Source organism: Amblyomma mixtum, chromosome 8 (assembly GCF_055824585.1).
Source record: "Amblyomma mixtum isolate Tamu chromosome 8, ASM5582458v1, whole genome shotgun sequence".
NCBI classification, from domain to species: domain Eukaryota; kingdom Metazoa; phylum Arthropoda; class Arachnida; order Ixodida; family Ixodidae; genus Amblyomma; species Amblyomma mixtum.
Window position 1 is genome coordinate 48,729,704 of NC_143019.1, and position 60,948 is coordinate 48,790,651.

The 60,948-nt window shown below is 47.7% G+C and overlaps 2 protein-coding genes across 2 annotated transcripts in view; both read right to left on the minus strand.

Moving 5' to 3' along the window:
- Positions 1 to 1,088, minus strand: part of LOC149332336 (lactosylceramide 4-alpha-galactosyltransferase-like) — a 12,322-nt gene extending 11,234 nt beyond the window's left edge. Inside the window, exon 1 of the mRNA XM_089557507.1 lies at positions 1,061 to 1,088. Within this exon, the coding sequence (XP_089413633.1) occupies positions 1,061 to 1,088 (28 nt within the window). The remainder of the gene's footprint in view (positions 1 to 1,060) is intronic.
- Positions 1,089 to 24,525: 23,437 nt separating this feature from the next.
- LOC149332337 (lactosylceramide 4-alpha-galactosyltransferase-like) lies at positions 24,526 to 49,805 on the minus strand. The gene is made up of 5 exons (XM_089555733.1): positions 49,397 to 49,805; positions 40,025 to 40,260; positions 32,482 to 32,685; positions 28,915 to 29,148; positions 24,526 to 24,759 (listed from the first exon to the last, which is right to left on the minus strand). Exons 2-5 carry the CDS (start codon positions 40,175 to 40,177, stop codon positions 24,526 to 24,528), a joined length of 825 nt encoding a protein of 274 aa, XP_089411859.1. The 5' UTR covers positions 40,178 to 40,260; positions 49,397 to 49,805.
- Positions 49,806 to 60,948: the final 11,143 nt, after the last annotated feature.

Below are 60,948 nucleotides of genomic sequence, written 5' to 3' on the forward strand. Positions count from 1 at the left end.
TTCTGTTTTGATACTTATATACCCAGTGTTTGCCTCTTGTTGCTGAAATCCTTTTTGATACTGTAACCCCCCTCACACAATGACCGTTCGGGCCTGTGAGGTTCAATAAATAAATAAATAAACCAGTCATGACTAGTTACTCAATAACCAATCATGACTACTTAGTCATGACTAGTTAGTCATAGGTCATGACTAATTGGTGACTGGGTAAGTCACGAGTGACTTGGATTGGCTAGTCATGGCTAGCCAATCCAAGTCACTTCATAGCCGCCTCGTCCTACGGACGTGCAGCCAAAGTTGCGTGGAAAGGCTTTCGCATAGAGGACTTTAGATCGCCAAAGTGCCCCCTGAATTTTTTCTAGCCCGTCTTTCACAGGCCCTGCCTACCTCTTACTCATCCCCTTGCAAGACCTCCTTCCTATGCAGGACCCACCTCATCTCTCCTATCCATTTTTAAAACCCCCTACCCGTGAGCAGCCCCGTTGCGGTAACACCTTAAAGGAGTATAGACACCTAATTTCGCTGCCACGTTTTCTTCTCTACAGTGATGCATGAATCACCACGTGGTATTCGCCCACGACCGGTAAATAATTTATACTCGAGTTTGTTCTGTCATGCTGTTTTTGTTTCGGTTTCAACAGCCTAATAATGACTTTAATGCCAATGTGTACTTATAGGTCACGTGGGTCACGAAAAAAACTCCAATATGATCGCTGCTTCTACATTCGTTGTCATTTTGTCTGTTAAGGCAGGCTGACTTTAGCCTTGTAATGAATTACAGCGATGAAGCAGCAATTATATTACAGGTTTTTCATGCTTCACGTGACTTATAAGCACACGTTGGCGTCGCAGTCATTGTTCGACTGTTGAAACCGAAACAGTACGAGAAATAAATTCGATTATAAATTGTTTAGCGGTCGTAGGTGAATACCACGTGCTAATCAAGCACAAAAATGCCTTATACATCATTACAAAGAAGAAAACATGCACCCAAAAGTTAAGTGTCCATACTTCTTTAACTCATTATAGCCCGGCTTTCAAAGAAGCCATCTTATCTCACTCATTCCTTCGCCCGACCTCCTTCCCATGCCGGACTCGCCTAATCTCTCCCACGGCCGCTCATTGAGCGGCCGTGTCTCTCCTATCCATTTTTAAAACCCCTAACCATGGCCAGTCCCGTTGAGGTGACACCTTAAAAGGGTAGAGACGAAAAATGTTCTAAGTTATTTTTGCTTTCGAATGATGCCTGAGACATTAGTAAACAAAACATCAATCAGCGCGGGAAATCTGCCTACGAGCCACGCCAGTGTAGAGTGGTTTCTATCGCTCCTGCGATGCCTACCTAACATATAACAAATTATTCTTCCGTTCAGTTTCGGTTTCAGCAGTCGAGAGACGGTTGCGTCCCTCAGAAGTGAGCACCGCACGACGTGAGGCATACGAAGACTGGAATATAATAGCGCTTTGTTCACTTGCTGCCACTCTCGCTTTTGTTTTGTTTTTCTTTTAGATTTACGTGATTTTACATCTTCCTTCGCAGACTAGATGACCGCAAATCAGGCCCACGAAAAAAAAAAAATACGCGTGGACTCTTTTTCGTAGATTACTCCGCCGATGGCAGAGCGGCAAGCCGCCACCAGCTGAAAGGCACTCCACGCGTTCGGTGATTCCTCCTACTCTCGGAAATGAGTTAAAAAAAAAAAGACGCGAGCGGGGCATTTAAGCCGAATTAATAGGGAAACTGGCCGCACAGGACAATGATTCCAAGTTTCTAAGAATGCTTGCAGCGTTTAAATCGAATTCCCGGGGTAGAAAAGTGACTTCAGAATCATCTTTAGCGCATATTTAAATGTCCCCTCAAGCTGTTTTTTCATTTTTTATTTCCATTCTTTGTCTAGGTTTAGTGTCTCGAAACTGTGGGCAGGTTGTGATGACGCCGCAAGGTCACGTGACTCGTCTCGACCAATCAGCGAATTACCTCACATCGGACGGCGGATTTTGCTCCTGACGTGAATTCTAATGTTATCGCATAAAAATGGAGAAACAAGTAACTTGCCGTTAGTTGCGTGCACCAATGAAAGCGGCGCTGACTCCAAATGTTCCGTGTCTCCAAGCCAGCTGGGATCGACCACGGCGTAATGGTAAATGGGTAGCAGGATCACCACAAGTACACTAAGCCACGCCATTACTCTGAAAAACAAAAAGGTGCTAAGGTTGATTCCGAAAGTATCATCACCAAGCCACCCTTATAAAAATCGTCTATAGACAGCCTATAGACTTCTGATAGTATATTGCCTTGCTATAGACAAAAACTCATATAAAAGTGTATGGTCATAAATGTATAGATTGTCTACAGACTGTCTGTGGCATTTGTATTACCTATAGACTTTTCCACTTTTCCCTAGAATTTGTCTATAGAGAGTCTATAGACGTTATAGACGGAAGTCTATATAAAGTTTATAGAACGTCTAAAAAATGTTTTGCAAGGTCAGTAACCGATGCCCTATAGTTGGATACAGCTTTGAAAAACAGCAGTTGCTAACACTAGACCGCGGTCCGCGGCGTCCTGTATTACTGCGCTGGTCAATCGAAACTGTTAACGAAATCAGCTTGTTAATGTTTGACTATACCAAACAATTCACGTATCAGAATTCTAGAGCTCATAATTTTTTCTTCTGGTAAGCTGCTTGTTTGCGTAACAAGAAACGTTTTAGCAGCGGACTACTTTTTTGTCGTGGAGGAATTCTGTGCGCGGAGACTGAATGTGGGCGGAGCTTCACTGCAGACTTGAGTTGTATGCGACTATAGCTAAAAGAGTACCTCACGCGAAAGAGCCGTGTGCTGTTGGCCGGAAATTCCGCTGGCGTACGTAAGCCGTCCCTACACAAACGTGCACGTGACCTGTTCGCGAACCAGTCAAGTACCGTTCATCTGTTGGCGGGGCTTCGACAGTTCGGCCCCTAATTGGATGACACGAGCAGTAGTTTCCCTTAAGTGCCAACCCAATGCGAGACAAATTACGTAAACTATTTGCGCATCGATATTGCTAGAGTGTTGTGAGCACATCTTCCTCTGAGCGCCAAGCGTGCGGCGGCGGGCGCACTTTCTAGTTCTGTGGTATTACTGGTATACGATTGCTGGTACTACCACTCGTACTTTGGCACATTATGACCCTCTGACAGTACAGAAAGCATGTACTTTGACGTTGCTAGTTAGTGCATTGCGTACACATTTAGCATACCGTGTACCGTGTTCCCTTTACCGGTACCGGAGTACCGGGAGCCCGAGCACAGCCAATGAGCATGTGCAAATCTCCTTGACGTCGCCAGATGGCGCCACGTACCCGGCAGCTATGCGCGCACCTTCAGCATCGTGACCAATCAACGCGTGCTGACCGGTGGTAGGCGGGCTCCCGGTACTCCGGTAACGGTAACACGGTACACGGTATGCTAAAGGTGTCTACTGACGCGTCAGGCAACGCTAACAGGGCAAGAGGCAAATGGCAACGAGGGAGACAGCACCGAGCGCTGACCCTCATTCTACGCTCTAAACAAGAATATGACTATGAGGGAGTAAAAAGGGAGTAAAGCTGTCCTCTAGCGCCCTCCCTGTCATTTTCATAAAAGGGTGTGTGCTAGAGGAAAGCTTACTCCCTTTTTACTCCTTTCAGTTTAGAGTGCAAGCCTTCGTCTTAAGTGCGATTAGCTCTGGACGATGCAATACCAGCTTTTCTTCCTGCCAATACTAGTGCGTTTCCAGTGGCTAAATAGGGCTCGTGTTCTGATTCAAATCCTGACATAATTTGCGTGCAGCTTTACCGAATTTCATGCATTCCGCTTGTCTTCTAAGTTGCTAGTGAAAGTATACAGGGCGTTTCATTTAGGACTTTACAGAATTTTTTTTTAATCTACTTTTTGAGTTAGAAGAGCGCTCTTTTCGCCATAGCATTGTAAGTGGTGTAGCACATGAATTCAGCTAAGACGTGCTAACTAGCAGGCTGGTTGACGAATATTGAATAGTTAACTTTTTAACTATTACTTTTAGGAGGCGTGTAGCCCACTGTAATTATTATCCATATCAGTTTCTAGAATTTCGAAAACGCAGTTACCCTCTGCGCAGTGGCACATCAAATTTTGGCTACGTTGCGCCAAAATACATGCGCTTTCGAGAAGCTTGCAGATAAAGCAACCTCTCCAGTGCATTTCACTCGTCGAAATAGCCAAAATTTGTTGGGCCACAGCGCCGAGGGTAACCGCATTTTCGAAATTCTAGATAAAGATGTTGCTTACGATTGGCTACAAGCCTCTTAATAATTAACGAGACTAACAATAATAGTTAAAAGCTAACTATTCAATACTAGCTAACTAGACTGCTAGTTAGCACGTCCTAGCTGTATTCTGATGTATTATACGGCTGGTAATGCTATGCCGGAAAAAGCGCTCCCCTAATTCAAAAAGTCTATTTTTAAAAATTGTGTGCAACATCTTAGGTGAAATACCCTGTATAGCGCCGAAGAGGCACTAATACTTGCGGAGCACTAAGACCCCGACTCTCACCGTATGCCACAGCTACGCATGGCCGACGGTCCGCTGTGGTGCTGATCGAGCTGCTCAGGGGCGAACAGTTGCTCCTCGAGTTATGCGGCCGCGCGACCGCACTGGCAGTTGACGGCACTCCCTGCAAAGGAGGACGGGTAGCGAAGCATTCAAAGAGGCATGTGAAGAAAGAATGGCGACGGCTCCCTTACAGACTCATGTCTGTTGACACCTACAGCCTACAGCGGGACGCCACTGAAGATGGAAATTGCACCCCTGTCGCGCGCCTAGAGTTGTGTAATGAAGACTATGTTGAGCAGCTTCGAGTAACCGTTTTTCGCAGCAGCGGATTGCGGATTGCGCTATGCTAAATATATAGCTCTTACGTTCCGTTTAGGCTCGGTTTCGAAAGCGGTACGAAGAAAAAAAGCCTTTAAACTGGTGCATGACACATCGCGTGAACGGAGTAGGTTTCCGAGCGGCTCGCAGTGAAGGCGCTCTTCCGCGCCAGGTAGGGCGGCAGTCGCTGAAGCTCGCCTCCAGCGCGTGTTCGTAACCCAGCACGGGCTGAAAATCGAAAATTGGTTTTGAGGAAAAGAAAGGCGCAGTAACCGTCTCATTTCTCGGTGTACACTTCAACTGCGCCGTGAGGGAATGGAGGAAGATTGGACTGAAAGAAAGAGAGAAAAGAGGTGCTACAGTGGAGGGCTCCGGATAACTTCGACCATCTGGGGATCTTCATCGTGCTCGACATCGATCGCACAGCACACTGGCGCCTTTTGCATTTCTCCTCCATTAAAACGCGGCCCTAGAAGCCGGGGTCGAACCCGGGTACACCGGCTAAATAGCCGAACGCTCTAACCACTCAGCGACTGAGCGACGGCTGCGGTTCGCTCAGTGGTTGGAGCAACAAGTGAAGACAACGCCGACTCAGCTGTGGATCCGTGAGAGAAGTGCCGATTGTCTCCCTCCGAGCTGTTCCAAAATGTCCACCCAATTTTTATGGAAAAGATACTGTCGATGCCCTCAATTATCGACTTTTTTTTTTTCGTCAATGGAAAGATCTTTGCCAAAATAAATTAATATGTAGCAATAGAGCCGAGAAAAACAGTAGAACGATTTAAGATATCATTTTTCCATGTGGTTTCGAGATTTCTCATGGCAGAAGACGTCTGCCAATCCCGACATCGAGAATGCGATATAAAATTAGTGTAGTAACTCTATGCGACTTTATGTGCATAACGACTTGCTACGGGACCTGGGGCTTCAATCGCGGACCGTGTAAATTTCACCTTCAGCTGAGTTAGAGGTCAAGATATGAAAAAGAAAAAAATGGCTGTGGCTTAGCTTGTTTAAGCCCTGTAATTGCGAAAGCAATATCCGTAGCTACGCCATGGTTCAACTGGTAGTGTAGCTGGTGGTGGTGCTTGTGGTTAGACTTGTGGTGATGCATTGGTTATACAATCCAATACAATACAATACAATACAATACAATACAATACAATACAATACAATACAATACAATACAATACAATACAATACAATACAATACAATACAATACAATACAATACAATACAATACAATACAATACAATACAATACAATACAATGCAATACAATATGCTAATATGGTAGCTACAGGCCTCGCTACGCGACGGGCTGAAAGTGCAACTAGTATTGCTTTCGCAATAAAAGAAATTGAATCAATATCCATGACTGGGAGTTGAATCCGCGGCTGCGCGAGCAGATCTCCTTCAAGGGCCACTCAGCAAGAACACTCTAGGCTATCGTCGCAGCCAACACGCCTCGTGATAAACTACACCATACCTATGACCATACTCTCGCGTTGTGCATTGGAGAGTGTCGTCTTCATCAACTTCCACCTGCTCCGTCTCGCCGCACTGCCTGTTCACCGTCGTCTTCTACGGAGCAATAATCCGTGCTTTCGCTCCGATTCGAATGTGGTTAACATTCTCTGCAGTTTTTATTGCGTTCCGCCTCCATCGAAAAGCGGCCGCCGCGGTAGGGTTCGAACCTGGATACTCCGGTTCGCGGCAGATCATTGAGCCACCTCGGCCGGTGCGATGGCGTTCCGTGGACTGCCTGGCAGCTCTGCAAGACGCAGTCGCGTTCCACCCGCGTCTTCCAAATTTTCTAGCCCGTCTAAGGCCGTAGACTGTTCCATCAAGACGTGTTCTGCGCATGACGGTTAGAAGGACCGAGCCGAATGGCGCCTCCCGCTTGGCAACGATCGAAGCCGCCGTTCCCGCCAAAACTGAGTGCCCGCTGAGGCTCCGGGTCATAGCTACGCGCCCGGTCCAATTCCCGCCAAAATCGAGGGCCCGTCGCCTTTTATGCGAAGCATATTACTAGAGCTACACTACAGCCCGTCGAGCGCGGCGGTGGAGCTACCATTGACCTTTAGCGTGACCACGTGACACCACGTGACAACATGACGTCACAGCAGAGGAGAGATGGGCTTCCTGCTCGCGCGGTCGGCCGCGGCGGTGGAGGCTCCACATCAGAGGCGCTGCAGCTGACCACGTGACGCTACAGCAGCGGTATAAAACTGAGCTTGCCTCGCTCTCCGGGCACTTACGAGGCGGCAAGGTGTTGGGATGCCGCCTAGAAGCAGGGCTGATTTGAACGAGAAGCGAAAGCTTCAGCGTGCCACAGAGACTGATGAAGAGCGGGATGAACGTCAAGCAAGGAAAGCCATGTATTACCAAGCCTAGCCATCAATATGCTTCGCGTCTGACTAGGCTTAACCTTAGCTAAGCCTCAGCCATTTTTTCGCATAGAGTGGACAAATCCCGAGAAATCCAGACAAAGGGCACTGATTGGCGGAACGAAAAGTGAGCCAATATTGACGCCACGATTCGGAAGTCCTCATGCGCGGCAGAAAGGGATTGGGTTGAAAGAGGCAGACAAAATAAAAAGAAAAAAAGCAAGGCTCACACGAAGAGACGTCCTCCTGTCGCAATGCTGATCAGTGGGACAGGTCACCTCCCTCTTGTTCAAACTCACGCTTCGAGGGGTATCTTCCCTCCCTTCTTCTTCGTTGCACCCATCGTCATCATCATGAGCGTCAGCCCGACTATACGCCCATTGTAGAACAAAGGCCTCTCCCATATCTCTCCAATTAACCCTGCAAACTTCTTAATCTCATCCGCCCACCTAATTTTCTGCCGCCCCCTGCTACACTGCCTTTCCCTATGAGTCCAGTCTGTTACCCTTAAGGACCATCGGTAACCTTGCTTTCACACCACATATCCTGCCCAAACCTATTTTATTGCGAAAGCAATACTGCGCTAGGTTTTGAGCCTTCAGCGTCGTCCCGGCGGATTCACGTTTGACCTTTAGCTTGACCTCTGTTGTGGCGTTCATTGATGCGCTCTGACACAGGCAGCGTTGTAGACTGCGTTGATTTGGAGGAAAGGAAAGGCACCTTACCAACTCTGTGGTTTAGTGGACACCTCAATAGCACTTTAAGCTTATTCCCGCAGCAAGTGGCTGGGAGACAAGATATACCTAAAGAGTGGAAGAGCAAATTCCTTACGCTTCCGCTTCCCAAAAACATGCACCCGGAGCACCATCATGCTAGACGAGTGGCGAGGAGCAAGAAGATGAACGAGTGCTATTCAACAAAAGAAGGAGCCTTCTTCGTGGACGCTGCGGGTCCTGTACAAGGAATATCAACAATCTCAGTGGTGCACCAAATGCAAGTCGTGGACGGGCTTTCAGTTCGTAACGGGGATACACAGGCTATGGAGGAAGTAGCGATAGCCCTAGCCGCAACGCACTCCGAATCTAAATACATAGTTACAGATTCCCAGGCGGCTTATAGAAACTATATACGTGGCAGAATCACGCCGCTAGCCTGCAAAATTCTTAGTCAATGTAGGACTTCAGCTGAACGGAAGGAATTAATATGGGTACCAGGTCACCAGGGAGTTGAAGGAAACGAGCGCGCACACGCTTCGGCCCGAGCTTTTCTTCCCCGGCATCCTTCTACGTCCTCCCTTCCTGATTCTGGCTCCCCCTCTCCGCTAACGACATATTCAGAAATATTGCAACATTTGCGCCTTGAAAGGCAAACACTTCCGAGGCCCGCTAAGGGTCTCAGTAAATCAGAGGAATGTCACCTTCGCAGGCTACAAACTATGTCTTTCAATAACCCAGCTACGCTTCACGCCATTGAGCCCGAGTCCTTTTCGGCACAGTGCAAATTTTGTGGCCAGAAGGCTAACTTGTACCACATGGTATGGGCTTGTCAGAAAAATGACAGCATTGAGATCATAAATCAGCCAACGCGGGAGGGCTGGGAGGCGGCCCTGTCCAGCTCGGACCTCGAGGAACAACGAGCCCTCGTCGCCAGAGCACGGGCAGCGGCTTTCACCAACGGCGTCCCGGACTAGGGACCCGATCAGCCTTCCCCTCAACTAAGGCTTTAATAAACGTTTTCATCATCATCATCGGCGTTCATTGATGGGCTCTGACATAGACAGCGTTGTAGGCTGCGTTGATTTGGTGGTGGTGAAAAACTTTAATCAAAGAGAGCTTGAGGCTAAAAAAATTATGGCTGAGGCTTAGCTAAGGTTAAGCCTAGTGAGATGCGAAGCATATTGGTGGCTAGGCTTGGTAATAGTAGTAGTAGTAGTAGAAAACTTTTATTGAGATCTTTTAAGAGATTCGCGGATTCGAAGCCTCCGTCGTCTTTCGTGGCGCCGGCGACTTGAGGCTTCTCTTCAGCAAGGTTGGGCCCCTAGTCCGGGGCTCCACTGAGTCGCGCTGCATCAGTAGCGTGCCGCACTAAGGCCCTTTGGGCCGCGAGCTCGCTGCTGGTGAGCCGGCTCTCCCATTGCTCCGCACTCGGGAATTCGTGTTGGTGGAATGCTTTATTTCGTTCGCACTCCCATGTGATGTGGTATAGTGTGGGTGTGTCGCCGCACCAGGGGCAGTTTGCTCTGTATTGTGTTGGTGACATCTTGTTATAGATGTACAAGTTGGGGAAGGAGTTTGTTTGTAGCCTACGCCAGCCGACTGCTTCCTCCCTCGTGAGGGCTTTGTGTGGTGGTGGGTACTTGAATCTAGTCCCCCTGTATAGTTGTAATGTCTCTGTGTATCCCCCCTCGCATGCTAGTAGCTGAAGCTCCAGAACATCTGACATGCCTGCTCGGTATGTAAGCCCTCGAGCTAGGCTGTCTGCTCTTTCGTTCCCCGCTACGCCTGCGTGGCCTGGGCCCCAGATTATGTGTTGTATGGGTGTCTTCTCAGCAGAGGCTGCTGCCCCACTGATTATCCTGAGGGCCATGCCGCTAATTCTGCCCTTCGTATAGTTTTTACACGTGTCTTTCGAGTCTGTTAAGATGTTTAGGGATCGGCCTTTCCTATAGCCTTCTGCTACCGCCAGCGCGACGGCAATTTCCTCGGCCTCCGTTATGCCCACGACCTCCACTGAGGCGCATGTGGCCATGTCTCCTGTGCTATTAACTACCACCGTAGCGGCTAAGCGCTTCCCTGCATGTACGTACATGGAGGCGTCCGTATAGACTGTGTTCTCTGATCGGCCTAGCCTCCTTTCTATCTGCTCGGCCCTTGCTTTTCGTCTGTCCTCGTGTAGGTTAGGATCCATGTTTTTAGGCAGGGGTCCTACATTAAAGGTCTTTCTAAGGTCGTCCGGTACGTCCGCGTATCTGTCTACCAGTCCGCACGTGTTCCGACCCAACCTTCTCAGGAGCGCCCTTCCCGTAGAGGAGCCTCTGAGTCTGATGAGTTGTGCCCCCAATTGAGCCTCGGCAAGCTCATCGAAGGTATTGCTGATTCCGAGTTGGAGTAGCTTCTCGTTTGATGCGTTTCTGGGCAGGTGTAGAGCAATCTTGTATGCCTTCCTGAGAATACAGTCGGCTTGCTCTCGCTCCGCCTTTGTTGTTGTGTGGTAGGGCAAGGAGTACATAACTCTGCTAACGATTAGGCTGTTGACGAGTTTGAGGGTATCTTCTTCTTTCATCCCGTACCTTCTCTGAGAGACTCTACTGATCATTCTGCCAACCTGCTCCGCGGCTCTTCTCAGCAGGCTGATGGTATGGCTGCATTTTCGGCTGCTCTGCAGCCACATGCCTAGGATTCGTACCATGTTCTGTTCTTGGATCAGTTGCCCCTCTAGAACTACTTCCAGCGAGGCTTTGGTAGGATTTCTTCCGATCCTGATGATTTCCGACTTCTCCGTCGAACATCTCAGGCCTCTCGCCCTGACGTAGGTCTCTACGCAGGTCGCAGCTTCTTGTAGTCTGTCTTGCTTCTCCCCTAACGATCCTTGGGTGACCCACACCGTGATGTCGTCGGCATACATCGCGTGTTGGATGCCCGGGATTTCCTTGAGTCGTCTTGCTAGCCCGATCATCGCCATATTGAACAGGACGGGCGATATCACGGAGCCTTGGGGTGTTCCTTTGCAAGGCGTGGTGAAGACGTCGCTTCTCAGCTCGCCTAGTCCCACGGTCGCTGTTCTGTCGCTCAGGAAGGCCCTGATGTAGTCGTGGGTTCTTCCCCCGCAGTTGGTGTTGTTGATGCCTTCCATGATGGCGGCGTGGCTCACGTTGTCGAAGGTTCCCTTTATGTCGAGGGCCATGACAACGTTTTCGCCACTTCTCGGCATTTTCTCGAGTACTTCCTCCTTGAGTTGGAGTAGTACGTCCTGCGTAGACAGGTGGGCTCTGAACCCGTACATGCTGTCTGGGTACAGTTGGTTCTTCTCTAGGTGCGACTGGATCCTTTTTGTGATTACTTTCTCGTACATCTTGCCCAGGCACGACGTGAGGGAGATCGGCCTGAGGTTCTCGACCTGGAGTTTCTTGCCTGGCTTCGGGATCATTACCACTACCGCGTGTTTCCACTCAGCCGGCACTGTTCCTTCTTGCCAGAGCTTGTTGAAGTATGCTGTGAGCTGATCTATGGCTCCATCGCTGAGGTTTCTTATGAGCGAGTTCTTGATTCTGTCCGCCCCCGCTGCTGTGTTTTTTGTTGCCGACCTGATCGCCTCGACGACTTCCTCTCTCGTTATGGGCCGATCCATGGTTGGATTCTCTTCGCCCTGGTACTCTTCTTGGTAGCTTTCGACCTGGTCTCTGCCGTAGCATTTGACCCGGACTTCCTCGAGTAGCTGTTCGTCCGTGCCCGTGTACTGGTGCACCAGCCTCTGAATCGATTTGCCGCTTTCTGATTTGTTCTTGCTCGGATCCATGAGGGACTTGAGGATCTGCCACGTCCTGGCCGTGCTGAGGGTGCCGTTCAGCGCGTTGCTGAATTGCTGCCATCCTTGCCTAGCCAGCTGCGTTGCATACTCCTCCGCTTGTTTAGTTATTTCGGCTATTTTAATCTTTAGCTTCCTATTGAACTTCTGTCTTTTCCAATGCTTGGTGAGCCCGCGTCTCGCCTCCCATAGCTTGAGGAGCCGCTTGTCCACCTCCGGAGTTTGTTCGGTTCTATCCACCTCTTTAGTATAGAGTTCTTGGATCTGTCTGAGTTGCTGTCTCCACTCCTCCGCAGATACAATGTCGCCCTTGATCTGCTTGCAGTGTGCTCTGAAGGCGTCCCAGTCCGTTAGGCGGACCTTGCCTATTTTCCGCTTGATATTGTTTGTGGTTGTGCTGATCCTTATTATGTGGTGGTCGCTTCCAAGGTTCTCGAGCAGGTTCTACATGGCTTTCCTTGGTTGCATACTTCGTCATTTTAATACAACCACTAGAAGCCTTCGTCGTGGGGGAAGACAACGGCATGGCTACAGCGGAACGCCGACTAACCCCGAGACGCGCGTTGGGTGAGCGCCTGGATTGCCACGGAGGCCGCGGCTGCCTGCCCGGTGGAGCGAGCGTTTCACCTACACCGAGTGTGAACGCGCGTTCGTAATGCGCGGGAATGCCGCTCGAGGACATTCCGGCGTCTGTGCGATGGCATCGTCACGACGACGTCACGGTGTCACGTGGCGTGACGGCTAGGGGTCCCACGGCGACGGCGCGAGGAGGAGGCCGCCTCTCTCATCCGATGTCACGTGGTGTGACGTCACGGCATCACGTGGTGTGACGTCACGGTGTCACGTGATGTGACGTCAGGGTGTCACGTGCTGTGACGTCACGGTGTCCCGTGGTGTGACGTCTAGGGGTCCCACGCCGACGGCGTGAGTGGTAGCTCTAGTATACTTCGCATAAAAAAAACCCTGCTGCATGGTCGGTATCCTTAGACCGGGACACCGCATGACGAGGCCCCGTCTCGCGCCCGCTTCACCAGAGCGAACTTTAAGGCGCCTGCAGACAGGTACTCTACTCTGTCCTGCAATCTTAAAGCATTACGATCCTAACACGGATGGGCGATGCCCACACTGTGGGGAGACCTGTGATATCTTCCACATGGTGTGGGCATGTACTCAAAATCCCCACCTCCCCCCTTCCCCTACCCCTTCCAGAGAGGCATGGGAGACTGCCCTTCTCAACTGCTCCTCGCTTGAGTCCCAAAGGGCTCTGGTGAAACGGGCTAGAGACGGGGCATTGTCATGCGGTGTCCCGGACTAGGGACGCCGACCATGTAGCGTGGCCACTCTGTGGCTCCCAAACTCTATTTCAGAAATTAAAAGTTTTCACCACCACCACCACCCTTTGGGACTCCAGTGTGGAGCAGTTGAGGAGGGCAGTCTCCCATGCCTCTCGGGTGGGGGTGGGGGAGGGGGGAAGGTGAGGATTCTGAGTACATGCCCACACCATGTGAAAGATATCGCAGATCTCTCCACAGTGCGGGCAGCGCCCATCTGTGTTCGGATCGAAGTGTTTTGCTATGGCAGGACAGAGAAGAGTTCCTGTCTGCAGGCGCCGCAGAGTTCGCTCCTGCCCATGCTTTCGTAACGAGTAGAATCCTCTACTCAACTCCCTACTTGCATCTGCGCAAACACGATGATGACCAACTGGAGGTCATCCTGCGGAAAGTCATCAAGCGGGCTCTCGATCTCCCGGTCACCACGTCCAACCAGAGGCTTCTGGCCTTAGGCGTGGTGAACACATTTAGGGAGCTTCGAGAAGCCCACTTAGTCAACCAATACACGCGTCTTGCACAGACCGCGTCCGGTCGCCGCCTCTTGGACCGGCTACACATCAAACATGACTACCACATTGAGGAAAGGGAGAGAGTGCCAGAACCCTGGAGACGCGCCCTCCGGGTCCGACCCCTTCCCCGCAACATATCCAGAGAAGACCATAGCGGTCGTCGCCAGGCGCGCGCGGAAGCGTTGGCGCGATACTATGGTGACCAAGAACACGTGTATTACGTGGACGTTGCCGGCCCACACCACGGGGGGTGGTACACGGCCGCAGTCGAACACAACATAAACACAGTTAACGGGCTCACTTTCAAAGCCTACAACGCAACACACGCGGAGGAGATCGCCATTGCTCTGGCTCTCACGAATCCCAAGTCAAAACACATCATCACCGTCTCGCGAGGGGCCTGTCGGAACTACGAGTTGGGCGGGGCTCCCCCGCTTGCCTGGCGCATACTGGAATATAGCTGTCGATGCGAAGATCCAACTCCACGCAACCTGATTTGGGCCCCCGGTCACCAGGGACTCCAGGGAAACGAACAGGCCGATCAGGCCGCCCGCGCACTCTCTCCCCGGGTTATCTCCCTGTCCTTAGAAGGGTACTCCCAATCAGACAATATGGCCCTTACATTCAAACAAATCACCGATTACTACAAGGAGGAGCACCGGCGCTACCCGGCCCCTTGTAAGGGTCTGGATCGCGCTGACGAGCGCCTCCTCATCAAAATTCTTACTAACACTGTACTGTGCCCGGCGGTGCTTAAACATTTCAATGCATCCTTTGATGGCGCGTGCCAGTTCTGTGGGGAGGTGGCTGACACCTTCCACATGGTTTGGGCGTGTCAATCAAACCCATCTATCCCCCCCAACCCCAACCCCACCAGAGAGGACTGGGAGGCGGCCCTGCTCGGCTGTCAAGACCTAAAAAGCCAAAAGGCTTTGGTTCAACGAACGCGGGCGGCGTTGCTTGCCAATGGGGCACCGGAATAGGGACTCCACCCAGTATTGTAAGGGGAAAGGGCCAATAGGGTCCTACCCCAATCACCTTTCTGTAAAAAACTTTATTTCCCATAAATGTTTTTCACCACCACCACCGCCTTAGCCCCTTGGCAGGTGCCGGGTCGGCGGCGTTTCAATGGAGGCGACACGCGTAACTTCGCGACTTTAGCGCGTGTTAACGAGCCCCAACTGGCTCAAATTCATCCGAAGCCCTCTATTACAGCGCTCCTGTAAGCCCGTCGGTCAGGTCACGTCAGGACGCGAAACTCCGCAATTTACCTTTTTGCTGTCAGACGCCGAATGTGAAGTCTTGGCATGGGACGGCGTGGGATCACGACGGGAGCCCATGAACGAGGCGCGCGCATCGAAGCACAGCCTCCTCCCTCTTCCTACCCATAAAATTGGTTTTTTTTTTTTTTAGGAAAGGAAATGGCGCAGTATCTGTCTCACATACCTCGGTGGACATCCGAACCGCGCCGTAAGGGAAGGGAGGAACGTAGGAGTGAAAGAAGAGAGAGAGAAAGAGGTGACGTAGTGGAGGTCTCCGGAATAATTTCGACCACCTGGGGATCTTTAACGTGCACTGACATCGCACAGCACACGGGCGCCTCTTGCGTTTCGCCTCCATCGAAACGCGGCCGCCGCGGTCGGGTTCGAACCCGGGTACTCCGGCTCGGTAGACGGGCGCCTTACCACTGAGCCACCGCGGCAGGTCTCTCTACCCATCCTCGCTTACTTTGCGAAAACAACCCTCTCTCTCAGGAAAAAAAAAAAAACAGAGTCTGCGTCCTTTCACCATGCGTCAAGCGACAAACGGGATTAACTGAGAAGCGAATGAGTGTGTAATCGACGGAGCACGGTGGCTTGTGCTCTGTCGAGGTCAGGATGAGGGGAGGGGGGGGGGGGGGGGGGGGTATATTCGGCGCGGTAATTTCAGCGCAGGTCTAAGGAGTCTCCGACAGGGTGCTCGGGGAAGAGGGCGCGTCAGCTGCCCGGTTCCCTTCTCGCCCAAACTGTAACAACGGTACCCCCGCAACACTGGCTCACATCTTATGGGAGTGCGCGAAACAACCGCCCCCACACGCCCTACTGCCACCTCCCACTGAAGAGGGGTGGAATGGGCTTTTGACAACTGCAGAAAAATTGCAAGTCGCTCTCACGTCGTGGGCCCAACCAGTCGGTTTTTGAGGAAAGCAAATGACGGAGTACCTGTCTCACATATCTCGGTGTACACCCGGAACCGCGCCGTAGGGGCAGGGATAAAAGAGGTAGTGAACGAAGAAAGGAAGAAAGAGGTGCAGTAGTGGAGGTCTCCGGTATAATTTAGACCACCTGGAGATTTTTAACGTGCGTGTGAAAGCAACTAAAAGGGGGGTATCCGTTACAGCCGGCGTCGTCGCTTCGACGGACGCGGTTGTTGCGACTCGCGTCCGTCCTCCGAATTTCGATGAAGGCGAAATTCTAGAGGCCCGTGTGCTGTGCGATGTCAGTGCACGTTAAAGAGCCCCGGGTGATCGAAATTTCTGGAGCCCTTCACTACGGCGTCCCTCATAGCCTGAGTCGCTTTGGGATGTTAAAACCCAAAAAACCAATAAACCAAACTTTCAATGTTTCCTCAGCCGCCGCGGTGGCTCAAGACGCGGGTTCGATCCCGGCCGCGGCGGCTAGAATTTCTTTGGAGGAGAAATTCGAGAGGCCCGTGTACTGTGTGATGTCAGTGCACGTAAAAGAACCCCAGGAGGTCGAAATTTCCGGAGCCCTCCCCTACGGCGTCCCTCATAGCCTGAGTCGCTTTGGGACGTTAAAACCCAACAAACCAATAAACCAAACTTTCAATCTTTCCTCAGCCGCCGCGGTGGCTCAGTGGTTATGGTGCTCGGCTGCTGGCCCGAAAGACGTGGGTTCGATCCCGGCCGTGGCGGCTGAATTTCTTTGGAGGAGAAATTCGAGGCCCGTGTGCTGTGCGATGTCAGTGCACGTAAAAGAACCCCAGGTGGTCGAAATTTCCGGAGCCCTCCACTACGGCGCCTCTCATAGCCTTAGTCGCTTTGGGACGTTAAACCCCATAAAACCAAACCAAACCTTTCCTCATACGTCTTTCAGCTCTCCTCTGTCTGCACGTGGCACCGATTGTGGTTCAGCTGAGCCAGTGGGCAGGCCCGTGCACTTTCCCTTTCATCCTTCGTACAGTTGCAACAACTACAACGTGCACTGATGTCGCACATCACACGGGCGCCTTTGCGTTTCGCCTCCACCGTAACGCGGTCGCCGTGGCCGGGTTCGAAACCGGGAACACCGACAAAATCCTTTGTGAGGGAAGGAAAGGCGCAGTAACTGTCTCATCTTCGGCGGATACGTAGCCCTATGGACGTAATTTTGGGCGGGGGAGGATGCAAAAGCGCCCATGTACTGCACGATGCCAGTGCATGTCCTCAGCCCGAATTACTATGAATTAAGGGGAATTAAAATGAATTGACTGAGAATGAAGTGGGTAATTGGGGAACCAATTAAAAACGTCAAAAAACAAACAACTTGAAATGAGGGGGCGTCATTGCTTTTGTATTACTCCAATGCGGGTTACCGCAGTGATCTCGAATTTTTGATATGTCAGAGTGTGCAAGGTGACCAGAAAATTGCAAGGCTGAAGACCGACAGCGGCAAGAACACTTTTTAAAGAGTGAACATAATGAAAGTTGGGCTTTTTTTTTGGTTCGATTGGATGGTGCTATTTATTTCGGGCATGTTATAGTTCCCGTATCTACTTAAATATGATACTTGATGGCTCAGTGGATGGTGCTCTGCAACGGAGCATAACATGTCTTACCTAAGACTTTACACAATTTTTAAATAATAGGGTTTTTTATTTAGAGACCGCATTTTTCGGCGTAGCATTGTCAGCAGTGTAGTACATCAAAATACGGCTAAGACGTGCTAACTAGTAGGCTGGTTAACTAATATTGAATAGCTAGCTGTTTAACTATTACTGTTAGTCCGCTTAATTATTGAGAGGCATATGTAGCCCACCGTAAATAATATCCATATCAGTTTATTGCCCTCAGCGCTGTGGCTCAACAAATTCTGCCTATATCACGACAAAATACATGCCTTTCTAGAAGCTTGCAGACAAAGCAACCCCTGCTGTGCACTAACTCGTCGAAACAGTCCAAATTTCTTGGGCCACAGCACCAAGGGTAACTGCGGTTTCAAAATTCTGAGAACTATTATGGATGTTAATTACGGCGGGCAACATGCCTCTCAGTAAGCCTAACAGTAGTAGACAAAAGGTTAACTATTCAGTATTAGTTATAACCAGCCTGCTAGTTGCATGCTATGTTATGATGTACTACGCTGCTAACAATGCTATGCCGAAAAAACTCACTCAAAAACCCTAACTCAAAAAGCCTGTTTCAAAAACTCCTGTGAAGTCTTAGGTGAAGACGCCGTGCATGCTGATCACGTTGTCGGTTTAATCCGGGCCTCTGCGTCCGCATTATACGGAGGCGGAATGGAAATGTTTGTGTACTGAGATTTTGATGCACATAAAGAACTCCTGTTGATGTAATTGCAATAGTTCTTCTCGGCTGAATTCGCGGAGGCTGAATTTCTTTGGAGGAGAAATTCTAGAGGCCCGTGTGCTGTGCGATGTCAGTGCACGTTAAAGAACCCCAGGTGGTCGAAATTTCCTCAGCCCTTCACTACGGCCTCTCTCATAGCCTCAGTCGCTTTGGGACGTTGAACCCCTCATAAACCAAACCAACCAGTTCTTTATTTAGATCATCACACAACAACATCATCACATAATGCAGAAGGCCTACTGAAAAAGCTGCCGACAACAGGCCTGACTGTGAGGGCCATGTTGACAGATAACGCCAGATATATACACATATATGCACATACAGATATACAGATATAGACAGTGCTTTCATAATACCAGACACAGGAATTTGCAAAGAAAAATACCACAGGATTCTGCGAAGAACAAAAATGCAAACGCAATAAGTACACTACAAAAGGAAGAAGGAAGGAATATGGTATTTTTAATCACAAGATACAAGGTCAGTAAAGGGCAAGAGTAGAGCATCAGTCCGCTCGACAAGGTACCTACAAGTCTACCTGTCTCCGTCAATTACAAGTACTACACATTCAAAGCACTGCGCGACATTTTTGAACGCAAGACTCTTCAGTTAAACCTTTTTTGTTGAGTAAACTGTTAAGTATCCTGGTAATTGGTTGTACCATTGGTAGACCATACATTGTTGTCCTTTTTTTTTCCTTTCATGTTCCAAAATTAGGGGTCTTACAAGGTACCACTTTATTTTGTACTTTAGCTATTTTCTGAATGCAACCAATGTTACATTTGCTTTCTTTGGATAATTTGTAAAAGGCGGTAGCTATAACATTTTGTTGCTTCAGTAACATTACACCTTATAAATAGTCCACACGTATGGAGGTGCACTGGTACATTTTTGACTGTGCTAATTTATTTATTTGTTTAAAATACCAGCAGGGCCAGAAGGCATTATTGCAAGCGAGAAAAAAACATAGCACATGCCTACACTAAATGATAATAAAGTTTCTCTTCGGATACTCTACCCGAAGTCTCCTAAGCTCACCTGCTTTGGCACAGAAAAATGTCTTTGGCAAAAAGACTTCGTAATGGCACATCTATTGAGAACACATTTGGTGAAAAATATTGCACCCTTGAAAAGTCGTGTACTTGAACATGTGCACGGAATGTACAAAGTGCATGCACTAATTGCTCGTACTATCAGCAACGAGTGAAACGCGAGCATGGAAACTGAGGTGGCAACCCCCCCCCCCCCCCCCCCCCCCAAAAAAAAGAACAAAATATTATCTGTTGGAGAAGAAATACAATCGATGTTGATTAACACTTCAGGAAAAAAAGTATTCGCACCTTCGAAGTTAAATAACGCGAGCTAGTATTGAGTTTGCCCTAGCTAAGAGCTTCTTATTTTGCTGTCTGTGGCTCAACTGTCTTGTTCGCGTTTCATTTCTTGCGGTTGGTGCATGTAATAACAACAAAAAGTTCACTGAACACAACTTTATGCATCAGGGCAAAGCTGTTGAAACAGTACTCTCAAAGCATACCTACTCAGCTGTTTGAAAGCGCTTGTGGATACCTTCAGTGAAAGATAGGATAATGTCGAAACGAATTTTGAGGCAGAAATTTTAAATGATTTTCTCCGTATTTCAAGCCCTTGTTCCCACAAAATTTCTTGGCATGAATCTGATTCGTGGGGAACATGTGCTACACAGTTTAATTATTCGTTTTAAGTATGCGTGGCTTATGTTTACTGCAATAGAAAAATAAATTAAAACCACTGCCGCTGTGAACCCGGCATCTATGAAAACATATATTCGAGTCTCTTCGCACGTGCCTTCAACTGTGTTCCCCCCTATCTGTCTTTACCCCCCCCCCCCCCTTGTGGTTGATATATGTGCGGCGGTTTATGAAGACAGTAAAGTGTTGCAAGTTAGCGCCTGTCCTGTCGTTTTTCCTCCTTCTTTGTGTCGTCTTGTTGCGCTTTTTTTCTTGCCAGCTATAAACCAACATGCCCCGGAGAGTGTTTTACTGAAGTAGGAAAAAACTCTGACACTGCCCCTTTTTTCGAACCGCACCGGCGGGCCACTCAAGGCTGAAGGTCGGGCATGCAAGTTTCTTAAAAGTTACGTCTGCGATAGCAGTCTCGCTCAAATAGACAATAACGCGATGGCCTACAAATATCCAGCGTGTGTTGGATATTTCCGCATGAACGAGACATCGGAAGAAGGTTTTGAAGAGGTCCTGTAAGTTATCATTTAAGCAGCTGCTAATGTTCCTCAGGACGCTTTCTCGCCACTCGACGCTCAAAGCACTGGAAGCGCTATCAATGCCCTGTACCTCCTAACGCTCCAAGTGCGTCACGTACGATGCATGACCAATCACAGTTTGCATTCTTTTCGATATTTGTGAGGGATGAACTCACGTAGCACTTCCTTTTGTTGGCCAGCGGTCGTCCCTGAATTTAAATGACGCAACAAAATCCACCATGACAAAGAAGCAATCAATAATTTTAGGAGATTGGAAGGAACACAAGACAAGGGCGGTCTATGTATTTCATCGCCCCCTAAAGCATGGCCTTGAAAAGATGAAAGTCCCTGCAGGGGCAAGCGATAATATCGCTACCATGGCACAAGAAATACACACAAAAAATGAGTGTGAAAGACTGTTCACAACGCGAAGATGGGAACGTGCTGGTGTACGAGTTGCTTTCAAAGACAGCCCGAATCATAGCAGTCTATGGAAAAGTTCATGGAAGAGTTATTGCGAACAAGCATGATTAAATAAAAGTGTGCTTCAGCATGTACACTGAATGTACAGTCTGCCTACAGTAATAACAGGTATGGGTAGTGTAATAACAAGCAACAGTTCACTGAACACGATCTCATACATCAGGGTACAACTCTTAGAAAAGAAATTCAGGGGGCACTATGGCTCTCTAAAGTGCTGCAAGGCGAAAGCCTTTCCTGGCGCACTGTTTGGCATTGACTGCGAGACTGTTCGTGCTGTACTAGTGCTTTATTTGACTACACACTTTGACTACACATTACAACTACACACTTTTGACTGCCGACTTTGACTGCTTCTTTAGCACGACTCTCTCTCTCTCTACTTCGATGAGTTCGGTTGTGTCCATGGCTCTGTTCGCAGTAATGAAGTATGTAATGTGGTCACCCACGGACGCCTTACGCCCCCTGTCGGAGCGGACCAGTCATGGGCAGTATCGAAGATACATGTATCTTCGATACTATCTTTCGATACATTTTGTGTATCGGTATTAGGTATCGCGTGCTGAAAACTAGAGTATCGGAGTATCGGTATCGAAAATACATTTTTAGTGTATCGTGTATTTTACGATACTCGATACAAAAAAAAACCTGTAAAAGCGCTCGCTCAGGCGGTAGTACAAGTTTTTAGCTAACTCCCAAGCTACCACTTCTGGATCAGCGTTTCTCGGAGTTAGAAATGGATTCACCCGCAGGTTTGACCATCTTTTCAAGATGAAACCGAGTGCAGAAGAGGCAACAGTTGCTGCTGTTCTACACCCCTATTTCAAGTTGCGGTGGTTGCGAGCAGAAATGGAAGACTTCCGCCGTCATGCTCAGAAGCTTACAGAAGAAGCTGTTGTCGACTATGTCAGCACAACACAAGCCGCGCATTCTTCCGCACGCGAGGCACTGGGATCATCGGCACCAGCAGCATCAAATGCGTCAGCTGACGCATTCTTTTCATTTGAAGAGACAAGCGGTATAACCAGCCGTAGCTCTCAGAAGGCGTTAGTGAAGCTTCAGTTTCTCAATTATTTACAAGATACTCGAGTTGATGTGGCTATGCGTCATTCTTATCCACTGATAAGAGACGCCTTCGTCAAGTATAATACTGCGACGTGCTCGTCTGCTCCTGTAGAGAGGCTTTTTTCATTTGCCTCCCTTATAGCGCGCCCACATCGCGGGGCTCTTTCGGACCGGCGGTTCGAGCAAATGTTGTTACTTAAGACCTTCAAGTAAACGTAACGAATATCTTTAGCCTAATAAAAACGTTCAGCCATTTTACTTGTTGTTGTTTTAATTCCAGCTTTTCAAGAATAGTTTCAGCTTCAGAAGTTTGTTATCGCAGTACTGGCAAACTAACTGTTCGGTTCCCAAGCGCACGGAGCTTGCATCATTTAGTTTGATCAAAGGCACAGGCCATCGGGTAAGTACTCTATAGTATCGAACCGAAAACAGAAAACGTTTCAGGTTTATTCATATAGCAGAGTGCTCACAGATTGGTTCGTATGAGGAACTTTGGGTTAAATGATTTTTCGCTAGGCTGCTTACGGAAGCAATCACTTCAACATATACCGGGTGTCCCAGCTAAATGTAACCAAACTTTTAAAAAAGGCGAAGTGTCCTAGTCATGCAGTGAAACCAACTCAGGGTTGCTCATAGTCACGTGGCCTAGTCTTCAGTATTTTTTTCGCGCTTAAAAGTTAATTAGTTAAGTTTAATTAGCTACCTTTTTAATTATTAACTTCAGGAAGAAAGTGTCAATGCAAAAGTTTTAGATCACCTCGAAAAACCGCTAGTAGTGCTGTTTCCGTCAAGTTACGATTTACGTAGCTTCATTTATTGGCCTTAAAAGAAAGTTATCACGTGACCAGCTGCTCTTCTCACTTCTCTGCCCCAATGTGCACCCAAAGTCTCATCGAGGAGAGGACTTCAGAAAAAAACGGATTTTATTCTCTAGGGCGCGTCTTGGGACGTTGAAGTGGCACAGTTGTCATGTGGAAGCTTTTTCTTATTGTGCGGGTTAGGGTTAAAAGCGCGGTAAAAAAACTACTTTACATAAATATTACTTTGCTGCAAAAGTCTCAGTAAGCTGTTTCTCGAAGCGATCTACAACTTTTCCATTGATACTTTGTTCCTGAAGTAAATAAATAAAAAGTTAGTTAATTAATCTTACCTAATTAGTCAACCTTGAAGAATGAAAAAAATACTGCGGACTAGGTCACGCGACTCTAAACAACCCTCATTTGGTTTCAGACGGCTAGGACACCCCGTGTTTTTTAAAAGCTTGGTTACATTTAGCTGGGACACTTGGTATATGGCTTTAGTCCAAATTAAAGTTCTAACAAGGCCAACTGCGCAGACAGCGGAGCTTCAACAGATCCATGCGGTCGGATTCATTTATAAGTCCTTTCAGGAAAAGTGCTCCATAGAAATACACTAAAGGTTACAGAAACCACGCGTACATTCCCTAAGTTCTCCAATTATATTACCGGAATTATTAGACAGTGATTTCAGTTATGTAAACTTTGTTAGTCGTAATATAACCTGTATTATATTTGATATTTTAGTGATGTATCGAAGTATCGAAGATACAGTATCGAGTATCAGTATCGAAAATTGATTTCGGTACTGTATCTTGTATCTGTATCGGAGATACAATTTTCAAAGGTATTGAGTATCGTATCGAAGATACTATTTTGAAGTATCTTGCCCAGCCCTGGAGCGGACGACAACGATTTTATTAGTTGTCGTGTGCTCCAAAAGGGGGCGTCAGGCATCTGTGGGTGACCTCATTATTTCGAATCCGCGCACTCTGACGTCATGACCATTTCGACCAACCGAAAAGCGTGACACCTCTGCTGACAACCTTCTGTAGACAACGATGAGGCATTGAAGGCTTTCGCCTTAAAACTAATCCTATGGCACCTACGCGCGCTGCCTGTAAGGTTGAGCGGCATGATCGCCCAGTGCTGCCAGGTGCGAATACATCTGTCGGAAACCGTCAGATGGCAGCAGCGGCCTCTCTTCGGAAAAAAGATCACAAATGCCAAAGCGTTTGGTTGTCACCAGAAAGGCCATTTTCGTAGCCAAGCATTAGGCTACACTGTATAATGGTACAAATAAATATTTTGTGAAAGCACAACCTTAACAATTATATACAAATCACAAAGTCAGGCATACAGGCCCAAGGTGGATAGACCGTAGCACAGCGAGAAAGATTATTAAACAGGGCTGAGAAAAGAATTGTGGCCCGCAAGAAAAATAGGCACAGAAGAACGCCGTCATACATAAATTAAAAAAAGAAATACTTAATAAAGGAAGTAGATATAAAAGTGCATTACAAGTGAACACAGAGATAAAAATCACACTGAGGATCGTGTTTTGTTCTTCACAACTCTTTTAGGCACAGAAGAACGTTGTCATATATAAATTAAAAAAAAGAAATACTTAATGAAGGATGTAGACATAAATATGCGTTACAATTGAACAAAGAGATAAAAATCACACTGAGGATCGCGTTTTGTTCTTCACAACCCTTTTTGCCTTTTGGAAGGCAGTTTTGAGCACATCCGTTCAGAAGCTGCCGTTCAGATGCAATGCAAGCTGCACACTGTTGCTGCAGTGGTTCAGGGCCTCTTTCCAGTACGCCGACCCTGGCTCTGCCGAAGTCCGGGAACTCAACTTATTGTACACGTGTATGGCGTAGCTGTCCTTGTACACATCCCTTGTGTCTTCGCTTGCGTTGGCAACGAAGAACAGTTTCCATTTGTCGTAAGGTACGGGTAGAAAATCCGAGTAGGGTAACACCTGTGCGGAAGGGCATTTCGAATAAGCGAAGGTGGTTCGACTGGTGCTGTTCGAACTCCGTGACGGTGCAGCTACACTCTAAACATGAATACGCCTATATGGGAGTAACAAGAGAGTGATCTGTCCTGCAGCGCACTCTTTTATAAAAGAAAGTGCGCTAAGGACAGTCTACTCCGTTTTTACGCCTTTCTGTTAAAGTGTAAAGCTTGTAAAGGAAAATACAGGAAGTAACAGAGCAAAGAGTGCCAGGTTTCACTATTGCGCGCAGTTTTTTTTATTAAGTTATGGAATTTAAATGCACTGCATTCGGGTGAAACTTTGGAATGTCCCGTTTCCCTCAAGCACATCACTTTTCCACATAATGCACATGGAGTTTGTTTACAAATTCATGATTTTGTTCACAGCGCAACAAGAACGGGAAAGACGAAAGAGTAACACAAACAAGCGCTGACTATCAACTAGTTTTTATTGAAGAACAACTCTTTTACTCTTTCTTTTTTTTTCTTTTACTCTGTTACTCTTTCGTCTTTCCCGTTCTTGTTGCGCTGTGAACAAAATCATGAATACTTACGAACTCGCCCAAATTTCTGCCTTGTTGCTTACAAATTCATTCTCGTCTCCGCCTCGCTGTTTTGCCTCACCCACCTGAAAGCCAAGACCTTCCACCATCCGGCATCTAGCTATTTGCCAAGGCGAAGGAAGGTCTGAACGGTGCACGCTTCACCTCTGATGAATCCGTGAAAGCAGTCTGCCTCCAGCAGTGTTAATTATTCTGCAAAGAGGTCTACATTGCAGAGAAAGGGTCTGTTGACGCTGATGTGCATTGTATAAAGAGTGGTGTGCCCTTCCGAAACAAGATGTCCCAGACTTTCAATTGATAACAACACTTTTCACTTTTGTCGTGATAAAAAAGAAACAATCCAGGAGGCAACTGATCAGCCAAGGGTAAGGGGATTAGAGCTTGGCTAGGATATACATATAAAGAAAGCCAACGGTTTCAATGAGTATGGCCTTCTTTCTTTGGCAAACATAGCAGGCAATGCTTCCAGAACAGCGAACACCCTCTTGTAAGCGTCCGTAGGTGGTCACATAGCCACTGCCTGCGTTCTTCCCGCAAAATTCACACATTGCCAGAAAGGTTACGGCATTACGGTGCTTGGCCCGAGAACACGGGATATACAGACTTCCGCCGCGTTGTGCATGAACAAGATTAGTCAAGACTGTGTCAGTACCCCGTCGATCGCACTCCACAAGAAGGAAATTGCCCATCTTGATGACCACTTTCAGCCGTGTTAATCCTGTCCATCTTCCTTGACTTTTTTTTTTTCGCCGTTATGCTGTGCAATGTCCTGCACGCGTCTTTTTGCTTCTTTACTTGTGGTGGTGGTGGTGGCAAAAACATTTATTTAGGGTTAGTTATAGCTGTCCCTGAGGACCCCAATGGCTGACGCGATCCGGCGCGCTCGCTCAATCAGCGATTGCTGGTCGCTCGGGTCCAAGCTGGACAGGGTAATGAAGGGTGCGAGATGTGTGTTTGTTTGCCTAGTGGACTCGGGCGACAGGTGCCAGTTTTAACTTGGCTCGCACACACATTCTGCAACGTTCATGCCATTCATGCCTTTTGTTATTAGCCTCACTACTTCCCTTTGTTTGTTTGTTTGACCTATAAAGACTTTCTGTTTGTCCGTCAATAAACCTCAGTTGTTAGCTCAGCGCCTGTGTACTCGTGTCACCACTTTGTCTTTTGCGCTGTTTCCCTCTATTAAATTTTATGCACCAACTGGCTCGGCAAAATTCCCTCTTGGAATAAGTTTCTCTCCGCAGCGACCGCGTTCGATTGATTCAAAGTACAAAAAAATGTTCGAGTGCCATTAAGTGCCAGTGCTCCTTAAAGATCCCCAGGTGGTCGAAATTGATCCAGAGCCCTATACTCCGGCTTCTCTTTCTCCTTTTATTGCGAAAGCAATACTACTTGCACTTTGACGCTTTTGCCGTGCCGCGGCGGTGACCACCATTGACCTTCATTTGACCTTGATTGGATTAGATTGGATTGGATTAGATTGGATTGGATTAGATTGGATGGGACTGGATTGCATTAGATTAGATTAGATGACATTAGATTACATTGGATTGGATTGGAATGGATTGGATTCATTGGATTGCATTGGACTGGATTGTATAACCGATGCATCACCACAAGTCTAACCACAAGCACCACCACCAGCTACACTACCAGCTGAACCATGGCGTAGGTACGGATATTGCTTTCGCAATTACCGGGCTTAACCAAGCTAAGCCACAGCGAATTTTTTCTTCTTTCATTCCCTCTTTTATCTGTTTTTCTCACCGCGCGATTGAGGCCTCTACCAAGAGTACTACAGTAACCATGCCACCGGTTTTCTCACATATAGACATTAATTTAGGGGTGTGCGAATATCAAATTTTTCGAATACGAATCGAATACGAATACTTAGTTCCGAATATCGAATCGAATATCGAATAATCAAGGACAGACGCATTTTATCACTACAAAACATTTATTTGGGCACCCAAGAACATCACAGTTCAACTATCGATGATTAAATGAACACAAAAGGTGTGTGTGGCTGCACAAAAAGTATCAAAGTCTCGAACATTATTCTTAGAAGAGTGGAAATATCAGAGAAGATGGCTAGTACACAGCATTGATTAAGGCTAGCTTGCCATCAGCACAAAAGCGCGTTGCTGGGATGACGTAAAAGGTTGTCGTGAAGGAAAACCAGCTGCACCACATGGTCAGGCAAAAGTAGTTCCCTTCTAGCTGAAACGACTCCTCCAGCCACAGAAAATGTCCTCTCACTTGGCACTGACCTGGCACGTATTGCGAGGTACTTTGTGCACAGCTCTGACTATACCAGCTTCGCAGGTATAGGCACAAAAAAGCTCACCACCGCAGTCAGCTACGGCATGGCCCTTGGAGGAAGAAAGAATTTTCCTTCCGTGTAGGCGCCGCCATGCTGTTATGTATCTGTCGATAGGACTTGCGGACCGAAATGAACGCCGGTGCTCACAATGAATAATCGGCTAGATACGAATATTCGCGTCGGGTCGAATATTCGAAAAACACGAATACTTGGATTGCGAATCGAATTCGAATACTAAAAATATAATATTCGAAATATATTCGAAAATTTCGAATATTCGCACACCTCTAGACATTATACTTTTTTTAACCTTCACATTACCTCGTAAGGTCAATAATTAGACAATTAACTTTTAGTGATAAAATTTCTACTTTTAGGGGAAAGGTTATATTGCGAAATTGATGGCCGTGAACATCAAAAGTGAGCACTTTTTTAAATTCACCTAATCGGCAATGTGGTTCCAAATATCGAGCATCAAAAATACGCATTTGAAAGCTTTTTGACTCACCTTTCCCGCATTACTTAATTAATAAATGGCGTCGCTTCGGGTTGTGTCGTCACCGAAATCAAGTTAACTTCCTCTGCATGATCAAATAGACGAACTGCGCCTGCATTTGATGCATAAAACGTGCAAGAGACACCATTTTATAAATATGCAAAGCGGGAAAGCCATTTCAACCAGCTTTCATATGCTTAAATTTGACGTTCGATATATCGAGTCCCATTGCCAATTAAGAAAATGAAAAAAACATAGCTCACCTCTTATGTTGACAGCCATCAGTTTCACAATATAACCTTGCCCCCTAAACTCCAAAATTAATAGATTAGTCGTTAATTTCCGAGCCCACGACCTCCGAATTACGCGTCCGGTGCACTACCAACTGAGCTACGGCGACGGCTGTCAAATCTTTCGGTTTCAGGGGTATTTTTATATATGGTCCTAACCTTCAGAGTGCTCACCAGCGCCACCTCGCCCTTAAGCGGCAGACATAGTACGTCCTGTAGTACCGCTGGCGTGACGTGGAATGTCATTGAACGACGAGGGGGGAAGCTGTGTGAGAACTCTCTTATGCTTCCTATGGCAGCAAGGGTGTCAGAATCGAGGCCCTCGTTAAGCAATTAAGCAGACAAGGGGAAGGGAAATGAGGGATATATATATATATATATATATATATTACACACACATACAACACACGTTTATTACTTTGAGTAACAAAGCAACCGACCTCGCCTTGCAACTAACCAAACTCACCATGAAGTCTTTGCCGCTGTGGCACCAGCGTCCGACCAGCTCCTTAACACTTCGTTTGCCACAGTATTCCAGTGTGACACTGCGCAGCAGAAGAGGTCCTATGGAGGCCCACGCTTTGGGATCGTAGACCTTGACCGCACGCTTCATCAGCTCCAGCAGGAACGGCTCGCCACGGTGGAAGGCCAGGAACCCATTGCTGACCGAGTCGGCTTTTTCCAAATGAGGGGCAGATTTCTGCATGTCACGTCATTAAATCTCTTTATCACGTCATTAAATCTCTCTAAGGACAATTTCACACTTCCTTCACCTGTTGTTTCCACCGTTATGAAAGCTAGCCTGGCTCTATGGGACGTTACTAAAATTGAAAGTCATGCCCCTGTCCTGTTCTTTCTATCCTTTCTCTATTTTCGTCTGTTCAGCGCACTTTATTTCAAAGAAAGGGGAGAAGTAGTTATAATTGAAGTAGGTATGGTCTTCACGGTGCAAGTACGGATATTTCCCCGTTACGTTATTTAAAGGGCCACTGACCAGTATCTGGATGTTTTAAACAAACAAGCTCGGTGCATAGATGAGACATCGGAGGTAACCTCTGCAAAATACTGGAGTCAAGCGGGCTGAAAAGGCGTAAAAATTAATTTCAAACCCAGTTCGCTCTTCCTTTCAAGAAGCCAAGCTCATCATCCTCTACGCTGGCATCACAAGTCTTACATATGACTTCATCTTCCATGCCTTTGCTAAAGCCATTCTATTGGTCTGCCATTCTGACTGACAGCTGAAGGGTGGACCCAACCGATGCGTCGCGTCGTCTGCTTATTGAGCATACATGTTCCCATCGGGCCTTTCGTTTTAGCGCATGCATACAAGCCTACAAGAACAGGGTTTTTAGTTTCTTGTCCCAGTTCGTGCATGCTTCAGCATGTTTAGTGCGCTGTGCCGTGTCGTACAGCCTTCTTCTCGTTCAAGCACTCGACCGACCCTCACACACACTACTTCTGGCTTGTCCATCTTGTCTTTACACGGCCGCTGTCCTGGTTTTTCTCAGCTCCGTTGAAAGCCACGAACTTAGAAACAGAGAAAAGACAAACGCGCAGAAGAAAGGCACAAAGACACACGGTGACATGCAAATGTGCACAGGCTTGCTTTCCAAGAAATGCGGACAGTTCTCGGGTCGGCGCTTCATTGTGCATTTCGAACAAAACGGACTGTTGAAGGCTGAAGGTTTATTTCCGCAACTAGGCGTTGCGAGGACCGCCAGGGAAAAAGCTGTATAGACAGCTTCAGAGGCCCTGGCTTCCACTTACAGGGCAGTATTGACGGCGGCGGAGTACGACATCAAACAAAATGTAAGGAGAAAAATGACGTATGTTCGGTACAGAGAATGAAACATGTACGTTCAGTACGCAGTACATTGTGCTTGTAAAGAAAAAAAGGAGGAGGTCGAGCGGATCGCGCCTCTCACAGTGTGTGGAGAAATTACCTCTATACTTCGTCGCTAGATGCGCACGCAGCGGCTAGAATTGAACCACAATTAGGTGCAATTTGCCGAAGAATTATTCCTTGAGCCGTATCATCAAGTAAAAAAAAAATGTGGTAGGGTTTTAAAGTAGTTTAACCGCGTAGACCTGCGAAAGCATTCTTCAATTCGTTCTTCAATTCATTCTTCAATTCGAGGAGACACTTAAGCTCCGCCTTGAGGGTGTGACGCGGTAGCTGTAATTGGTTAATGTCCATATATGCAGAATTGATCCTTCTCTACTTAACATTCATAGATGGCGGCGAGTCCTCATATACCACTACCTCATATACCAGTGCAGTGGTTAAGCGATGCGCCACTGCACTGGCAGGTGGCTGTTTCTATCCCAGCCATTGGTGCTGATTGTGCGACCCGTGTTGCTCTTCCCGAGCAACCTCTTGTGACCAGTCATTAGTTTAACTGCCACCCACCACTTGCCTCCCATTGGCTACAGATGGCGCGACGCTCCTCCAAACTTACCCGAGCTTCCTCCCATAGGCTCCAGCTTGCATGACGCTTCTTCGAACTAACACGAGCTTACCAGAGTAACTAGGATAACAAGAGAAACAAGGGGAGACAAGACAGACAAGACAAAACAATTCTTGGTCATGGTTTGTACGTCTGGACTAGTGATTTCGCTTTAAAACACGGGGCGAGGAACGACAAAAAAAAAAAATCTGCGAGGACACTTTGGCAACTAAAGTGTTGAGAGGTGAAAGCCGAGAACACTATGCCATGACGACTTCCGGTGGATGTGACATCACACCATTCCCGTGGCTATATCGACGTCCGCGCTATTTCGACGCAATTTCAACATTGTTGCCTGTAATTAATTAACTAATTAATTTAGTCATAAAGCTTGGCCTCCAGGTTCATTTTTCCTCCTCTATCTGAAGCAACCATTGGTTTTCTTCTATCTTTTATGGTTCCCGAGTTAAACGCGTGTGACACGCTTTGTTAACGGACGACAGTATGAGCCATTAAAGGCTTTCGCCTTAAAAAAGCGCAACAAAGCGGCAAAAAAAGACCCCCCCCCCTCCCCTCCCCTCCAATTGAAATATCTTGGGCAACGAAAACCAAGAAAATAATACTTTCTTTTTTTTTTTTAAGGCGGGGTGATGACCGTGGCATGTAATGTACTCCACCAGATTCCACGCCTCCCGCTAACATCGGAGGAGGACCTGATGCCTCACAGCAATCACAGGGGTAGAAAATACTTTCCACCAGAGGGTGATCAGTGACCCTTTAAAGGGGCCCAGAAACACAATCTTAGTTAACTGTTTTGCCTGTTGATTGCATACAGTGAGTTATAATGGTGCTATTAGCGTCGGTAACACCGCGTATATTCCGTTTTTTAATATTTTAATGTCCTCCCCAAAACAACTTCATGGCTCTGATGGTGTCGCCACACAGTGGCGGGTTTTTAGCAGCGGATATGACATCACCTGGCGCGAGCTTGATGACCGGACAAACAGTAAATATACTGGAAATTGTGTGAATAAATAGAGACACATTTTGTCACCTGTCTGCGTTTTATATTAGATCAACAAAAACAACTTGTCTGTCTTAGATGAAAGCCCTGCAAAGCAAGTAAAATAAAAATACACCACCAGGGGCGCTCTGGGATGGAAACGACGCTGCCAGTCTCAGCAAGAACGAGTTACAGAGAGCAGGCAACCATGGAGTACAAACTTCCGCGACGTACTCTGGCTGGCTGTTTTGATTGGTTGCGCCAGGTGCCGTAATTGGGGAGCGAAATAGGAGTGGGAAGCCCCGCCAAAATCGAGTTGAGGGCAGCGTTTTGTTTGCTTGTATTTTGAAATTTCTTCTTTGAATAACTTCCGTTCCTGTGCATCGATTCCTGTAATTCTTTTTAAGTCAGCATCTGTGTGACATAAAGAACCCACCTGAAGTATAGCCGGTATCCCCCCAAGCAGTGTTTCGCAGCCCCTTTAAGAACGAGCAAGGCTACTCCCACGCTGGAACCCCCCCCCCCCCCCCCCCCATGTCCAGTTGGTAGAAAAGGCATGCATAGTAAGTGAGGACGGACTCACCGCTGGCGATTGGGAGACGAAGGACGGCAGGGAGTCGAGCGGCCGCAGCATGACGACGTCGCTGTCGAGGTACACGCCGCCGCGCTTGTAAATTACGGCCAGTCTAAGAGCGTCCGCCAGGTGCTCGACGGGATAGACACTCCTGCTCAAGACCCCCGACCGGTACCAAGGGTCTAGCGGCGACCCTTGGAACTCCTTGAGGGGCTGTCGGTGAGAGTACAGGGGAGTACATGGAAACCAATACGGAGTACATGAGTGAACTGGCGGATTCTTAATGGGAGAGTCTTAGCTGTGGCCCATAGCAAGAGGAGTGTCCACAGCGCTGAACTAGACTAGTGCTGTAAGTTCCACGAAGGACCGAGTCCAAGTACGAAAAAATTACTAGACGCTGAGGCAGCGCATGATCGAGCGTTAGCTGTTAAGTATTGTTTTTGTTTTGTCTTGCTCGAACCATTTTGATGCCAACGTATACAGCATAAGAAGACAAATCGTTTGACACCACTTCAAATGTCCTCAAAGTAGTCTGGTCGTAATGGGCGTCTGGTGATAGAATTATGGTTTTGGAGACCAAAGGTCGCCGGTACGAATCCCTGTAATGCGTTAAGTTTTGATTCGACTAGCAATTTTATGCTCCATAACATGCTGAATCGTTTAATACCACTCCGAATATTCTATGTCAATTGGGTGGTTCACAGTCTGTGTACCAATGGTACACTCAACGGTCCAATTCGGCTGTTTGCACACGGGTATAGGGAAACGAAGGTGGTGAGGTATGTGCTGCTGCTTATAAGTATACGTTGTTGCCGTGCAACCGTGAGTACGCCTCCTTGTCTGGGGCTGCTCTTAATTACTCGAAGAGTTGTTACTTTTTGTGGGGTCTACCCAGACTCGTATTACATGTTCAATACCTTTGCAGTGGTGCGCGCAGATGCGCATTTTAGGTGTGACGTACGACTGTGCTGGAATATGGAATGGTGTGTGGTCTTCGGTCGTCGAAGACATTACAGCTCGTGTGCGAAGGGCGCAGACATTCGATTTGCCTCTGCTTGAGAGGCGCTACCTGGTTCAGTCCGTCATGCTCGGTGCCTTCTGGTACCTCTGCTACACTGTTAAACCACCCCTCCGTGTCATAAGGCGAGTGCAGACTACAGTTTTTTCGTTCTTTTGGTCAGGCGGAACCGAGCTTGTGGCCCGTGCTGTTCTTGGACAACCACGGGAGAGAGGAGGGTTTGCCTTTCCAAATTTGTCCGTCACGTCCTCGCTGTTAGCGTTGAAGAGTATTTTGCGTATCCTGCTAGGAAACGCGTCTCCGGCGCGAATCCTGGCTCGGTACTTTTTGGGCCCTTCTTTACGCTTTTTGGATCCGGCGGCCCCTGTTAATCATGGACCCCAGTCAGAGCAACCTACAGCTTTCTACGCTTCATCAGTGGCCTTTTACAGGCATGTTAGAGCAGTAGCACCTGCTGTCAACATCGTTGCAGACCGTGTGGTGGACATTATGGGCACGCTATTGTTACCTGTTGTGCCGGCGTCTCGCCGCTCACCTATGCGCCGGGTTCAGTGGGCGCGTTTAGCGTCGACACCTCTCCCAGACCATCTACGTGACTTTGTCTGGAAACTTGGCTGGGCAGTGCTCCCTACTTGTGATCGGTTAGAACGGTGGGGTGTGTTACGCTCCAGTACCTGTCCGAATTGCCCGCTCCCGGAATCTAATCGCCACGCTACAGTCACCTGTGTTGTAGCGCGTCTTTTGGCGCGCGGTTCATGCGGGATTTCGTGGGCAGGGCATTTCGTGCTTCGTCTCCCGCGGCCGCTTCCCCAGCGGCCGTTTTGCTCGCCTGTTAATAGTTGCAGGTCTTTTTAGTTTATGGCGCAGTCGATGCGCCGCGGTCGCTAGTGGCTTTCGACGCCGCGCTGTGTGGCCAATTCTCGGCCGTCTCCGACTGGAGCTGATCAGTTTTTTGTCCGAGGAACTCTTTTTCTTGGGTGAGGAAGAGTTTCTCCGACAGTGGTCATGCCCATTTATTTCTGTAAATAACGGTCGTATTGTCTTGGTTTTTAGGCCAAACTGGCGCTAAAGTATCCTTTTGAATGTTTCAATGTCCAGTTATTGCATTTTCGCTCTTCTTGCAATCGGTATATATGCATTCCTATTTTACATCGCCCATTCCTGTTAGTTACTTAGAAATGTTTATGGTACCTCTTTAATTGGCTCGCCTTACATGTGTCATGTGTTCTTGTAAATGTGAATGTATCTAGTAACCTTGGCATGTGTACATATGTAAATAAAATTTTTTCTAAACACCGGTTGAGATGTCATGGAATGGTGCCACCTGCTTACATATTACGGTGGCCATATGGTCACGTGGTGTGTATACACTGTTGCTATGTGATGAGTGCCTTCAGAATAACGCAACCTTGAGTAACGCGAGTAGCAGAGCTAATGATTAAATTGTCCATGTTTCAGTTCTTCCTTCCGCACTAAACGCGTTTCTGAATGCGCATTTCGGTCAGGCGCATGTGTTGGTGACAGCCGAGATCCTGGGGTGATGTTTAAAACCAGCAAGCTTGTGTGGCCGTTGCACTAGCCCTACATTTCCCTCCATATATGATCACTTTATCGCGTCCCACGCGTCAGTATATTCGCGAGAGTAGGAAACGTGTTGCTCGTGCGCCAGGAAGCAGCCACGTGAAAGGAATTTGGTTTGGTTTGTGGGGGTTTAACGTCCCAGAGCGACTCAGGCTATTAGGGACGCCGTAGTGAAGGGCTCCGGAACTTTCGACCACCTGGGGTTATTTAACGTGCACTGACATCGCACAGTACACGGGCCTCTAGAATTTCACCTCCATCGAAACTGGACCGCCGGGGCCGGGATCGAACCCGCGTCTCTCGGGTCAGCAGCCGAGCGCCATAACCACTGAGCCACTAGGGCGGCGTTTAAAGGGATTTCCCCTCACCCACATCGCCAACAACACTTGTCGCAAATGTGCCGCGCAAAGTTGGTTGCATGACGACTGACCTAACTTGCACCGTGGGTCTAGTCGCGATGCAGCGACAGAGAAGCACGTGCCTCAAATTTGTCGCTTTTTTAGTCGCTTATGCGCCATTAAACCCAACACAACACAACGATGAGGTGGGGAAACTTAGATTGACAGAACAAGCATCACCTGCGCTCCGCTCGATGTCGCAGCAAGCAGAGAGAGTGAGAGAAGAAGAGGAAAGGCAGGGAGGTTAATCATCCGTCCTGATATAGCAGTTTTTGTGTATGCAGATGACATAAGCTTTTTTCGCCTCGGCCACGGATATCCATTCGCTTTACCAGATTCTGCAGGGATATTTGGATGCTCTTGGAGTTTGGCTGCACCGTATTAATTTATCCCTGAATGTTAACAAATGTGGCACACTGGTATTTCCTCCAGACACGCCTTTGTACATTTCATTAGCCCATCACTCTATCTGATTCCACAAGTGGAATCCGTTACATATCTAGGTGTTACTTACCATCCAACCTTAGATTGGAGCCTTCATATCAGGAACAACGTGCGTAAAGGAGAACGCGCTCTAGGCCGGCTGACGCGAATCGCCAATAAAAGGTTTGGGATGCGCCGCGACACATTATTGTTACTTTACAAAGCTTATGTAAGACCTATACTTGAATTTGGTTGCATTTTGTTCTCTGGTAGCGCAAACTACAAGGTCCAACCCTTAATCTTACTGGAAAGGCGTGCTCTACGTCTCTGCCTTGGTCTCCCAAAATCAGTTTCAAACGCCCTGCTTTATCTCGAAGCCAGTACGAGATCTGTTAGAAAAGTATCCGACTTTATTTTTTTTTTTTTGCGAACGCCTGATGGATATGAAACAAGCGCGCTTACAGCAGTCAACCTTGAACCCTCGGGCGCATGTACGAATTTTTTCCCGCCTGCCGATAGCGTCAGTCGCTGGCAAGCAGCGTTTGAGTGAGGCAGTGCGCAGTGCTCTCGTCGGTTTTTTGTTGCAAGGAAAATGGCGGAGCGAGAGGAGCAGCGCTACTACCTCAAATTTTGCCAGAAACTTGGCGATAGCCAAGTGGAAACCATTCGAAATGTTCAGACGGCTTTCGGTGATGATGCTATGAGCAGCACACAGATTAAGCAGTGGAGCAACTGGTTTAAAGACGGCCGCACATCCGTGGAGAGAGAGCCACGCTCCGGTCGGCCATCAACATGCCGAAATGACCAGGTAATTGCCGAAGTGAACGCTGTGGTGATGCGGGACTGTTGTGTGACTATCCGAGAAATTGCGGGAGAGGTGGACATCAGCAATCTTTCTGCACATTCCATTATCACCGAAGATTTGGCCATGAAGAGAGTGGCAGCGAAATTCGTGCCGAAGCTGCTGACAGTGGCGAAAAAGCAGCTTCGTGTTGAAGTCTCAAAGGAGATGCTGGATTCCACAAACAGTTACCCTGACTTCACCGACGCCGTAATCACTAGTGACGAGTCTTGGGTGTACGGGTACGACCCGGAAACCAAATCACAGTCGTCACAGAGGACGCATTCCACGTCATCAAGACCAAAGAAGACCCGCCAAGTGCGCAGCAATGTCAAAGTGATGCTGACTGCTTTTTAGACTCCCTCTGTGTGGCACACCACGAGTACGCACCCCACAGGGTCAAAGAATGACTAAAGAGTAACAGAGATGTCCTCCATCGCCTACGTGGCGCTGTGCGGCGCAAGAGACTGGAATTGAGGTCAACAAGAAATTGGCGCATCCCTCGCGGCATTGCTCCTGCACATTCCTCGCATTTGATTCAGACTTTTCTGGCGAAAAACCAGACTCCTGTAGTTCAACAGGCTCCTTACTCTCCTGATATGTCCCCCTACGACTTCTGGCTGTTTCCTAAAATCAAGAGGTCATTGAAAGGAGCGCGATTTCAGAAAAGAAAGGACATTATGGCTGCAACGACAGCAGAGCTAAATTCCATTCCGAAAAGGGTCTTTTCGGAATACTTCCAACAATGGCAGCACCGCTGGGAGATGTATATGGAGCCCCAAGGAGACTAATTTGAAGGTTATTAGGTTTCTAACGCTCCGGTTATGCCAGTTTTTTTTCTTCGGCCAAAGGTCGGATACTTTTCTAACAGACCTCGTATGCCCGATTTAATTTCCCGCTTTCAAATACTCACGGTGCGAACTTTCCTCAGGTCGTTGGACCCGATGACTAATGTCAGTACTCCTATTTTTGTGTCTCAGCAGGCCTTACTTTTTAACTATCATTGGCCACGATATCAACTGCCACAAATTACCTTAACGCAGAAACTTTTAACCCCGATTGGTGTTGATCTCAGTTCTTTGCAGTGGGTTGACGACACGCCGGCAGCAGTGTAATTCCATTTTGACCACATCTTCCCATCTCATGCTAAACACATGCCCACAAACATTTTAAACGGCATTCTTTCTGGTCATATAGCGGAATTCCCCCATCATGTAGTGCTTTCTACTGATGCCTCCGTCAGCGGCCAAAAAGCTGCAGTTGGCATCTTTTCGCAGGATTTGGCATGGAGCTATTCTGTCCGCATCCCAGATTATATCCCCATATTCTTTGCGGAATTTTTGGCTCTTGGAATGGCCCTGCACGAAATTCCGTGTCATGTATCTCAGGTTATCATCCTGGCTGATTGTTTGTCAGTTTTAGTCTCCCTTGAAACTCCCCAAAAAGATTTTTTTGTGCCGTTTCCTGCGATTTTTTGTCCCGTCCACTTTAAAGGAGGTCCGTTTTGTCTGGGTTCCTGGTCATGCAGGCATTCATTCCAACGAGATGGCTGATTATTTAGCAAGGTCAGCTCTTGACGGGCCAGTAACGCATCCCGTCCCGAATTTCAGTCTGCTGGCGATCTCCAGGTTTCAGCGGTTCCAACACATATCAGCCAGGTTACGCGATCCCCTACTAAATACTGCTGATTATCAGCACTTAGCGTATAAATGGAATGTCCGTTCGTGTAAAACCAGGCAGTGTGAGGTATCAATGACGCGACTGCGGTGCAGGATTCCCAGTTTAAATTTATACCTATGCAGATGTGGGTGGTTTCCGACAAACCTATGTGACTCATGCGGGGTCGTTGAATCTGTGGACCATTTCCTGCTCTACTGTCCAAAGTACACACTTCAGAGAAAGATTTACCTGGAGGTCCCTCTCTCCAGGTTAGGGCTCCCGTTATCTCTGCCATTGTTGTTATCGTTCGGAGCGAGCGCCAAAGGATTTGCTTTGAGTTCAATTTGTGGGAATCTCCATGATTACATAATTGCAACTGGTAGGTTGATTTGCTAACTCCTTTAAAAGTCTCGATGTATTTTTTTGTTTTTTTTTTGTTTTTTTTTTAATTATTATTATTCTCGCCAAAATGTTCATTGTTATTTCACTTCAAATATTCTTCTGTCGTTTTTCATGAATACATTTTTCAAAATTCACGTTTAATCCTATGAAAATTTTCTTATGTATACCACTACACCTTGGCCAATCCCCCCACGTGGGTATGTGCCATTATAAAGAGGTGAAGAAGAAGAAGAAGAAGAAGAAGCAGATGAGTGTTCCGGCTGGATAACCTGCAGCAGGGAAAGAGAAAAAGGGTAAGAGGATATGTAAAAGATAAAGAGTGAAATCGGGCTGGAAGCAGGGATCGTCAGTTGATTACATGCGTGGTGCGAAGCCACAATCAGAACGCAAGCACGAAGCCCTCCGGAGTAAAAAAAAAAAGAAAGTTCTTTATATGCCTTGAGGGCTGCAGATCGCTGGGGCGACAGTCCCGTGATTTTGCCCTCTGTTAGAAAGCAGGGATCGAAGCGCTCTGGAGCACAGCGCAGCGTTTCTTTTGCTCCAAGGCCCGCAGTGACAGTGACATAATTCGTGGAGCCAGTAGAAAACCATATAGAAGAACACACTGTCGCGTCCTCGCATCTTCACGATGCGGAGAAGTGGTCCCGACGCTCAGTCACTTCAACATACATGATAACTTTGGTAGCCTGGACGCAAAATGGTTCAGTTGTATAATCCACGGACTGCTTGCGAGAGAGAGCAAGGCTATGCTTATTATGCAGCAGTTAAGCAGCTAGAACCAATACGCCGATATAGTAAGAAAAATAATAAATTCCCGTTTCGCCTGCTGCGTAGTACGCGAAACGCGGCGAGAGCCGTTAAACTGCCCACTCGTGCGCAGTCGTGTGAGACGTACACGTTGTCGCACGCCGGCGCCGCTTAGCCTCGATGTGCATCACCATCCTGCCTAGCTAGTCACCGCGTTTTCAGGCCAGAGCTCAGTGGTTCGCCTACTTCCTTGTCGACCGACGTGACAGAAATGACAGGTGCTTCTCGTCATCACTGTAACCCTATCGGTGATTCACGCAACTTACTCTCGCACGCCCGCACGCAACTCCGCGCTTCCGGTGCGCAAATGAGTGGACGCTGGACCACACGATTTCAGTCGAACATACTACTAATGGCTTTTGCTTGAAAAAGTCATTGCGGGGCGGTTCACAAGCATCTTGCTGCTTTAGAGGTGCAGCTTACCGTGATGGTGCTGACGACGACGTTCGGTACGATCCGGAGCATGTCAGCGAAAGGGCCGGAAATGACGTTTCCTGACCGACCATCGGTCGCTGACAATAAATGCACCGTCCATTTTGGATGGAGTCTTGCGGTGGATTCCACCGCGCAGGCCATGCGTGCAGTGATCTGCCCCCTACCACCAGTTTCGAGGAAGAAGATCTGGGAAAAGTTGGAAGTCTTCTCAGGCTCAAAACTTCCTGCGCAAAAATCGACATCTCATTAGAACACATCTATAGTGCCTGGCACTATTACACGTCTATGGAGTCGACACACGGTTTATTGAAAGGAGACCGTGTGGCGATCATACGCTATTGTAACACACATACACCTTAGTAAATGCTGAATAAGCCGTTAGTTCAAACCTCAATGCATTCTAGCTCTTCTGTCACACGGCCAACTAGGAACTTCACTAAATTTTCTTGACCAAAAGAAGCGCAAGGAAGTTTTTCCATAGAGGACAGAGCCTGTAACGAGCTTCTCAGAGGAGCCGGGGGAGGGGTCTATTAGGCACTGTTCATCTAGTGCAAGCACATAAAAAAAAACTTTTCAAAACAACTAAATAGCATTGTTAATTTTTTTAATCGCAAAATGCAATTATCTAGACACATCTTTAAACAAATGCAAAGGCGAGCCATCAAGCGCCTGATCTGAGAGTATAGTGCGATGGCTAGAATGAAACGTAAGTAACCGAGCTGGAATAGTTGTTTTATGCAATAAAAACCAGAAGTACGAACAAACACATTCACGGTATAGCAGCAAAAATAGATGACTTGGAAAACCGAAGTCGACGCAACAACTTATTGATTTATGGTGTGACCGAGAAACCGGAGGAAGACGCTAAATCACTTGAGGAACACGTTAAGCAAGAAATCTTCAGAGACAAGCTGGGCATGGAAGTGAAATCGGCCGAAAGAATTCACAGGATAGGTAATCCTAAAGGCAAAACACCACGTCCAGTCATAGTTCGGTTCTTCAATTCCGCAGAGAAAACAGATATTATGTCAAGCTGTTTCAAACTAAAGGGCTCTAACATTTCCATATCTGAAGATTTTTCAAAAAGGGTACGAGACTTACGCACTAAGCTATGGCGCTCATCGGAGCGAGAGAGGGCGGCTGGGGCAAAGGTGTCGCTTTCCTTTGATAAGCTAAAGGTCAATGGCAAGGTTTTCATTTGGGATGAAACACAACAAATCAGGGTCGAAATAACAAGAAGGGCCGATGATGCAAGGCACACCCAGCCTAACTCAACTCCAGGAGCAGCAAGCTCGAACAGTAATCATATCTGACCGGCCAAAACCAAAACACTAAGAATCCTGTCATTCAATGCTAGAAGTATAGTAAACAAGTTAGGTCACCTCGAGCAGCTAATTCTGGGACACCATCCTCACATCATAATTATAACAGAAACATGGTTACAAGCAGGGGTACGTGATTCGGAAGTTGTTCCATCAACATATAAGTTGCTACGTAAAGATAGGGGTTCGCGAGGGGGTGGTGTAGCTATAGCTATTAAAAACAACATAAAATATTCAGTCCTGAAGGGTATTGTCGTGTCCGGTCGCTGTGTTGAATGCAGCGAAAGACGCACACGGTACTTTTAGACTTCGTTTATTTAAAGCCGATGAGGGTGCGACCACCGGTCGCTGTGTTGAATGCAGCGAAAGACGCACACGGTACTTTTAGACTTCGTTTATTTAAAGCCGATGAGGGTGCGACCAGCGTCGACCGAGGCAGCAGCCGAACTGGCCGCCCGAAGAAAGGAGGGAGGGAAGAAGCGTCCACGGGAGGGAGTGGCTTCCCAGAACAGGAGGAGGGTGCGGGGGCGCACCGTGGGGGGGCCTCTGGCGACAGCGTGCGACGAGGGGCAACTGTCGTTAGGAGGGGAATGCGAGTGGTCGTTAGGAGGAGGATGCGAACTGTCGTTAGGAGGGGGCGCACACACACAAAAGCGATAAGGGGACACAACACTTCCTTCCCCCTTAGAAAGTTGCCTGGTATCGTGCAGGGGGTCGGCGCTCACGCGTGGAGGCGCGCTGGCTTTGTGCGCTCGGGGGAGAAACACTTGTAGGCTGGCTGTTGTTCGCTGTGTCTCCTGGGTCTGTCCTGGGCGAAGTCTCTTCTTCCGGGAAGAGGTGCCAGGCTATGTGGGAAAATGGTGCACGTGTTCTCTCCGCTGGCGGACAGCTCTCAGACGGCGTCGTAAATCTACGCAGCTGGTTGAGATGTCGGCGTGCTACTGTGCCATGTATGTTGACGAGCCAAGAGCGCAGGCCTATGCGTCTGACAATTGTAGCTTCCTCCCAGCGTGGCTTTTTCAGAAACTGTCGGGCGAGGACGCGCTGCCCCTCATTAAGCGTGCCGCAGCGCGGAATTGCTTTTTCTTCCCGGAACGTCTCTGCCTTTGGCTCGGGGAGGATGGCTGTGAGCTGGGTTCGCATTTCACGCTCGAACATCATTTTCGAGGGGGTCTCGCCTGTTGTGCTCTGAACCGTCGTGTGCTGCTTGAAGAGAAAGCGCGCAAGGCGGCGCTGCAGCGAGCCTGTCTGATCTCTTTCAAGGGCGCGTTTTAGCTCGGCTACGTAGCGCTCGGCTTGTCCGTTTGTCGCTGGGTGGTAGGGGGCCGATGTAACTGATGAGATCCCGTTGTCGCGATAAAACTTGAGGATCTCCGCAGACACAAACGGTGTTCCGTTGTCCGACACTACCTTGCGCGGCAGGCCGAACGTTGCAAATAGTGATCGGAGGTTGTCAATGACTGCTGCCGAAGTCGTCTGTCCCATTTGCCTTATCTCAAGCCACTTTGTGTAGGCGTCTACGACCACAAGGAAAGTGCAGCCCTCAATTGGTCCTGCAAAATCAATGTGCAGTGTGTGCCATGGTGTGTCTGGCTTTTCCCATTCTGGGACAGGAGCTTTCGGCGGGGCGCTCCGGCTGCTCTGGCAAGGCTTGCATTCTCGCACCACTGTTTCGATGTCGTTGTCAATGCCAGGCCACCACATGTAGCTTCTGGCACACTTTTTCATTGCAACGATGCCCCGATGTCCGGCGTGGATGAGAGACATAGCTTGTGCGCGTAGTTCTCTCGGCATCACAACTCGGGACCCAAATATGATGCAGCCGCGATGGGTGCTCAACTCTGTAGCTCGCCTGCGGTAAGCGTCGAAGTTGTCCCCTTTGAGTTTATGCACGTTGCCTTGTTGAACAGCTGTGTAAACTAGCCGGAGAGCTGCGCACTTCTGCGTAGATGCTGCAACTGTGCCTGCTGTAAGCGGAGGTTCTGGCAGTGCTTCGAACATCAGAACGTCTCCTGGTGGAAATGGTTCGTCAACAGTTGCGTCTAGTGGCAGACGGCTTAGCGCATCGGCGTTTTGATGTTTACTCCCATTACGGTAGACCAGAGCGTAGTCGTACGCTGAGAGTTTGATGCACCAACGTGTCATTCGCGGAGACAAAGTTGGTGGCATAGGCCTTTGTGGTCCCAGAATGCCCAATAGCGGTCGGTGATCGGTTATAAAGGTCACCTTCCGGCCGGCAATGTACTGGTGAAAATGTGTCGCCGCGTAGACGATGGCTAGCCCTTCTTTGTCAAGTTGCGCGTAGTTGCGTTCTGCTTGCGACAACGTACGTGAGGCGAAGGCGATGGGAGCTTCCCTTCCTTGCTCGTCAGTTTGCGATAGAACCGCGCCGACTCCGTACGGTGATGCGTCGCAAGCCAAAAGCAGAGGCTTCCTTTCGTCGTAGTGGCGGAGGACTGTACATCTTCGAATCAGGTCTTTCAGGGCATCGAATGACTGCTGATGGCGTGGCGACCATGTCCATGTCACATCTTTCCGAAGTAGTTGGTATAAGTCGTTGGCCACGGTAGCTCTTTGTTCCAAGAACCGGTCGTAGAACGTCAAGAGTCCGAGAAAAGCCTGTAGCTCCTGCTTGTTTGTTGGAGCTCGTGCTTCTGTGATCGCTCGCACTTTGTCCTCGGTAGGGTGAATGCCTTCCGCATCAATTCGGTGTCCCAGAAATTGCACCTCTGGCACCGCAAAACAGCACTTCGATTTGCTTATGCACAAATTAGCGTTTGCTAGCCTTTCAAGAACGAGCTCTAGGCGCACTGCATGCTCTTCAGTGGAAGTGCCACTGATGATGACATCGTCAAGGTAGACACAAACTCCTGGGATGCCCTGAAGCACTGTCTCCATGAATTTTTGAAATATGGCCGGGGCTGCAGCTACGCCAAAAGGCAGTCGCTTGACTTTGTACAAGCCTTTCAGTGTGTTAATTGCCAATAATTCAGCAGTTGACTCGCTCACCTTCAGCTGCTGATACGCCTGGGTGAGGTCCAATGTGCTGAAGACTCTTGCGCCACGTAGTACACTGAATACTTCTTCAGGTGTCGGTAGCGGGTAAGAGGACGCTTTAGTCGCAAGATTGACGGTGCTCCGGTAATCTCCGCAGAGGCGTATGGTTCCGTTCTTCTTGCGAACTACGACAAGTGGTGTGGCCCATTCTGAATGCTGCGTCGGCTCGATGACACCTTGCTGCTCCAGTTTGTACAACTCTTTTTCAACTGAATCTCGGAGAGCAAACGGCACCGGCCTGGCCTTCAGAAATTTGGGTTGCGCGTTGTCCAACAACTCCAGTGTGACCGGGGGCCCTTCGTTTCCTGGAATCTCTTCCGAGAATACTCTTTCGTATTTCTCTTGCAGTTGCTCAACCATGTTCTGGCTCGGCGTCTGGTGTATGCCGCATATCATCACGCCTAGTGGAGAAAACCAGTTTCTCCCTAGAAGGCTTGATCCTGTGCCCTTCACAACAAGCAGAGGTAGCGTATGTGTCTGGCCGTTGTAGTTAACCTGCACGTTGGCAGAGCCCAATAGTGGCAGATTCTGTCCTGACCACGTTCGCAGGTGCGTGTCGTCTTGTTGCAGGGCGGGTGCGTCAGATGGCCATGAAGTTCGGAACGTGTCCTCACTGATCAGAGTACAGGCTGCGCCGGAGTCCACCTCGAACTTAATCAGCTGGTGATGTACGCTTACTTCTGTAAAAATCTTCGGTCGCGTGCCGAGATTCATGGTGTTCAGGTCGTACAACACAGATGGTGTTGCTGATGTTGTTCCATGGAGATCAGATAGCGGCGTATTCTCTGAGGCGTTGACGCTGCGATTAGGCTGGGAAGGTGACTTTATCTTGGCAAGTCTCCGTTTCGTAATGCATGCTCTTTCGATATGCCCTCGCTTGTGGCAAAAATTACACGTGGCTGACTGGAATCGACATCCCTGGGGGTTGTGTTGGTCGTCACACCGCCAGCAGCGTTGTGCCTTTTTGACCGATTTTACAACAACAGAAGGCTTGCGCACCTGGTTGCTTGTCTGGTGTACCGGCTCGGTGTTCCGGCGAATCCCTCTCTGCTGGTGACCGGCGCTCTCCGCTCGAACGGCGATGTCGTAAGCTTTGCTGAATGTGAGGTCCTTCTCAGCGAACAGGCGCTGCTGCAGTGACTCGTCACTCAGTCCGCACACAAATCTGTCGCGTAACATCACGTCCAAGGGAAGCATGGTGGTGTTAGCAGAAGAAGCTGCGTCTCCCTCCTGCCCGGTAGCTGTTGTCGACAGCGTTCCAAAATTGCAGTCGGCAGCGAGCTTCTTGAGCGCGGCTACGTAGGCGCTCACAGTTTCTCCTCCCAGTTGATCTCGTCGTTGGAAGCGAGCCCGGCTGTAGACCTCGGATGGCCTTGGGTCGTAGTGCTTTTGCAGCGCTTTTACGATGTCGTCGTAAGACACTGCCGCTGGTGTGCTTGGCTGAATAAGGGCGCAGACAGTATCGTAGGTCTGCTCCCCGCACAGCGTCAGCAGGTTGGCCCTCTTCAAGGCTGGGTCTGTGATGTTGTTAGCTTCAAAGTAGAACTGAAGGCGTCCAACCCACGATGACCACGATGAGCCGTTGAACTCTGGTATCTGATTGGGAAACCCTCGCGTAGCCATGGCTTGTCAATAGCGTTGCGTAGCGCGGGTCGAATCCACTTTCTCGTCGCCACTGTCGTGTCCGGTCGCTGTGTTGAATGCAGCGAAAGACGCACACGGTACTTTTAGACTTCGTTTATTTAAAGCCGATGAGGGTGCGACCAGCGTCGACCGAGGCAGCAGCCGAACTGGCCGCCCGAAGAAAGGAGGGAGGGAAGAAGCGTCCACGGGAGGGAGTGGCTTCCCAGAACAGGAGGAGGGTGCGGGGGCGCACCGTGGGGGGGCCTCTGGCGACAGCGTGCGACGAGGGGCAACTGTCGTTAGGAGGGGAATGCGAGTGGTCGTTAGGAGGAGGATGCGAACTGTCGTTAGGAGGGGGCGCACACACACAAAAGCGATAAGGGGACACAACAGGTATTGATGACCACGAAAGTGTGTGGTGCAAAATAACATATTCCGGTAAATGTATATTACTGGGAGGCGTGTATCGACCCCCAAACGCCCCGCCAGATTATCTTGAAAAACTGAACGATTATCTGTCCCAGCACACTAACTCAAGATCTAAGTTGATTTTATCGGGGGACTTTAACTTGCCAGGGATAAATTGGGCGGACTTTTCACACGACGGAAAAGATGCCCAAAGCGCGGGAACGCTTTTATTTACAGCATTTAGTTTTTCCTTAGATCAGCTGGTTACCGATAACACCCGAGTTCTGTCGTCTTCCTCTTCACTTCTTGATTTAATTTTTGTTAGCAGTACACTTCCAGGGTGTTCAGTGCGCATCGAAGACGGCATATCTGACCACAAACTGCTAGTATTGTCATGCCCCATAGTAGTCACTTGCAAAAAGAAGAAAACACTGCCAATCTTTGTCAAGGACTATGAGCGTGCAGATGACCCTGCAATTCTAAATGCACTTGAGAACAGCTTTGCCGAATTCAGCGCACTGACCGATGTTCGTGAACTATGGTCGTGTTTCAAAAACATTGTAAATACTTGCGAAAAGAGATACGTTCCGCTTCGAAAAAAACGCATAAACAGGGAGTACCCGTGGATAACGCGCGAGATAATTCAACTTAAAAGAAAAATAAAACGACGGCGTAAAAAAGGAAACAAGAATGACATTGCAAGTCTTGTTAACTGCTTACAGAGCAAAATCCGAGACGCAAAAACTCGCTTCTTTGATTTGACGCTGCCTTCCTTCATGGCTCACAACCCTCATAAGTTTTGGCGCTACTTATCTGAAGAACAGTCAACTGGTTCCATCATTACAGATTCCAACGACACCATAAGTAAACCTGATGACATTGCAAATGAATTCAATAAGTTTTTCCAGTCCGTTTTCAACAGAACAGCCTCTCACGCTTCTCTACCCGCATACACAATCAAGAAACCCATGACAGAACTAATCATTAGTGAAGATGGAATCCTTTCTCTTTTACAAACACTTGACACAAAAAAATCTCCGGGTCCTGATTCCATCTCGAACACATTTTTAGTCCGATACGCTGACTGGGTGTCTAAATACCTGCATAAAATTTACACAACATCTTTACAAACACTCGTAATTCCAGATGACTGGCGCTGTGCCAAAATAATTCCTATACACAAATCGGGTCCTAAAACTGAACTGAATAATTATCGTCCGATATCGTTAACAAGCACTAGTTGTAAAATGATGGAACACATTATTTTTAAAGCCATAATCTCATATCTAGAAAATAATAATCTCATTTATGAAAAACAACATGGTTTCAGAACAGGGCTTTCAACAGTAACGCAGCTTGCTGAAATTACTCACGACATCGCTAACACAATTAATGAAGGCTACCAGATAGATGCTATATTCTTAGATTTCTCTAAAGCGTTTGATGTTGTTCCTCACGATGACCTTGTAACAAAATTACTATCTTTTGGCATTGATCGCAACATTGTGTCATGGATTTCCTGCTATTTGCAGAACAGAAAACAATGCGTTAAAATAGGTGAATACGTTTCGCAAAACCTGGATGTATATTCGGGTGTACCCCAGGGATCAGTACTTGCGCCTCTTTTGTTCCTCATTTATATAAATGATATTCATTCCTGTGTTAGTTCATCGATCCAGCTTCGCCTTTTTGCAGACGATTGTGTCGTATATATAGCTGTAAAAAAATCTGACGATCAAATTCTCCTTAACAATTCCCTAGAATCAATCCACGCTTGGTGTATGACCTGGGGAATGAAACTTAACGCAGATAAAACCAAAAGTATCACATTCACTAATAAGAAGCATCCTCTAAGTTTTACATACACACTTGGTGACACACAGGTTAAAAAATATGATCAGGTGAAGTATCTGGGGCTCATCCTAACATCTAACCTGCGTTGGGAGCCCTACATCAAATCCATTTGCTCTAAAGCTGAAGGCAAATTACATTATTTAAGGAGAAAGCTCCGTAACACGCCGGCCCATATTAAACTCAGTGCCTATAAAACTCTTATAAGACATACCCTAGAATATGCGGATATAGTCTGGAGCCCCCATCAAAAAAGCTTAATCAACAAATTAGAGCGCATCCAAAAACTAGCAGTGAGGTTCGTCTATTCAAAGTATTCACGTCAAACTAGCGCTACCAGTCTAATAGTTCAGTCGAATTTACAAAGCCTGTCACAGAGAAGAATCATTTCCAGATTAAAGTTTTTGTTCCAACTTCTTCACGGTCACTTCAAAATAGCCAATTCACAATACTTACACCCGCCATTCAAACACTCGTCTAGAACAAACCATAGTAAAACACTTCGTCAACCAGTCAGCCGTGTAAATATCCACAGGTACTCCCTGTTTCCAGATGCTATATCATATTGGAATAAATTGCCTGAAGATGCGGTGAAGTGTACGTCCGTGGAACTATTTCTTAATTATATCGAAAAAAATTGACTTTTCTGTTTAATTCTCTCCTAATCTTTTTGTGTTTGGGTCAGAGAACATCTCTGTATTTTTGAATTTTTGTTTTTACTCTGTTTGATCAATGATGCATTGTAAACACTCCTGCATGGGCCCGAAAAGGGCCTGCAGTATGTTCAAATAAATAAATAAATAATAAATAAATAAAATATACCTTACAGTAAAGATAAACTGGATGGGGCACTTAAGCTTCGCGTTAAGGGTACGACACAACAGCGTTAATGGGTTAATGCCCATATATGCGGAAATGGTCATTCTCGACTTTCATAGACCCCTTGGAGTCCTCATACCACTCGTGGTGGAGCGGTTAAGCCACTGATCTCCACTAGGGGAGCTGGATGCCGCATCGGGCTAGAGTCACTGGAAAAAATTTCAGAGTACCGCAAAGGTCGGAATTTGACTGGCAACACTGAGCGGCCACTGCCATTTACCTTCCAAGCCGACTGCGCCGCAGGAAGGTCGCCGTGTTGGAAGAGCTTGATATTCGGTGACATATCGGGTTGAGTGTTCACTGAAGCGCAAATACTTCCTGCTCGGAGACAATGGTTACTCAGAAGAGAAAAAAAGATATTGTTATTATGTGCGAAGTAATGCAGCCGGCGGTTGTTTTGCTCCGCGGTTGCGTTTACTGCAGGAACTGTGCTATGATTGTGAGCAGCATCTTAGCGCTGCTGTCGGGAGCTTGTGCACGCCTTTTTTCCCTTCCGCGGAGCAAGCTACGAAGGAAACATTTCGCCACTCCGAGCATCAAGGAGAGAAGCTCGTGCTTTTGGGCAGTCAGCATCGTGGACCGCCACGGGATTGCCGTCTCGTTCAAGCAGGACGAAACTACTTGACATTAGCTTCTTCCCATCCACTCGAGGCTTCTCGAAGTCTTCAGCGCAAAAGTGGTCCTGCAAATGTTTGTTGTACAGTTAGAAGAGTGATGCTGGTCGCCCGAATGCTGGGCTGCCCAAGGAGGCTCCCAGGGCTTTTTCGAGTGAAGCCCTGTTTCAAATATGTGGAACAAGAAAAACATGGAAGATTGCTGTAATAATAAGCTGAAACACCCAAATAAAGAGGCGAAGAAAAAGAATACGTTTTAAAGGTTTCTAAGTTTACGCAGTGACACTTAAAATAGCTTATTTGGGATGTAAACACGCATGTCGCCGCAAACACGCAGCTTCAAGGATTGCTAACATTTGGCCCATTTCTATTTTTCTACCAGTCCCAACACAACTGAACAGAAAGCGGCCGTTATGTGAACGTAATACATGCCCGACCATGCTTTTATTGACTGCGATCGTCACGGTCCGCGAAAAACAAGCGCCATGGGTCGAATGACTCGAGGCGCGGAAAGATCGTGCGAATGCTTGGTGCACGTTAGGACGCGGAATTATCGCGCGACAAATGTGCCTTCGCGTGCCACAAGCACTCGTAATAGTCGGAAGAGCCGTGTGTGTTGAGTAACAAGCGCGTACACGTGTACCCGCGTCAAGCGGGCAAGCCGCGATCGATCCCTGCGCGACATGCGCGACGGCCTTGCACTGAACTCCTTTTGTCTCAGCATCCTATCGCTAACACCGCGTGCACTGCGCTTGCATACCTTCTAAAACAGCACCAAAAAGCACAAGCAAGGTGCACTTACCTCGCACAAGCGTGTGTTTTTTGAAGGCTTGAAGTTCTCCCGGCCGATTCTGTGCAACCACGCAGAATGACGCTCTCGGTCATTTTTCCCGGTCGGAATCGAGAAAAAAGTCTTTCCGGACTCGGTTCGGTCGCTGCATTCGAAGGCACAGCCGCCAGGCATGATTTCTTCAGTATCAAACACGAGAGCGACAGTTGCAATGCGAGAAACGTCGGGAACCAGCGCTCTTCTCAGCCGGCCCGACCGGCGCTTGGAAGGTATATGGCACCCCAAGATCACGTGGTACGGTTGGGCCAATGACCGCGTCGGCGGTGCGGGGAAAAGGAATGCGGTACTCTGAAACTTTTTCCAGTGACTCTACATCGGGCGCCCGAAAGTGAAGCCACCGGAAGTAAGTGGCCGTGTCCCGGAAGTCAGCCTTTGGCAGTGCATGAAATCGGACCTCAGCACGGTTTTTCAGTTCCAGTTTTGTTTTCCCACTTAGCATTTCGTCTTTTCGCCGTTCTCGTCTTTTTCCACGACAGTGCCTACCTGTTGCGCCGTCAACTGAGCGAGGAGACCAGCGAAGTCTTCGGGAAAGGCGTTTCAAAAATAAGGGTCCATTGCATCTCAATGGGACGACACTAGCAATTTCAATTCAAGTTTATTTGCATCTATACATGTACAGATGACGGGAGTGCAGACAAAAAGCCAAATGGATTTGGCTTGACGGGGTCTGTACCCCCTACAGAAATGGCACTATGCACAATAAAGAGAACGCAAAGATACAATAATGGATAAACGAAAAAAAGTATTAGTGAACATTCTATAACATTCTATGCTATAACAGAAATACATACGGCCAAAAAAAAAATCAATGATAGAATGCTGAAAGGATTTAAAAAGCAGAAAGCATAAAGCATAAAATTATACAAATAAAATAGCTTTGAAATTCACAAACATAAATAATAAGTTACTAACAAGCAAAGAAAATTGGTTAGACATTCATGGCGTCAGTGTATACTACAGCAAAGCAAACAAAACAAGAAAACGAATCCACAATGAGCCCATAAAAGGAGAGCTACGTTGTTATTAAGTTTCTAATGAGTTTAACAAAGATGGCAGTGTGTGGCGTAACATTTGTTGACCGTAGTTAGTGCGCGTTTTAGGAACGTACCATGTTTCTCTGTGACGTGTGTTGTAAATGTTAGAACTCATTGTCAATAGAGATAAATGCTCGAAGAATTTGGTGTTCTGTTTTTTCGCAGTAGTGAAACGCTTGAGTAAAATACTACGATATATGGAGGTGACCGGCTGTAAGTTAAGGGCACTGAAAAGAGGCTGCGTATGAGCGTCATATGAGGAATTAGCGATAGCGCGCACTGCTTTCTTCTGCAAAAGATAAAGCTTTGTGATGTTAGACATTGTGGTGTTTCCCCACACTAAATGGCAGTAATTCAGATGGGACAGGAAGAGACAGTTGTAAAGCAGCTTTTTCACGCTCAAGGGAAGAAAAAAATCGAAGTTTCGTTAGTATCCCCACAACACGAGCGATTTTGTTAGCAACTGAGTCTGTACAAAGATTCCAAAGTAAGCAGACGACAGGACGTCGCTACACGCAGCAAGTATGGAGCCTCGTCTACTCGGTTCGGTGTCGTCTCGTTTGCCTAGCTTCGCCAACTCTGCTCTTTACTGTGATGCTTGTTCCCACTCTCAAGCCCAAGTTATGCTATCAACAGGGGATAAATATAAGGAAAAATAGGTTGAAACATTCACCAGGCAGCTTACTTTGCAACACCATTTTACCGAATTATGTTTAGACCGAACCGGAGCGAGTGCTAGGCTACTATCTTGTGAGGTGTCGACGGTGTTCGGTTGGTTCACATTAGCGCCTCCAAAAGGTATGCTTTTTCGACGGAGAGTGTCATGTACTGTTTCGTATTGGAGCAAGTTAAGCCTGAATGGGCTTTAATTCGTGGTGCTTGGTGCAGTTGACTTCTAACAGTGCTTCTCACGCACACTGCAGCATTCGTCTTTCTTGTCAGTCGTTCCTCTCGCACTGTGCCTTTTCTTTGCTGCACGAAAATTCGGTTTTAAGATGACCTAGCCTCATCGTCATTCCACTACTTCTCCTTTACGCTCGAAAGACAAGAACCAGGCAAGAACATAGTGTTTAATGCACGTAACCCTTTGCCGAGGCAGGGTGAGACCTGCATGTCTGTTTTCTTCGGTTTCTCTGAAACAAGAGGGTTCTGCACACAATGCTCACATTTCTAGCGTTCAGCTTGCTTGTTCCTTTCATATAACAGCAGACATTACACGAGAACAGCGCAAAAAACTGAGAACGAAAGGGCGAAAGACGCGACTTTTTGCATTTAAATACACAGCAGACACCAGACTTCCGAGACAAGCCGTCCAACTTCCGGTGGCTTCACTCGCGCTCATCTCGGAAAGCGGGAATGCGGCATCCAGCCACCTAGTGGAGATCAGTGGGTTAAGCGATGTGGCACTTCTTTGCGATGGTAGGTGCTGCCCCTGGTGGGAGTTGTGCGACCAATCACACCAATCATTAATTTAACTGCCACCTGCTTCGGTGGTCAGTTTGCTCGCAATCCGATGGGCAGGTTGTGATGACGCCACAAGGTCACGTGATATAGTTGGGCAACCTAGGTTGTTTTCCCGGGGATTTTTGGCTCGCAACGCTGACGACCGCACCGATGACGCCGGATTTTCTTCAGAGCAGGAGCCTTAACGCTATCACATTAAACGTTATCGCAGAAAAAGATTATACCCGGAAGTACATTGGAATGAGAGTACTCTCTTCACCTTTCGAGGTAGATGATCAATCTCCTTTTGGTAGAAATTTCTTGACATTTCGTTCCTTTAATGACTACCATGATGCATATGGCGCAAATCTCCCTCGAGATGAAGCCTATCTTAGTTGAAGGGAGTTGAAAGGAGTTCAGCCGGCCCCATGTGAAGTGGCATAAGACTTGGATGGACTCATAGCTAAAAAGATGATCAACTAAGTGCGTGGATGAGTGTGATGAGGCGAGTTCATTTACCCCATACTGTTCCCACGTACAGCTCATTTGAGAACCCTTATTTATTATACCGTCCCGCATTTTCATACAGCTTGTTCTATAAATTCCTTACAGCAGTTGTGGTGCTCATCCTGTATACCCTGTATAGAAAGGGGGGGGGGGGGGGGGGGGATAAGGGCCCAGTAGAAAGGAGAAATAAGGTACTTGCCACCAGTTGTCTCAGTCGAAGGGGCCAGCTTGGAATGCGACGTGTTTCCATGCTTAATAGGTGTGTACTTGATATTGATGAATGCAAACAGCACAAAAAACAGTATGCCGAATCCAGCCACCCTTATTGTCCTGGAAAAGGTAGATGACTCGTCACAGGAGTCAATTGGCGCAGAATTTCAAGCAATAAAGCTAGAAATCTAAATCACATCTGCTCTCTTATGTTGTAACCACGTCTGAACTAATGCTAAGTTCCAATCTTTGATTTTTCTGCATCTATCTAATGGGGTGTTAAAAGTAGTGTTGGACGCGACTGATGGTTCTGCTTTCACGACATAATTAGCACTGCTTTATGATGGCAATAACTGCCCGCTCACATGCCATTCTTTATTTCAACCATCACTGGCTTGCAGTTGCTAGAAATTGTCAGGTACAGTGCAAATAATTCAGTTCATGCATATCTAATTCGTTGGCTGAAAAGATCAATTCCTAAAATGCTAGAGACATGCAAGACATTTCAGTTACAAGGTTCTAAAGCCCCAAAAGAATCCACAAAAAGGTAAAGTCGAAAGACGAGCTCGTTTGTTCACTGTTCGCGAAAACGTAGCTCAGCAGCAGACAATTAACGAACACCAGATGTTTACACACAGGGAGCTAAGCAAGGCATTGACACACAGAGCACGTTCCAATACCTATCTTACAAATGGTCTGCGTTTTGAAAAAAATAGCTTTGCTTTGGGCTCCATATCACACTCTGGAGGTATAGTAGCTAGGCTGCAGCCGCTAGCAAGTATTTGTCACTTACTGTATGTCTCTGCTTGGACTTGGGAAAGGGGGGGGGGGGCAGCCGGGACGACATCTGATTTCGCGCGCTTTGCTACGCGCACGACAGACACCAAGCTACCGAAACGAAAACCACGAAGTTTGTTATTGTAGAGAAAGCTGCACTACTATAGCTGGGACGTACTTCGCCGTGAGCCTCCTAATGACCTTGAAACGACCCTGAGACAAGTCAGGGCTAGTGTTGCTATGCACATATACCTAACCATGTGTGGTCCACTCAGCAGACCACCTTTGACCTTGAACTTCGGCCTTGAACTTTGACCTTGGACACTGACCTTGAACTTTGACATTGAATTTTAACCTTGCGAGATGTCGGCAGAAACAGTAAGAAAGCCACGTGGTAACCACGTTGTGTCTCGTGATTTAATTCACAGTTGTGACGTCAGGTAGGGGGTATATATAAACCAGAGCTGTGCGCTTCTTCACTTAGACGCTATGAAGGAAGGAGAGAGCGCTGAGGAGAGCACATACAGGGTGTTTCATCTAAGACTTTCTGCAATTTTTAAAAATAAGCTATTTGAATTAGATGCGCGCTTTTTCTGGCATAGCATTGTCAGTGGTGTAGTACATCATAATGCAGCTAAGACGTGCTAACTAGCAGGCTTGTTAACCAATATTTAATAGTTAACTTTCAAACTATTACCGTTGGGCTCCTTAATTATTGAGAGGCATGTAGCCCACCGTAAGTACTGTCCATATCCGTTTTTAGAATTTCGAGAACGCGATTATCCTCGGCGCTGTGGCCCAACAAGTTTTGGCTATTTCGACGAGTTAGGTTCACTGGAGAGGTTGCTTTGCCTGCAAGCTTCTCAAACCGCATGTATTTTGGCGCGATGTAGGCGAAATTTGTTGGGCCACAGCGCTGAGGATAATCGCGTTCTCGAAATTCTAAAAACGGATATGGACATTACTTACGGTGGGCTGCATGCCTCTAAATAATTAAGAAGCCCAACTGTAATAGTTTAAAAGTTAACTATTAAATATTGGTTAACAAGCCTGCTAGTTAGCACGTCTTAGTTGAATTATGATGTACTACACCACTGACAATGCTATGCCAGAAAAAGCGCGCATCTAATTCTAATAGCTTATTTTTAAAAATTGCAGAACGTCTTAGGTGAAACACCCTGTATAGTGAACTACATCTCCGAACATTGCGGCAAGCCGCATTCTAGCTTTCGCTACATGAAACTCGATTCGGCAGAGTTGAACCGCTACCTCACTTCTTTTGCTGCATGATCTTCGAATTGAAATCCATCGTTTACCTCCGGCGGTTTAAATGATGATTGATTGAACTTGACTAGCTGAATAACCACGATTTAGAAACTTATACTCTCCTTTCGTTCCTGACTGCTAACACCACACTTCTTAAACTTAACCTGTTCCAGGTTTGGTGAACATTTGGCCCACACTAACTGGGACGCCCTGTTTATAAATTATAACGTGAGTGTATTCGAGAATTTCCCATCAGATCCAAAAACATTGGGTTATCCGCTGGAGAAACTGTAGCAATGCTTCTAACGTACGTCGTACCTTTTTTTGTTTCAGAGGGTGTGCTTATGCTGAATAAATCTTGAACTGCTAAAAATGATCATAGTTCAGTTGCCAAGAGGCGTATGATAAAGGAGGTGTTAACCAGGGTAATAACTTTCATTACTTGTAAAACAAAAACTTGTGCGCTCATCTTGCCAATTATATATCCTTTACGCACAATTTATACAACTGTGCCGTTGCTTCGCGTAAACATTTTTACACTATCGAAAAGCCGAAAACTCTTAACGATGGCGGCTGCTCTGTTCCCCAGTTTTCGCGGATGTAAATATGTCCGCAGTGTTCCGCATCGAATGACGCATATATGGTTGCAGGATATTCACCAAACAACGTTTTGGTTTCAGTGTTCGCATAGCTCATTCGCACATTCAGCCTATTCGGCGCATTTGATTCGGCATTAATTCCAGCCTGCACCTTGAATCAGTACGGCGCTAAGCCGACACTGAAATTTCCGGAGCAGCAAGTCCGAGTTTCTCACCTATTGATGCTATTGCACATTTTTGACCTCTTTCCGTTGACCAGATGCTGAATAAGTTTTAAGGATTGCTCCAAACGTTGAGGTGCTGCACGACTGCGCTGGCTCTCAGAGACACCTGCCAAAAAGCACGGTTGGTGGCGCTCTGAAAGCGGCAAGTGAAATAAACATGCAACAATGCACAGTTCTGCGCAGTTCTGCTCGGTTTTGTATCAAGCAGTGAAAAAGTGTGCAAGCTGCGTAACGAAGTCCTGCACATTCCGCCACTCTATGCGTGCCAGAGCACATTGTCTTCATTACTATCATCATCATCGTCGTCGTCGTCATCATCATCAGGCTGACTACGCCCACTGCAGGGTAAAAGCTTCTCCCATGTCTTTCCAATTATTGCCAGCTGCGCCTACCGTGTCCCCACAAACTTCTTATCATCCGCCCCCCTAACCTTATGCAATCTCTTGGGCTACTGGCTATAATTTTCACTGGGTGTGAACTGCTTTTTATGGGCGGAAGGAGTCAGAGCGATTGAGCCTACCAACCGTCTATCATACTGCCACGTGTAATTCTTGCTTCTTCAAGTCTCAATGAGTCGCACGAAGAACCTGTGTGCGCTATTTTTGTACATAATTTGGATTAATTCACTGGAAAAGAAGCATAGTATAGAACTATATGGATACTGGAAAAGGCAGATCAGGAAGAAGTCGTTCTATGATAACTCAAGAGGTAGTGCCATACTCTATGAAGCTAGATCAGGGTGTCTTAGACCGTGCAGCCACGAAAAGAAATTTAACGAAGGAGATTATACATGTGCTGTGTGTGGTAGATCAGTAGAAACAATTTGACACCTCATACTCAAATGTGATTTTATCCATTCGGATGTCGATGTAGACACAGTCACTCTTCCTGAGGCCCTAGAGTTTAGAGATAACAATGGTCGTGTAAATAAATCTGCGGTGGAAGTTAGCAAAAGCGATTGGAAGATTGGTGGCTGAAAAGAAGAGAGGTGACATAAGGTTAGAAGTGTAGGAAAATGTATTGAAAGAAAATGGAGAGTTTTAATAACAATTTACAACACAGTCAAACAAAAATAAAGAAAAAAAGCCGAGCACGGCTGCAACTGCAACCACCCCCCTTCAAAGTGGACGCTCCTATCTTCCTTCCTTCCATCCATCCATCCATCCATCCATCCATCCATCCATCCATCCATCCATCCATCCATCCATCCATCCATCCATCCATCCATCCATCCATCCATCCATCCATGCACGCACGCACGCACGCACGCACGCGCACGCACGCGCACACACATACACACATACACACACGTACATACGTACATACGTACGTACATACGTACATACATACGTACGTACGTACATACACACACACGCACACACGCACGTACGCACGCACGCACGCACACACACACACACACGCGCGCACACACGCGCGCACGCGCACACGCACGCGCACACACGCGCGCACACACGCACACACAGGTGCGGCCAGAATAATACGGAGCAAGCGAAAGGCGGCCAAGCTAGCAGAAACTGCAACTAAGCGCCACCTATCAGCACAGCAAAGACACCCCTGGCTATCTGAGCGCAGCGAGAGTGCCTGCCGCCGAGCCCCCTCTTTGCTGCAACCCTGCCGTTATCACTGAAGGGCCGAGATAACACGTAATGCCAAAACGGCCGTCTTGCGCCCGTTTACAGCGCGCGCCGCTCCTCGATACGAGAAACGGGGCAACGAAGCCCATGACGCTGTCAGCAGAGTATCAGTCAATCATAGAGCAAGGGATTGCATGCTATATGCTGTGATGTTGATAGGCCTGCGGAAAAAGTGGGTCCGTGCTACCGGCGCCATCTCGACGCGTCCAAATTAAGATAGTTCATGTCGCCACTGCTAGGCAGCGCGCATAAGCACGTTTCCGCTGCTCCGCGACCCTTCCTGTGCTCCGTATTATTCTGGCCGCACCTGTACATACATACATACATACATACATACATACATACATACATACATACATACATACATACATACATACATACATACATTCATTCATACATACATACATACATACATACATACATACATACATACAAGCATGCAAGCATGCATACATACATACATACATACATACATACATACATACATACATACATACATACATACATACATACATACATACATACATACATACATGCAAGCATGCAAGCAAGCATGCATACATAAATGCATACATAAATGCATACATACATGCAAGCATGCATGCATACATAAATGCATACATAAATGCATACATAAATGCATACATATATGCATACATATATGCATACATACATGCATACATAAATGCAGACATAAATGCAGACATGCATACATAAATGCATACATAAATGCATACATGCATACATAAATGCATACACACATACATAATATTCAAGAAAGATACAGTGTAGGGCGGCTGAACTATCTTCCCTCGTTCTACCCTTCAGTCAGCAGAGCAGGAAGTGAAAACGCGGTCTGTTAACGAGGGTTTTTGGTTGGAAAGCATCTTCCTGTAAGTCAGCTTTCCTGCAATTTTTCTGGTTGTCTCTAATGCGGCAGAGACTATCCACAGCGTCGGTGAACGCTTGCCGGTTAATTGGAAGGGCGGGGAGTACGGAAGGAGCTGCGGTTTTTTCCTTCCGGCTCTCTAGATGGGCCCGTTCACTCCAAACAGATCACCGCCAGCCCTCTTGATCAGTTGAATGATTGTCGGCGTGCCAATAAACATGACGGCCACGCTGTCGGCATTCGGACGCCTAATGTGCAATTGGCTCCCGACACCCGACGATTCCTGGTGTCATACAGTCTCTCGCTCAAACGCCTCCAGGGTCCCACAAGGGAACATGCCGCCGGAGGTAGCGGCCCTTCGGAGACGCGTAGCGCACTGTCACAAGCGCACGCGGCATCGAGACTAAGCCGGATTTATACTTATTTGTATGAAATTTTCTACAACCTCAGTTGCAGCACCAAAGCTGAATGTGAGGAATCATCCGAAGAAACGCTCCATGTTTTTTGCAGTGATTCACACAGATAGTTATACGCGGTAATTTCAGTTTGACGAGTCCAAGTTGGTAGGGAACCACTGAGCGCTCTTACAAATCGATATACTCAACGCGAAACGACTGCAGTTGGACTCATTTGGGATTTGCTACACTCGTATGTCCCTTTGCAAGAGCCGCCGCGGTGGCTCAGCGGTTATGGTGCTCGGCTGCTGACCCGAAAGACGCGGGTTCGATCCCGGCCGCGGCGGCTGGAATTTCGATGGAGGCGAAATTCTAGAGGCCCGTGTACTGTGCGATGTCAGTGCACGTTAAAGAACTCCAGGTGGTCGAAATTTCCGGAGCCCTTCACTACGGCGTCTCTCATAGCCTCAGTCGCTTTGGGACGTTAAACCCCATAAACCAAACCTTTGCAAGAAAATTACACTTAGTTAAAACGAGCTCTCAAATATATGGGTTTCCAGGAGCTGCCAACGCGACGAACAATCCCTTCGGTACGCTATTATTTCGTTATAAACCGTATCGCTTTAGCGAAACTTGACTGTATATCTTATCAGTGCATTTCCCGGACGCTTACGTGAGGTGGCATCGATGGGTGAAACCGAGAGAACCACTTGTGTCACACCGGACGGTAAGTTCAAAGTGAAGGTCACTGAGGCGATTTCGCAAAGCTGTACTCCACCGACGAAAGACACGCCAATCACACAAGTCATAGTACCGCTCTTTTAAAGGGCCTGTGCCCACCCCAGCGCAGCAGACACTCTCTACCTCTCTTTGAGCGAGCCTCCTCTCCTTCCATTCCCTCCTCGAAATTCTTCTCTCCCGCTCCTCGTCGAGTAGGCTCGGCAAGGCAAAATCACCCCTTCGTTCTCCGGTGTAAGCCGGAGGCGTGGTGTCTGTGGAGTGCGTCACAGGGCGACGTCATGGCCCCGCCTTCAATAGAATTCTTTTCTTGGTTTTTGCATTTTCTCCGCACACTGAACGATCGAGAGGCGCGATCGGCTCGACCACCTAGACTTGTTAGCGAGCGCATCCTTTCATACATCTGTTTGTCATTCCCAGTTAACGAGCCACCTTTTCATTTTCTTTTAGGCCTCCCCACCGTTTCACGAGCGGAGGGGCGGGAGTCGGTTGTGTTCGAAACACACGGCGAAGCGCGGACCCGGCAACCGCCCGTTTGCTTTTCTCCATGCGTGTTTGTGTTCTGTGTGTT

Excerpts from the sequence above, each read along its gene's own strand:
- LOC149332337 (XM_089555733.1), bottom strand. The coding sequence starts at position 40,177 with ATGGCCTGCGCGGTGGAATCCACCGCAAGACTCCATCCAAAATGGACG. Across the intron at positions 32,686-40,024 it reads TCGTCGTCAGCACCATCACG|CCCCTCAAGGAGTTCCAAGG; the intron begins GTAAGCTGCACC and ends TCTCACCGACAG. Across the intron at positions 24,760-28,914 it reads ACAGCGGCAAAGACTTCATG|GTGTTACCCTACTCGGATTT; the intron begins GTGAGTTTGGTT and ends CCTTCCGCACAG.